Below are 72,089 nucleotides of genomic sequence, written 5' to 3'. Positions count from 1 at the left end.
TCCTCCAGGAGCCAAAAACATGTGCTAAAGTGCCCTCTTCAGTGGCAAGGATGTGCTATATGCGCCCCTTTTTTTCCTTGTCGCCCCTGCCATTCAAAACATCTGTGCACGCTACTGAACAGCGAGCTCAGTTTTGGTTCACACTCGTCAATCTCACCGTGAACAGCATGCGGCGGTCTATCTTAACACAGTGAAAAAGTAATGTCAGCTAAGCTACCAATGCTTAGCTAGCTAACAGTAGACGCCTCTATCAAGGCTGCCGCGGTCACACACAGTAAATTAACTCAATGTGGTTTTATTGTGAAATATAACGTAAGTTTCTTTAACTAGGGCAGCCTAATGACCACAATAGCTGAGTTCAACAGTGACGGAGGTAAATATTCACAAGTACTCTTCCTGAGGTAAAGGTTGTAGAAAAGGTACACTTCTAATGACAGCTCCCACTCAATCACGTCATACTGGAGGGAGAGGTCACCACAGCAATGGTGTCTTGTTCACTCTCTGTACTTCACCGGATTCGTCTATTTGTGTTGTGTGTGTGCTGCCATATTTACCTAGAGTCTGTAAAATGTCCGTAATGAGGGCGTGGAAAGGCGGGAAGAACTCCTCATGCTGCTTCACTTTTACGATGATGCTGTAAAACACAACAGTGTGAATGACTGTCTGCTCCAAACTTCAGAACAACTCGTGTACAGACGCCTACCTGTCGATGTCAGCGTCTCCCAGCAGCTGATGAAACCCAGCAGAGCGTTCGCTGGAGGAAACCAGTCGGCCCACCTGGGTCACCACCTCAGCAGGAGGGGCTCTGCTGCCTGACACAAAACCACAAACTCAGGGACCATCTGGACAGGGAACGGAAAAAGTGGCACCGCGTTCTCATTTTTTATTCCGCGTTTGGACGAGCGTCCTGCAGCCTCCAGCCCAGGACACTTGAACGTCCGGCTGATGGAAACAGTCCCACATGTTTGACAGTCATGGATGTTGCGTATATGCGTACGTAACAAATCATAGCACACTTTCGCGTTTTTATAACTCCAAATGTGTGGGTTCGCATGATTCTCATTTCCTCAGCATATCCATCTGGGAACTCTCGTTTGGAGATCTTTTGGGAAAGGGCCAAAATACTGGTTAGTGATTGGATCTGTCTATCACCAACTTACGGACCAAATCAACCAGTCAGATCAACGAAGCATATGACGTACTAACAGCGTCGAGGCAAAGCTCAGAAAGTAAACAACATGTCGTTAAAGGATATTTGCAGTTTGTGTAACGCGAATTTGGGGATTAAAGGACCAATTTCAGGTGCCCGGTTCATAACACTTCTCGTCGGGTCACATTTAAAGTCGCCTCAAAACCAATGCTGATTGGTTCGGCCACGTTACATGACTGATCTGCAAGTAAAATACACTGGAGCTCGCGAGATCAGGATGGTCTCACTGAGCTTGCATTTTCAACCCTTTACAAGGAAACACAATGGTGGAGCATTTTTAAGGTTTCCACTCTGGAGGGTGGTTCAACTTTTTTTGGCGTTTTTTAGCGGCAAAAACGCTATTTCTGGCAAACAAAAGGCACATCTGATCAAATATTTTGTCCTTTTCACCTGCAAGCTTTGTTGTGGAAACGGGGCCTTAACTTCTGTCCCAAATATCGACGAGAATATCTGATGCTCAGGCTCTATCCTACGTTTTTTCCACCAACCCAGACCTAGTTCTAGTGCTGGGCTGGTTCCCCGTTAGTTCAACTTGGGAACTTCTCAGCACCTGGTAATCGTGCAACCTCGCATGCAAATCTGACCTGATCTAGACACATTTCAGACAGCGGTAGCCCTAATTCTGTTAGCCGCTCGCTAACTTTTTTTCTCTTGGATCCTTCTGTTGGAACCTGGACTGGGCTCCTGAAATTGTGCCTTCTCATCTCATCTCATCTCATCTCATCTCATCTTCATCCGCTTATCCGGGGTCAGGTCACGAGGGCAGCAGCTTTAGCAGGGGACCCCAAACTTCCCTTTCCCGGGCCACATTAACCAGCTCTAACTGGGGGATCCCGAGGCGTTCCCAGGCCAGTGTGGATATATACTAGACGAAATTGAAATTGTGCCTTTTAACTGTAAATTCACGTTACACAGAACACACTTTGTTGATCTGATTGGTTAGTTTGGCCTGTATGTTGTTGACAGATGGTTTATCCAATCAGCAGCCAGTATTTTCCCCCCTTCCCAAAACAGCAAATGTGAATCAATCTGGCAGGTTATTATGGTTAGCACTTGTTGGATGCTAACGCTAGCACTAGCGGGCTAACTTTAGCTAACCTAACCTAGCACAGACTACCTGTTATTGAACACATTGCAGTTAAAATGAATGATCCACTGATTCATGTCTTTACAGGCAACGTCACAAGCAAACGACTGCAGCTGCGTTCAATGGAAAACAGCCGCTACACCAGACATGTCCATGTTTACTCTCAGAGTTGTTAACAGTTCTTTGATTTTCTGACAAAACTGTGTTTAATTATTGTGCAAAACTGTGAATAAACATTTTTAGAAAACTTAACTTAAACTGTTTGTCTGTTGATTAAGCACACTAAAGAAGACTACACTACACACTAAAGAAAAAAAGTTGTAAAAAAAAACTCCCAATAAAAAACACAAATTCTAAAATCACAACATTTTTTAAAGCATGCAAGACTGAGGGGGGCCGGTTCAAGACCAGCATAGAGTTGGTGCCATTCTGGAACCAGTTTTCCTGACCGAGAGCCGGTTCTTTGGCTGTGGAAACAGGAAGAACTGGTTCAAGATTAGGAACCGGCTCTGAACTGGCCCTCAAAAGAGGTATCTGAAGGTTACCTAGCTGCAGAAGATCTCGGAGGTTCCTCATGGCGTTGGTCATCTCTCCCAACCTTGCATAGACCTCATTCATACGCGGGTATACTCCACTGAGGGAGGTCACGTCGAACAGCTTCTGGAAGTGAGACACCATGGAGCCCAGAGTGTATCGAGTGGGACTCCTGAGCACCTATCATCACAAACAACACGTGTCTGCACCTGGTTCTCCTGACAGTGTCCAGCTGCTATGAAAAAAAAGTGCAAAATGGTGCAGTGTCATACCTTCTCATCGTCAGTCGAGGTGTTTTCCAGCATGTTGTCAACCAGCAACATCATGGTCTCCACCTTCACTGGTTCTGCAGCATCATGGCTACCATCAGACGGCTGCCAGGGCATCAGTCTAGAACTCAGTTTATACAAACCCCGCTGCAGATCCTACCGACACACACAACAAGAGTCCTAGTCTGTTCAACGTTTGGAAAGACATCCACAAGAGTCGTATTGTAGTATGTCCAAAAAAGTCATGTTATAGTATGTCCAAAAAGGGCAAAAAGTCGTATTATAGTATGTCCAAAAAGTGTGGAAAAGTTATTTTATAGTATGTCCAAAAAGTGCAAAGAATTCATAGTATAGTATGTTGAAAAAAAGTGCAAAAAAGTCAAATTATAGTATGTCCAAAAAGTGCAGAAATTCCTATTATTGTATGTCCAAAAAAGTAATAGTATAGTATGTTCAAAAAAAGTGCAAAAAAGTACAAAAATTCATATTATTGTATGTCCAAAAAAGTAATAATACAGTATGTTCAAAAAAGTCAAAATATAGTATGTTCAAAAAAGTGCAAAAATTCATGTTATTGTATGTCCCAAAAAGTGCAGAAATTCATATATTTGTATGTCCAAAAAAGTGCATATATTCATATTATTGTATGTCCAAAAAAGTGCAAAAAAGTACAAAAATTCATATTATTGTATGTCAAAAAAAGCAATAGTATAGTATGTTCAAAAAAGTGCAAAAATTCATGTTATTGTATGTCCAAAAAAGTGCAAAAATTCATATTATTGTATGTCCAAAAAAGTGCAAAAATTCATATCATTGTATGTCAAAAAAGGTAATAGTATAGTATGTTGAAAAAAGTAATAGTACAGTATGTTGAAAAAAGTCATATTATAGTATGTTGAAAAAAGTCCAAGGGTGCAAAACGGGATAGCCATCCAGAAGAGCAGGGTGAATGAGGCAGGTGGTGTTTACCTCCAGCAGGTGAAGCTGGTGGGCCCAGACCTCCAGGGTGGGAAGGCAAGTCTGAAACTCAGCCAGCGGCAAACCACCAGACGAGGGTTTGTGTCTGTGCAGTCGGAACGGAGCGCTGGGATTGGTCACAACAGCACGGATCTCAGTCAACAGCTGAGAAGAAATGGATGTTTAGTGAAGAGAGCAGATTTCAGGAAACAACAGAAGAAGACATAAACTCACGTGGTGATAGTGGGCACACAGACTGGCCTGGTCTTCGATTTCCTTGCTGGTCTCTGTTCTGTCGTCTTCTCTGGGCAGTCTGCAAAGATGGACGATACTGAACTAAACTTAACCGTTGCCTTTTGTCGTCTGCACTTAACCGTCACCTTTTGTCTTCTAAACTTAACCGTCGCCTTTTGCCGTCTAAATTTAACTTTTACCTTTTGTTGTCTAAACTTAACCATCACCTTTTGTCGACTAAACTTAACCATCACCTTTTGTCGACTAAACATAACTGTCTCCTTTTGTCGTCTGAACTAAGCCATCACCTTTTGTCGTCTAAATTAACCGTCACCTTTTGTCGTCTTAACTTAACTGTCTCCTTTTATCGTCTGAACTTAACCATCGCCTTTTGTTGTCTTAACTTAACCGTCACCTTTTGTCGTCTAAATTAGCTGTCACCTTTTGTCGTCTTAACTTAACCGTCGACCTTTGTCGTCTGAACTTAGCTGTCTCCTTTTATCGTCTAAACTTAACTGTCGCCTTTTGTCGTCTTAACTTAACCGTCGCCCTTTGTCGTCTAAACTTAACTGTCGCCTTTTATCGTCTAAATTAACCGTCGCCTTTTGTCGTCTTAACTTAACCATCGCCCTTTGTCGTCTAAATGAACCGTCGCCTCTTATCGTCTAAACTTAATTCTTGGTTAGTTTCAGGCCATACACACCTGGTCTTCAGCAGCTCCACCTCCTTCTTTAGCTCTTCTATTTGACCTTTGCTTTCCTTCTGCTGTTGCTGGTACGCCTGGGAACAAATGAAAGAACGTCACCTCCTGCCTCAGAGGGAACAATATAAATAAAACGTTGGTCAGGTTACCTTGAGAATGGTTTTGAAAGATGGCGTCACAATGCTGGATGACTTTATGGTTCCTGTCTGATGAGAGCCGCCTGGTTCTCCTTTGACAGATCTGGAGAAATGAACAGCTGAAGCCTGGTCCACACTGACAGGTGTTATAACACGTTATACATGTGAGACATGAGGACATGTGATGAGAACGCTTTTGTCCCTGGCTGAAATACATGAAGGTATGTCAGGTTACCTTCGACAGTCACTGACGTTAAAATCAGTTAACAACACAGATGCAGTGGCAGCTAAGTTAGTTTCCGACCGTTTCTTACAGTTTTCAAAACAGTTGTTTTATTATTCTCTTGTGTTACCTGAGCTCCTCCAGCAGCTGAGTCATTCTGGTCTCGTAGAAGTCAACCACATCCAACACCCTGGAAACAGAACAATCAGCTGACATGAGGTCCTGGTCCAACTGATGGTCTAAAAGCCGGTCAAACAGCTAGTCTTACTGCGGGTCTTCATGTTTAACTGCCAGTCTAACTGCAGGTCTTCATGTCTTACCGCCGGTCTGCTGGGGAGTCCTGCCGTATCACTTTGTGGCAGATCTGCTGGAACATGCGAGTGTGTCGAGCCAGTCGTCGCTCTTCCTCTTTGATGGTGAAGTAGAGTTTCCTCTCCAGCTGAGCTGCGTTCTCTCTCTGATTGGACAGATCCAGCTCTAGAAGCTCACAGCGTTTCTACACAGACCACACCACAGTCTCTCACTTTAAACATCATCATTCTGAGCGTTTCTACACAGACGACACCACCGTCTCTCACTTTAAACATCATCATTCTGAGCGTTTCTGCGCAGACGACACCACCGTCTCTCTTTAAACATCCTTATTCTAGTGGACTCTCCTGTTATTACTGGATAAACACTTGACACACCTGAGCTTGCTGCTTCTCCTGCTGCAGCTGCTGAGTGCTGCTGTGCTGTTGGACGGCCTTGGTGAGACAGCGGTCCTCCAGGTCCTGGACTCTGGTCCTCACCACGTCCAGCAGCTCCTCCAGTTCTGTGGCCCTCTGAGACTGCTGAGTCGCTCTACGCATCTGCTCCTGGACTTCCTCCCTATAGACACAGCAGAGGTTCATCCTGACCAAGCTCCTCTCCTGTGGAACCAACTCCCATGTTTTTCAGGAGGCAGTCACCATTCCCATATTTAAAAGTAAACTTAAAACTTTCCTCTTTGATAAAGCTTGTAGTTAGGGCTCACTCGCCCTTAATTCTGCTGCTATAGTTCTAGTCTGCCAGAAGATAATCCTGTTCCTGATCCTCTGAGCTTCTCTCCTCTCTGTATCATTCATGTTTCATCAATGCATGTTACTAATTCAACTTCTTCCCCGGAGTTGTTTGTGCTTTGTCGTTTGCAGGTCTCTGCTGATCGTAGTGGTGCCTGCTGCCATGGTCCTGCATGACGCTTCCTGTTGGTATTATTACTATTACTCATACACTGTATACTATTAGTTTTATGAATTATAAAATTTGTAGCCATAAAATCATCATCAGTAATATTTCTCATTGTATCACAGCTGTTATTACCAGTACTCATCACTGATCATATTTACCACCATATTTATTATTATTGTCATATTCTGTCACCTTACCTGTGATTGTTTCTACTATTCTACTGTATTTACTGCCATAACATATAAGTCATATTAACATAACTATAGATATTATTATAGTTACTGTTACTTTTGTGGTTGCTTACTTCTGTGGGACTGTCTCTCTGTCTGTCTTTATCCCTGTCTCTTTCTTTTTCTTAAGACAGATGTCCATCCTCCATAAAGCTGCGACTGTTCGTTCCTGCCTGTTAAAGGGAAGGTTTTCGTTGAACATGCGCAGAATGTGTCTTGGCATTGTCTTGCTGAAATAAGCAGGGACACCCCTTTAAAATATGTTATTTTGAACCTGGCATCATATTAAAAATGTGTGAATATTTGAAAGAAAAACAATAAAGTTGTTAAACTGAAGTTAAATAAATCGGTTTGAACATTAAATATCTTGTAAGCAAATCATTGGATTCTGTTTTTATTTAAGTTTTCCACTACGTCCCAACTTCATGTGAACTGGGGTTGTATGTAAGTATTCAAGGTGCAAATACAGACATTTGAATATCTTTAATTAACTTGGTAAAAATTATTGAATTGTGTCTGCAGTTACGACATTTCCTCACAACTTAGTGGGGTTTCCTTTTGAATTATCAAGAGTCACAGGTAGATATAATAACATCAGGTCTCGAAGACAACACCTAAATGACACCCTGGTGTACTGTGACTCTATCCATGCCTAGTGCGTCCCTTCACATCCTGTTGTCCAGGCAGTTACGTGATAGAGATCAGATCAAACTGGAATAAGAACTTTGTGCAGCTAAATGGAGTCATGCTTTTAAAACATATGTGTTAGAGTATTTCTTTAATGTACCCTGGAGACAATGAGTAGAAATATGAGCTTCTTAACTGCACTGAGCTATAGGACAGGTGTGTGTGATGAGATTAGATGACAGGACGACAGGTGGTCCTCACACACTGCATATACATTATTAAGTAGAGAGAAATACACCCTGCAGGCAAGCGTTACTGTGAAAGACCCTCAGCTGCTGTACTTCTATAAATACTGCTGTTTTAGGATTTACAACCTGACTACAAAGAGAGTTTGGATATTACTTGTGGAGAACCACAGGGATCAGTATTAGGTCCTCAATATTTTGTTTTTTGTACTGTTGAAAAACGTGTGCCCTCTAGGATCTAAAATGCGTGCTAAAGTGCCCTCTTCAGTGGCAAGGACACGCTATACTATTTTATCCTTTTCGCCCCTGCCCTTAAAAAAGTTTGTGCACTTTATGTTGAGCTACAAATATAGCCTGAGAAGTCAGAAGTAAGAATGGATTTAAAGAGAGTCAATTCTATGCAGATGATACACCGTCTTATCTGGTGTCTTTGGACGTCTGAAGCGTCTGAAGAGTGTTGAGATGGTCGGACTCACTTGAGCTGGTTGTTGGACTTGATGAGCTCTTGGATCAGAGCCTGTCTTCTCTCGGAGTCCGTGAGCATTGTCTTCAGAGTCGTCCTCATCTCACAGGCAGACTTTTTGTCCAGCAGAGTCAGATCTGAGGACACATGGAGACTTGTGTAAAACTAATTTCTTACATGGTTAGAAAATTATGACAAATTCCACTTTATTAAAAAAAAAAAACCAAGGCCTCTCTCTCTTACTTCTTCCTCCAAAAGATAAAAGTTAGTTTAAGTAAAGTTTTGTTCAGGCGGTTTTGATGCGCACTGTTCGGCAGCGGTGTATATTAGACGTCAATCAATTTATATCTATTTCTAGAACATAAATAAACTATTTTAAAGTAGATTTTTCTGATATCACGTAATTTAGCACAGAAAAAGATCTATTTTCAAGAAGATTTTGGCACAGAAAAAGATCTATTTTCAAGTAGATTTTAGTACAGAAGATCTATTTTCAAGTAGATTTTAGTACCCCCCCCCCCCCTCTCCCCCCAAAATAATTATTCCTCGGAAACTCAAGTTTCCACAGCAGCCTGTTATTCAAACCGCTGTTGTCCGTTAAATGAGGTCAGTATTTGAGTTCTGATAGATTGACTAGACAGCTGAAGGAAAATTATTAAATAAGACTTTCCAGCCATTCCACTGAACTGGTGCCTACATATGCATGAAAATCTGAAGATATCATAATTTATATATAATTAAAGATCAGAATGTTTCATATTATAAGGTGCCTCGTTCCAATTTAGACATGAAATATAATTTTCACATCCAAAATTCATAACCAGTTGGTAAAAATACACATGATCATGGAAGTAGCATCATCAGAGTCTCCTGAAGACTCAAACTAAGTTCTCACGCTATTTTTTCTGGATTTTTGGTCATTTTGTAAGAACATTCAGTCCTACCTAAATTATCTCTTCTATATTATGTTTGATTTTATATATATTAAAGATAGTTTTGTCAAACTATGAGATTGTGTTCACTGTGAGGAATTTGTCATTAAAAAAACAGCATAAACATTCATCTAAAAGCCTGATTTTGATTGTTACACAGTAAGTTGAGTATTTAGACATGTTTGTAACTAGATAGAGAATTTTTTTGAACAATAACAACATCCAAATTGCAGCAACTCAACTGAATAATCTCATTTCTTGTGTTTCCCAGGAATATTGGTCAAGCATTAGATAAACGTAATATTTCTCTAAGAGATATCACCTGAAAAACTTGTGTTCTCCACAGGATCTGTGAAACACACAGGCTTAAAGCCGTGGTGCTGCAGGAGTTTATTCACATTGTCCCACTGGAGTTGCTCCTGCTACAAAAACAACAACAACACAATGCATTAATGAGCAAACCAACACACTTTGTCTTGAAACACTACGACTTTTAGTCTTAAAACACAACACGACTTTTAGTCTTAAAACACAACACGACTTTTAGTCTTTAAACACAACACGACTTTTAGTCTTAAAACACTACGACTTTTAGTCTTGAAACACTACGACTTTTAGTCTTAAAACACAACACGACTTTTAGTCTTAAAACACTACGACTTTTAGTCTTAGAACACTACGACTTTTAGTCTTAGAACACTACGACTTTTAGTCTTGAAACACTACGACTTTTAGTCTTAAAACACTACGACTTTTAGTCTTGAAACACTACGACTTTTAGTCTTGAAACACTACGACTTTTAGTCTTGAAACACAACGACTTTTAGTCTTGAAACACTACGACTTTTAGTCTTAAAACACTACGACTTTTAGTCTTGAAACACTACGACTTTTAGTCTTAAAACACAACACGACTTTTAGTCTTAAAACACTACGACTTTTAGTCTTAAAACACTACGACTTTTAGTCTTGAAACACTACGACTTTTAGTCTTAAAACACTACGACTTTTAGTCTTAAAACACTACGACTTTTAGTCTTGAAACACTACGACTTTTAGTCTTGAAACACTACAACTTTTAGTCTTAAAACACTACGACTTTTAGTCTTGAAACGCAACGACTTTTAGTCTTGAAACACTACAACTCTTAGTCTTGAAACACTACGACTTTTAGTCTTGAAACACTACGACTTTTAGTCTTAAAACACTGCGACTTTTAGTCTTAAAACCCTACGACTTTTAGTCTTGAAACACTACGACTTTTAGTCTTGAAACACTACGACATTTAGTCTCGAAACACTACGACTTTAGTCTCCAAACATTACGACTTTTAGTCTCGAAACACTACGACTTTAGTCTGAAAACACTACGACTTTAGTCTGAAAACACTACGACTTTAGTCTGAAAACACTACGACTTTAGTCTGAAAACACTACGACTTTTAGTCTCGAAACACTACGACTTTAGTCTGAAAACACTACGACTTTGAGTCTTGAAACACTACGACTTTTAGTCTTCAAACACTACGACTTTTAGTCTTGAAAGCACACACAAGGAGCACCTGAAAGTGCCTGGACGTCCACAGATACACAAAAGTCTTCTCCCTGCTGTCCTGCGTGTCCATTCTTGTGTGCAGCTCTTCACTCTCATCAGGACCTGAGGCTGCAGGGATCATGTTTCTGATCCCTGCACGTACACGCCTCCAGGACCTCCGCTCAACTTCATACTGTCAATAAAGTTCTGTCAAAGTGTCCTTTAACTGCAGGTTTCCACTTCATTGAACGGTGTCGAACTAAATTCTAATTCTTCTTTCTCACAAAATATTATTTCAACTGTTCACTAAATCTTCTTTATAAATCTTCTTTATAGGAGTAATCAGAAGGACGGTGACAGGTGAAGAAGCTGCCAAAATAAATTACTTGATAAATATATAAAAATGTCATTTAATGTCTATAAAAGTAAATTGTATTTATTTTAAATTTGATATTTATGTTTCATTTAATTAGCGCTGTAAGAATTCCTCCATATATTTACCTTTATATCTGATATTCCCCTTTATTTATTTAATTAATTCATTTTAATTAATTCAATTTAAATGTATTTATTCAAAATGTATCTAAAACATATTTTAGAATGCATTTATTTATTTAATTTCAATTAATTCAATTGAAATGTATTTGTTTAAAATGTAGCATAAATGTATTTTAGGATGCGTTTATTTATTAAATTAATTTTGATTAATTCAATTTAAATGTATTTCTTTTACATGCATCTAAAATGTATTTTAGAATTCATTTCTTTATTAAATTAATTTGAATTAATTCAAATTAAATGTATTTATTTTACATGTATCTAAAATGTATTTTAGAATGCATTTATTAATGATAATATTATTTTCCCTCTGCAGTTTCACCCTATTTCTCGTAAAAGGGAGTAAAGAAACACATGAATTGAAATATACACTTGGATAAAAATAGGGGGAAGGGAAAAATAATACAGAGCAATTAATAAATAAATAAATAAATAATAGAATGGGAAGCAGTTTCTTTGCAGACTGCACAGATGATGTCGTCACCATCAAACGTTGCCACGGAGACGGGCAGGCCAGGAAATATCTAGGTCACAGGACTTCAGAAAATGACGAGGCACATCCTCTCAAACCTCTGCTTCTCAGTCAAAAACCATTAGTTGTGTTGTTGATGTTGTATTGTTGACACGTCTTCGCAGGGTTCCTACACATTTTCCATTTCTACAATTTTTGGACTCAAATTTCCCGACGTCAGTCAATATTAAACATCTAAACACCAATTGTTAAATGCTTATTATGTAAATAAACTGTTTTAAAATCCAACTTTTAACAAGTATGCTAAATTCTTACTATATATGCCATTATGTTGCATATATAAGACATCTTTAACTACATGCTGTAGCTCATACAAGTGAATGAACTCCAAACCGACACATGTTAAATGCAAAGCAACGTATTCAAGCTAAATGCTAAAAGAGTGAAATGAATAAGTCATCGGGCCAACTTGTTCTTCTGCGGTTGGGCAAAAGACATTGAGAGGCTAACGCTAGATACTTTACAAGACGACAGTGCTTTTCCCGCCGCTTACGGCTTAAAATGGCCGCCTCCCCCATGTTGGAGATTCAAAAGATTTCAAGCATAGTTTGCATCTTTGTTTTTTCGTACTCAGTGACCTTTATCCACCATCTTTTGTGTTTTTTTTTCATGAAACAAGACTTCGGAAAACTGGCATCGACCCGTGACACTCTCTACCGACAACCGATCGGCTGGCTCGACGACATGTACGAGAAAAAAAAAAAAATTAATTTCAATCACAGTCGGTAACCACGGTAACACGAAACCATTCCACAGCTAGCTTGATCAGTTTCATATCATCTACAGGTCAACTTTGTTACATTAGTAGAGTTGTTTTGAATTGTATATATTTAACTTTAGGGCGTGATCACATTATCCTTTTGGCCGCGGCCAAAACCGTTTTTTCAGCTAAAGTCTAGTACCTTTAAGTAGTGTGAGCGCACCCGCTCCGCGCTCAACTGGGGCCAGCTGGCCCTCCACGGCCCGCTTGAAAGAGGTGGGCTTTAGCGGAGCCGTTTGCACATGTACGAGCACGAGCGTGCGCACGTGTACGCGCATGAGCACGAGCCCTACGGCAGTAGCGTTATGTCCGCCTGTTCGGACATGTAAATAGAAGGACGGACCATGCGCGGACATTTAACAACAACAACAATGGCGGTGAAAGGTTCACGTTGGTGTGGTGCGGAGGTGGAGTGTTTACTGCAGATTTGGTCGGATGAAAATATTCAAAAACAGTCGACAAGACGCACAAAAACTCTGAGGTCTGTGGAAAGATTTGTAAACAAAGCCACACACACGCGATCAATGCGTGTGACGTGTTACGGCGTGATGACGTATGGACAGCAAGAAGCATTGGCCGAGGCCCAGGTAGTGTGAGTACAAACGGGGCTGGGGCGCGGGGGGGAGAGGGAGGGGGGACAAGTACCCTAAAGTCCGGGTCTCGGTCCGGGAGGATAGTGTGAGCGCGCCCTTAGAAAGTGAGATAATGGTCTGGAAACACCACAAACATTGTTCCAGACTTATCCAGACCTGGAAATTACTCAAATTAATTTCCATACTTTTCCCTACTCCTGATTCTCGAGACTTTGCTGAACATGTAGACATGTTTTGTGTGGATAAAGTTAACATTGAACGAGGAATCATAGTTTTAAAATGCTCTAAATGTGTGCTTTTGCTGTGGACTTGAGGAGTGGTCCGGTCCTGAGAGAGGTCTGGGGCCACAGAATTAAAATACTCTACTACACTAAAATATCATAAAACTAAAACTGTGATAAAAATAGAAAAGATATGAAAAAAGTCATAACTCACAACTTTTGTAATTCAAACCCCTGGGAATTGTTCAAAGTTAAAATGAAGTCTGTAGGTGGAAGTATGTGAGGGCAGTGACATTTAAAAGAGTAGCATGTTTAGGATCATCTCCATAGTTACATTGTATAAAATATGAAATAAAGCTTGATATTTGCTAAAGAATGAAAGAAAGTTAAAGAGGAGCATACATGTTCTTAAAGAGCTGAACATTTTGGTAGTTGAATGGTTTTTGTAGCTGGAATTTTGCAGAAGTAAGAGGCGATAAAAATGTAATGTAGTTAAAGTGGTCTCACCGTTTCCATGGTTTCACTCCTGCAGGAATAAAACAGCTGTCAGTTCACAGCACATTCGAAGTGGAACTCCATTTACAAAAGAGCCAATTTAAGATTCTGAACTAGTTTTAACAACACACACTAACTAATATCATAAAAATAATAACATGTATGAATGTTGAGCTTATTCTTGTTAATTCGGCACACAAGTATCGAGACTGTTAACTCATTAAAGTAACATTAAAGTGACTTTAGGTCGCTATGTTAGCCTCTGGAGAGTTAGCTCGCTAGTGCTCGTTCCTGTGTGTTTGTTGCTGTTAGCGGACTTTATAGGGACAAAAAGATTATTAATAACAAAGTTAATTATTATTACCAGCTGCCGATTAGTTCCAAGTACTGTACAACAGCAGCTGGTTAAAAAAAGAAGACACTTTATAAAAGATTAAAGAAGGGAAATGCGCGGTTTTTCTGTCATTCAAAAACAGTGGACATATGGCGCTTCTTCTGCGGTTTAAAGAGGGGTAGGAGCGCCACAGCGCCACAGAGGGTCGGTTTGGGTATTACAACAAACACTGTTTATATTAAAGATGATTTTACACCATTATATTTATATTTAATTTATATTTAATATGATTTTACACCAAACACTGTTTATATTTTAGATGGTTTTACACCATTATATTTATATTGTATTTATATTTAATATGACTTTACAACAAACACTGTTTATATTATATAGGGGTTGACACAGTGGTGTAGTGGTCAGCACTGTCGCCTCACAGCGAGAAGGTTCTACTTTCTGTGTGGAGTTTGCATGTTCTCCCCGTGTCTGCGTGGGTTTCCTCCCACAATCCAAAAGACATGCACGTGTTAGGTTAATTGATGACTCTAAAAATTGTCCGTAGGTGTGAATGGTTGTCTGTCTCTGTTTGTCTCTATGTGCCCTGTGATAGACTGGCGTCCTGTCCAGGGTGTACCCCGCCCCACGCCCGATGTCAGCTGGGATCGGCTCCAGCCCCCCGCGACCCGACAGGGACAAGCGGTTGAATACATTTAAAATGAATACAATTAAATCAAATAAATAAATACATTTGTGTCAAATTGTGTCCAGCAGGGGGAGACTCCACTTAAAGCTGTGTTCTCTCTATTGTCCAACATGATTCCGTCTCTAATTGTTTATTCCTGCTCTATAAAGTTATGGAGTTGTTTCACGGACTGCGGTTGGAGCGTCCAGTGAGTGCTGCTCTACTGTCCGTACATTAAGTCCATGCACAGGACCATTAAGTGGCTAATGAGGTTTTATTTCCGGGGAAACGGGCCACGACACATGAGGAGACATCCTAATGGATGGAGACGGGGCACTCGGGCTCCAAATGTGCTTCTTCAGCTGCATTATTTATCTCAAGTCACAATCCAAAGCAAGCTGCAGGACAATCTGTGAAAGCGTCTGTAATTACTGTACATTAACATTAAAGTTGAGGCATTCTTATTCAAAAAGAGCTAAGAAATTATTTCAAAGCTTGAAAATCATAGGCGTGCACAGGCAGGAGCCAAAATGTGTGCTTGAGTGCCCTCTAGGAGCCAAAATGTTTGCTTAAGTGCCCTCTAGGAGCCAAAACGCGCGCTAAAGTGCCCTCTAGAAGCCAAAATGTGTGTTAAAGTTCCCTCTAGAAGCCAAAACGCGTGCTAAAGTGCCCTCTAGGAGCCAAAACGTGCGTTAAAGTGGCCTCTAGAAGCCAAAACCTGTGTTAAAGTGACCTCTAGGAGCCAAGATGTGTGCTAAGGTGCCCTCTAGAAGCCAAAACCTGTGTGAAAGTGGCCTCTGGGAGCCAAAACATGTAGTAAAGTGCCCTCTAGAAGCCAAAACGCGTGCTATAGTGCCCTCTAGAAGCCAAAACGTGTGTTAAAGTGACCTCTAGGAGCCAAAACGTGTGCTATAGTTCCCTCTAGAAGCCAAAGCCTGTGTTATGGTGCCCTCTAGAAGCCAAAACGTGTGTTAAAGTGCCCTCTAGAAGCCAAAACCTGTGTTAAAGTGACCTCTAGGAGCCAAAACGTGTGCTATAGTGCCCTCTATAGCCAAAACGCTTGCTAAAGTGCCCTCTAGAAGCCAAAACCTGTTAAAGTGCCCTCTAGAGTCAAAACCTGTGCTAAAGTGCCCTCTAGAAGCCAAAACGTGTGCTAAAGTACCTGGGGACATAATTTCCTAATTTGCAGATACATTGAGGGAGGGGAAGTCTGAAGAGCTGTTTTCACTGATCCCAGTTCACCTTGAAGCTGTTTCACTTCTTCTCTCTCGTTTTTTTCCCATAACAGATAGAAATAACCTTCTTAACTTCGCTCTCGTGCGCGGCCTACAGGATGGGGAATGATCTTTCAGAAACCTGTCGATATAAGGAGCAAGTGTGTGATTTTGGTGATGCTGCAGAGACGACAGCTCATTCACAGGGAGATTACGGGCTCTCTCATGTTGCCCAGGTGACACCGGCTGATACCACACACAGTAACAGTCCTGTAAGCGCCCGATCAGCTCTTAAATGGGAGGTTTATATCAGCTGTGGGCACAGACTTTTTGAAGGGCAGGGGCGAAAAAGAAAGAAAAAGGGCACATATAGTGCATCCTCACACTGGAGAGGGACTTTAGCACATGTTTTAACTCCTAGAGAGCACTTTAGCACACATTTTTGGCTCCTATAGGACACTTTAGCACACGTTTTTGCCCCAATGAGGACACTTTAGCACACGTTTTGGCTCCTAGAGGTCACTTTAACACGTTTTGGCTTCAAGAGGGCACTATAGCACTTTTTGGGGGGCTAAAACATGTGCTAAAGTGCTCTCTAGGAGCCAAAACGTGTTACAGTGACCTCTCTAGTGTGTGAGGTCGCACTATATGTGCCCTTTTTCTTTCTTTTTCGCCCCTGCCCTTCAAAAAGTCTGTGCCCACAGCTGATATAAACCTCCAATTTAAGAGCTGATCGGGCGCTTACAGGACTGTTGCTGTGTGTGGTATCAGCCCGTGTCACCTGTGCAACATGAGAGAGCCCGTAATCTCCCTGTGGATGAGCTGTCGTCTCTGCAGCACCACCAAAATCCCACACTTGCTCCTTATATCGACAGGTTTCTGAAAGATCATTCCCCATCCTGTAGGCCGCGCACGAGAGCGAAGTTAAGAAGGTTATTTCTGTCCGGATGGAAAAAAAAGAGAGAGAAGAAGTGAAACAGCTTCAAGGTGAAGTGGGATTAGTGAAAACAGCTCTTCAGACTTCCCCTCCCTCAATGTATCTGCAAGTTAGGAAATTATGTCCCCAGGTACTTTAGCACAAGTTTTGGCTCCCAAAGGACACTTTAGCACGTGTTTTGGCTCCTAGAGGGCACTTTAACACGTGTTTTGACCCCGATGAGGCCACTTTAGCATGCGATTTGTCTTCTAGAGGGCACTTTAGCACAGGTTTTGGCTCCTAGACGGCACTTCAGCACATGTTTTGGCCCCCATGAGGACACTTTAACACACGTTTTGGCTCTTAGGACACTTCAGCACATGTTTTGGCCCCCATGAGGACACTTTAACACACGTTTTGGCTCTTAGGACACTTTAGCACACGTTTTGGCCCCAATGAGGCCACTTTAGCATGCGTTTTGGCTTCTAGAGGGCACTTTGACACCCGTTTTAGCTCTTAGAGGGCACTTTACAGGTCTCGTTGTTGTAGAACTGTTACGTCTGAAGAAACTTAGAGAACCACTCACCCCAAAGCTACTCTAAAGGAGGGGAAAAGGTTTGGCACGACGAGTTGACAACGTTACAAATACGAAGACTCAGTTTTAGAAATGTATTTAACATAAAATGTATGGTGTAGACTTAAAAAAAACAAGAAAACAAGATGAAGAAAAGAAGTCTTGTCCCAATCTGATCCAGTCAGCTGCACCACCTCTCCATGGCCCCTTGCACGGCCATGGACAGGTGCACGGGATGAATAAAACATTCGCCTTTCATACGCCTGTAAACCATGCCAACCATTCTCATCATCATTAAAGTCTTCTTCCTCTGAAGGCCAAGGGGAAAAGCCTTTGTTAAATTCACTAAACATTTACTAAACAACTTTGCAACTGAAAAACAACTGCTGCTGCGTTTAAACCACAACTGTTCTATTCTGTATGAACGGGGGCTTCCTGCACACGAACATGTGAACGTGACATTTTGTCCTTGTTCTTATTATCCTATAATTATTTAAGGAATCATGCATGAGAAACTCTGGAACTCAACAAAATATGAAACAAAATGTAACAACTTGTAATAACGACATGCAAACCAAAATACAACCACTGCTGTTTTTAACGTCACAATGACCAAAACAAAGACAAGAACAAGGACAGAAGCTTAAAAGTGTAATTCCAGCGTAAAATCCTCCCATGGTCTTTTTCGGCACTTACATTAATCAAATAAGCCATTGGGACAGTTTTTCTACAACTATTAACGGAGAAATTCTAGAGAGTTGCTAACAGCCAGACGTGGCTAACAGTGATTAGCTTGGGGCAGTTTGATGAAGGCATTAAAACGTCTTTTTTAATCATTAATACTGCTCAAAATAACACCATACCTCTGCAGTAGCATAAGGGTCCCTACACAGAAAACAAAGCACCAATGGGCTCCTTCCTTTTGGATTGACTTTGGTAATCCACTTGAATGGACTTTAATATGAGAGGAGCTGGTACAGGGTCCAGTAGGTAAGTCTTTAAAACACTTTTTTAATTAACTCTGGGTTCACTAACTATGTTGTTGATGAAAGAGTTTGCAGTTGGAGACGTCCTGTTGACGGTTTTACCGAGCGAAGGAGAAAAAGCTTTTTTGTTGCAGTACCGCAAATGACCACTGGAAAACAATAACTACTAGGCAGAGCGGCAGCGGCGGCGGAGTCTAATAATACATCCATGCAAACGGCTCAGTGCCCTTTCTATTCAGTTGGCAAACATTTGTTCCAAACAGCTGTTTTTCTTTAAAAGCAAACACAAACATACAAAATGGCTGTAATAACATTTTATTAAATCTCTATCTCAGTGACTTGACTCTACATATTTTATAATCATAGTTGTCATGCTTTACAGGTAGACCTCATGCATTGGGTACCGCAGTTTTGCTCTTTCATGGGGCGAGTTAACAACAGTGTGCATGGACCCATCAGAACCAACATGTGGACGCACAGTGGACCGTAGTTCACCGTTCATGCATTCACTTGTGCTTTACTTCAAATTTAACGGAAAAAAAGAAAAAGTTCCCCTTTTTAAAAAGACCAAAAACCCAAATTCAATAGAAGCAGAAGGATATAATCAGAATATAAAAAGAAAATAAACCAATATATTATGTTAAAAACAGACAAAACTAAACATGAGTGTTTCTTTAAAGGCGAAGTTCTCTCTAACGTCCAGCCAAACATTGGAAGAAGTCTGATTGTATAGAAGTCAATGAGGAAATTAGCTTACTTCTCATTTGATTTAGTACCTCTTTACCTTACCACGACTGTATTAAAAAACCCAAGACGGCGACGGCCAAAATGCCAAATTCAAGGCTCTAAAGGCCCATTCCCACTCTACGGTAACTACGGATACGGACCGTTTTGTCCAGTCCCAGAGGTCGTCTCGTCCGTCAGTGGGTCCGACCCTCTGACCTTACGAATCCGGAGTGTCCAACCATTTGCGAAAAAGTATAGAGTAGTAACTGAATTGTGCATTAGTGAGGGGGTACAACCGCCTTTTAATGCGACCGTGCTGGGCCATCTTGATAGGCGTAGCGAATCATCAAAGGTAGCGGTGGACATCCTAAATTTTGGAAGTGCCTTTCATCATCCAGCTCGCTTATCTGCAAAACCAAAGAAAAAAACTTGCAAATAAGGCGTCGATTTTCATTAAGTGGTCTCACGCCACCGCTGCGTACACTGCACCTTTTTTGCCGATTAAGGACGACAAACAGCAGAATCATCTCCTCTACAGATGGAATGTTTTCGATTGTTGATGTCGGTTATTTGCGACACGGCACTGCCCTCTAGAGGATGTGTTACGTAACATCCATAACAACGCTGTAACCAGACGGAGGTATAAAGGGTAGCAATAGAGACAACGTTTGGAACGGACGGACAAATTTTGTCCCAATCCGGAGGTATGAATCCACCTTACATCGGTAGCCTGCAATCCAAGACCAACAGCTACATGCATCTATTATATTAGTATACAGTCTATCATTCAACGTAAATAAGTTATATATGCCCTGTGTGTGTTTGAGGCTGGATGACTTTTACAGCAAAGGAATCATTTAGAAAATGAAAAGCTTTTACAGCGAGTAAATTTAAACCATCGTCCTAGACCAGGAACAGTAACGTAGCTCATTTCTGAGGGTATAACAGGTCTTTTATAAGAAAGAGAGAAAGAGTCACACAACACCTCGACACAGGTACAGGAGGCAGAATACAGTAATGCAATACACAGAAAAATTCTGATATCATCTTTGGTGAGTTTTAGTGACTGGACAACACTGGAAGGGTTTGGGTTCACTGCTGCATAGGGCTGTCGAATAGGTGCACAGACTCGTTGCATAAGGGTTGTTACACTGATCGAGTGCAAGAGACATTTAACCCCTCAAGGGTTTCCTTTCTTTGGTCCAATGTGAACAAGGACAGCTGTACTGGGTCACCCCTGTTTGGTGTCATCTCACAAGAGGACATTAAAAGGTCCAGCCTTGTCTGGGTCCTCTGAATCTGAGCAATCGAGCCAATGGTAGGGTGACCAGATGTCCCTGTTTTTAGTGTCCTGTCTTCGGATGGAGATTTCCCTAGATTTTAACTGTGTGCTAAAATCAGACCGCAAATCGAAATCACATTTTAGGGAGTGTATCTATGCTCAATATACTCTCAAAATGACTCATTAGGAAGACCTTTCTAAAGGTTTTTATGTTAGCAGCAATGCTTTTTCCCTTGCTTAAATGTTCAGTGTATGTTTCCCGGGGTCAATATGTTGAAATCACCTACGGCTAAAAGACGGTTTCCACAGTGTCCACAGTGGCTGTATGGATTTCTATCGTCCATGTCCCTTTGTTCTTTTGCAACTTGAATGTAAGTATGTAAGTAACCAATCTCTTACAATGTTAGTTTATCAAGAACACTGACCCTGGTAATATGATGATCCCATAGTATTTGTGGCAGGAAAGACTAGGCAGCAGAGTCTACAGGTTGGCGTCTCAAACGCAGTTGCCGCGCAAAATACTTTTTGTAGAAAACAGCATTGGATATTTTAATGATATGTTGTCCATCAAACTGGAAATGTCCCCAGTTTTCATGAAATTTAGTCTTGGAACTTGAAGACCGAAGGGAGCGTAACTTGGCAGACCGAAGGGGGCGTAACTTGAAGACCGAAGAAGGCGTAACTTGAAGACCTTAGGGAACGTAACTTGTAGACTAAAGGGGGCGAAACTTAAAGACCGAAGGGAGCATAACTTGAAGAACAAAGGGAGCGTAACTTGAAGATCAAAGGGGTCGATCTTGAAGACCAAAGAGGGCAGCAGAGTCTACCCGTTGACGTCTCAAAATTGCAGTAAATACTACCAAATCACTCGTCCAAGCCACAATCTTGAATCTGTTGTTATGAGACCCAATGTTCTGAGTTGTATTTCTTTGATTGAGGGGGTTCAGCCTATCACAGTCAGCTGTGTTGGTTGGCACTTGCCTCTCTTCAGGTGCACCCAGAACAGAAACATCTCCCCAGAACATTGTTATTTTACAGTCTGGACCAACACATTTACAGAACAGCACAGCGAGTCCAGGATACGCACCTCCAAAATGTGAGTCCATTGAGTTTAAACCACAGAGTAAAGCTGTAAATGCAGGGTGGAGCTGTGGATGACATCTTTGTGTGCGCATTCTTAGCTTGAAATAAAAGAAAAATATCTTTGCGACCTCAAATTTGCAGTGAAGGCTCTGCAAACTGACAGGATAACAGTCTGGAGTTATCACACCACCGACACATGAAACCTTCGTATGGATTTGGTATAATCACACATGCAAAATAAACAAATCATGACTCTTATAGAAACGTTTCAACTAACAATGCTGTTTACAAGCTTCCATTCTCAAAGTCTGTGTTTACATGTGTATAAAGTTGCATAACGGACGGAAAAATAATGTGCTGGCTGAGAGGGAGGAGCGTGAGTCTATAAAAACCAAGGCGGAAAGTTTAATGCGTGGCTTCTGACATCTGGATTTAAAACAGTTCAGGACAATCCAGATGAAAATCTTTCAGAAACTGACCCCAGCAGCAGTCGGACTTGCTTTCCGTCTCTAACTCAGGAACTGAGTGCAAACTGGTCCTGCTCTATCGGTTTCTTCACCCAGGCGCCCAGTCCAGCTTTGTGGAAGGCTCTGAAAAGAGCCTGCTTGGCGCCGTGGTACTCCACCGCCGCCTGCTTGGCGTCGTGGTAGCTGCTGGGCCTCATGGTCCTGATGCGCAGGGTGGAGGAGAGCTGCAGGACATAGATGCAAACCCATTAAAGTACTTAAAAGATGTGAAGAAACTTCTGTTTCTATCAAATATTGAGGTGCAATAACCTAAATTATTGTCCATATGTAGTTTCATAAACATGTGAAAAGCTGTTAAAATAAACGATAGAATCCTTTCTCATTGCCACTTGACGAGTCCTCTGTCTTATTTCTGATGTGTCACATTCAACTTCACAAACGCACCGGACAAAAGGATTAATAAACAGGAGAATCCAGCACAGAGGACAATGACAATGTTACCGTGGTTACCAAGAAGACAGAGATGAAAAATAAGTAGACAAAGTACAAGGTGAAGAAGGAGACAAAGACAACACAGAAGAAGACACAGAAAGGTGAAGTGGAAGGAGATAAAAATGATGAAGACAAAAAATATTGGAGATGAAGAAGACAATAAGATGAAAAAGATGAAGACAATGAAGAAGATAAAGAAGACAAGAAGACAAAGAAGAGGACAAAATAAGATGAATAAGATGAATAAGATGAAGAGGTTTGTAGAAGACACTTTGTCTTCTACAAACCTCTCTTTACAGTCCTACCCTGTGCAGTGAAGAAAGCACTGGACAGTTACCTTGCAGTGCAGGCGCGTCCAGCGGCTGTACAGAGCGTGCTTGCAGAGCCTGGAGGGTCGTCCCAGGTCATCCTTCCCCGTGGTGGCGTTGATCACTTCTAAGCCTTGGTCTCCCACCGTCCAGTTCACACTGAAGTTTGGCGCTTTCCCCGGCTGACGAGCCTCTGCGTTAGTTATCCCTGTGGGCGGGACGCAGTTCTCAGTGGACAGAAACAAACGTGATAGAGTACCCTGATAGAGTACTGCAGGACGATGTATTTCTGTAGTCGACCCTGACGGTAGCATCGCCCCGGTAACCCTATTAGACTATAAACCAACTCCACCAGCCATTAGCTTCAACGGGAAGCATCTTCCAGACGAGGGAACAGGAAGTGACTTCCAGACGAGGGAACGATTTTTTTGTCTTCAGGACAGGACGGGTTTCATCATCTACAGGACAGAACACTATTTGCCGTGTTCAGGACCGAACGTGACTTCGCTGTCTACAGCACAATGCAATTTTGTCATTTTCAGGACAGGACAGGATTTCATCGTCTACGAGACGGAACGCGATTTCGTCGTCTACAGGACAGAACACGATTTCGTCTTCAGAACAGGACACGATGCCCCACTAGAATACCCCTTAAATAAAACACTATTCACCCTAATGGACAACCATAACACCTGTGACCGGTGAGAACCCTGCTTTTCAGACTTGTGAATGACCTCCAGGGAACAGCTCAGTGGAAAACGGTCTTTAGTAAAAGTGCATTCTCACCGCTGAGGAGCGGCCTGTTCAGGCTGAAGGACGAAGGCAGGTCCTGGATCTCAGTGATCCTCTGGTACATGGCTCTGGAGAGGTGGTCTGCGTGGTACAGGCTGCCCAGAATGATGCTGGAGAAGTAGATGGCCTCAGTGAAGTAGCTCATCAGAGAGCCCTGAAACCCAACCACGTTCCACCTGGAGGGGGACAAAAACAGCCATTTTACCTTTTGGGTTTGTCCCCAAATGTGTTTGACGAAGGTCTTCTAATCCAGACGGACAAAGGAGGTTCAACAAACCTTGAAGAAATAAATCCTACATTGCTGTTCCAGCTAATTCTCTTGAAAACACAAACCTCAGAGGAGTCCTCCCGGAGTTTCTTTGAGGAGCCTAATCAAAGCTCGGGACGCCTAAGGACACCTGAGGGCACCTGAGGACTGCAGCTAACAGCAGGCACAGAAATGAAGTGATTGCAGCCTCTTTACACATAATCACCAGAATCCTGCTGGTCTGCTCAGAAACACCCTTAACACGTCCTCAAGTGGGCCGGCAGGGTCGTGTGGAATATTTCTACTACAGTAGGAGATAACCCCATTTCCAAAAGAGTTGGGACGCTGTGTAAATGTAAATACAAACAGACTGTGATGATGTGCAAAACACAATTGTGAGGTAAAGATGGAGTCATCACTGTAACACTGTTGAGCAAGAACACGATTAATCGTCTTCAAGGCAGAACGTGATTTCATCGTCTACAGGACAGAACGTGATTTCGTCGTCTACAGGTCAAAACGTGATTTCGTCATCTACAGGACAGAACGTGATTTTCATCATGTTTAGGACAGAACACGATTAATCGTCTACAAGACAGATCGTGATTAATCGTCTTCAGGACAGAACGCAATTTTGTCTTAGGGACGGGACACAATAAATGACCCTTATGGACGCACTTTGTCTGTTGGGCACTAGTGGAGCCAGAACTAAACTTAGGGTGAGGAAATAGAACTTTTTGTATGTGAAGAGGCAATACATCAAAACGCTACACTATACTATAGTATACTATATATAACAACAACTGAAATCTACTTTCCTTAAATAAAAAAGGACACACAAAAGACAAAAGACAGACAAACAAAGCAGCCGAGGCAGCAGTTTAAAGAAGTTATGGCATCTCCTGTAGTGGAGCTGATTTGTGTAAGAAAACGGACGGTCACTCTACTAACTGTGTAGACATTGTGTTTGTCGTCTTTACGGCGTCTTTTGACTGGAGAAGTGATTGTCCACCTGGAGCATGCGTGTTAACAAACCTGGCGATCTTGTCGCTGCAGGACATGGTGAGCAGCCTCTCGCCTTGAAGGACACCGTCCCACGTCTGGATGGTGTTACTGGACCGGACTGGGATGGTTCCTTCACCAGACTCAATTTTAGTGCGGAGCTGCCCTCTGGCCTTTCTGTTTGGGTGTCTGTCCCCTTGATCTGAGACAGAAGACAAGCAGGGTCTTTCATAGTGAAATCATATCTTCTTTCTAATCTGAGGGATGTTAACGAGTGACTTTGGTCTTCATCAGGGCCTTTCCATGGACGGATTATGAGACAGTGGACCCATAAGACCCCCAACCCCTCCTACACACTGTAGGACCGAGACCTCCAGACTGAAAGACACAAAACCACTGCAAATAATATGAGGCACTGGGACCAGAACTCTCTGAATCTGAACACCCCCTTCAGTCTTCAATCTGAATCTGTGTCTCTGTGGTTGTTTTGTGTCTTTTTATGGTCGTTTTGAGTCTCTTTGTGGTCTATTGTGTCTCTGTGGTCATTTTGTGTCCCTTTATGGCTGTTTTGAGTCTCTATGGTTGTTTTGAGTCTCTTTGTGGTCTTTTGTGTCTCTCTTTGGTCGTTTTGTTTCTCTCTATGATCGTTTTGTGTATCTTTATGGTCGTTTTACCCTCTTTGTGGTCTTTTTGAGTCTCTGGGGCCTGATCCCCCAGTGTGTCCATTCAGTTACCCCTCTATGGACCTGTGTTTTATTCCTAATTTGCTCACCCTCCACTCCAGCTTCATGAGGGGAGAAGATGCGGGCGTCTCCACAGGGGGATGTGCTGATGTACAGGTGGAACTGGACGCCGTCCTTCAGTCTGAAGCCTTGTCTGTTGTCACACCTTGTAAAGATGGATTTCTGTTGCTCATCTTCTTGGTTACTGGAGACACAAATGTGAAATCAAGTGACACTAGCTGTCAGGTAGCCTTTTAACTGCAGGAGAAAGAACACGGTTGCATGATCACACTTTATCAAATTGCCTGAGAATTCACAGACTGTCTCATGTCCATTCTTCCAGCCTTGTTATAGACCTTTAGCTGAGCTCACAGTAAACGCAGTCAGGACTGTGACTTGTATGGAGATATACTGTCGAGATTCCCACTGACAACGTCTTTATTGCATATCAAAATATTTATTACAAAAAATACAGCATCATTAATAGTCTCTAAAAAACTTGGAGAGCCTTCGACAAATATGACAAAACCCCCTGGAAATGTAGAAACCCTTATAGATGTGCTTAAGACAAAGAGAGACCCAAACGGAGAAAAACATACCAGGCCCTCTTCTCCCAAACTGGGCATTTTAAACAAAACATCCTGTGAGTGTATATAACTTTGGACACTAGAGACTCACCTGAGAAAATGCTCCAGCTGGCAGTACAGGTACCTGATGAGTGAGCGGCGAGCCACGATCTCAGCATGGCAGTCATTGAGGGCCAAGCCTCTGTCACTCATGTATTCACCGTTGATGCACTTTGTCCCTGTGGACACGCAGATCACCTGAGCCTCTTTCACATCCGTACCTGCATAACAAAGTATGAGGAGTCAAGTCTGAACCAGGCCCTGCTCACAGAGACTTTCTGGTTGTTTAAATCAGGAAGTGCTACAAATGTAAGTTATCCGAGTGTCCACTAGGGGCAGGTTTCATTATGGAGCAGTTTCTCATTGAGCAAAAACATTAACCAACCAACCCCAAAACATGAACCAGTTAATCCCAAAACATGTTCCAACCAACCCTAAAACATTTACTAACCAACCGTAAAACATATTCCAACCAATCTCAAAACATGTTCCAACCAAGCCCGAAACATCAACCTACCAACCCCAAAATATGTTACAAACAAGCCCGAAACATCAACCTACCAACCTGAACTTGCTTTAGTTAATTAATTGTTTTATTATTTGCACACACACCCTTTAACCCTTTGACCTCTGCAACAGAAACACTCCTGTGTCTACGTTGGTATTTTTGCTCATTGGGATGTGATTTATTAGATTACATTGATATGCTTCAAATCCTTACAATCTGTACAATCTAAGCTAAAATGTTATATAAGTCATTGAACCATAATAATTAAGTATTGAAATTGAGTAATGCATGTGAAAATATCCCACAAAAATAGAAAAATCTGATGTTTTTTCATCACTCAAAACATATTTGTCCAAAAGATTTCTAAATGTAGATACATGGACACTATAAGTTATTTATATTCTGTAATTTTTTTGTGTATTTGAGATCATTTGAGTGTAAGGTGTTTTAAGGTTTTGAACTGGACGTCACATAACATGATGGTGTCGTCAGCGTGATCACAGGAAAGACAGAAACCCCAGCGCTCTGCTGCAGAAACAATGAATGCTCGAGATGATATGATTTTAGTTTTAGTTTTATACATGATCATGTAACAACGATCAAGTTTAACCCTTTAAAAAGGAGGAGGTTATTTAAAGAGAAACCAAACCTGTAATCATGAGCAATCATACTTCCTCATATCTGCTGCTTTTGAATGTATTTCTGTATTTTACTGTGTTTTGTTGTACTGTAGTGTTGCTAACATTTGTATTATCCTGTCCAGGAATGACAGCACACAGCTCATTAGCTAACTCACATTTAAATTTAAGTGGAAACTGAAACTTCAAAAGTATTAAAAGTTAGTGGGCGTTAGCATCTCTACGGAAAACTTTTCTCTGCCGAGCATTACCAGCAGGTAAAATACAATGGAGCTTGCAAGATCAGGATGGTCTCACAAGGCTACTATCTTGCAGATGCGTACCGATACGGACCAAACGTTGCAGTGCCACCAGAAAATGTGTCAGGCATTGGACAGAAAAAGCGGGAATATCAGCAGCTAGCAAATCGTCAAAGCTCCGACGGACATCCAAAAATACTGAAAGAGACGTTCCTCCTCAATTTCTCTTATCTGTCAAACCAATGTCTTGGAATCTCCGTCCACACTCTGGGATCCGGGTTATCTTCTCCATTGTCACCATGTTTGTTGTCAAACTTTATCGAAGTAACTTTTGAATCTGAGCAACACCCTCTAAAGGATGTTTTGCTCAACGTCCATTCCAACGTAGAGAATGCGCTGATAACGTATGTGCCTATTTACAGCAGAAATATGCCTTTTGAAGTGTTTAAAAGGGTCTTAAGAGGTATCCAATTTCACTTCAGGACTCCAGCATACATCGTGTAATATTTTACATAAAAGCACAAATGCCTCACACCGGCAGCTCAAACACAGAGCTTCCCGAGTCTCAGAAGCAACTGTTTGACTGACCTGTTGTCATCACAACGCCGGCCAGTACTTTCCGTCGAGCGTGTGGAGATGTGAAGTTGTCTGTCAGTTCGCTGAACTTGTCGAGGACAAGGCGGGAGACGGCGTCTGCCAGGACCTGAGTTGGAGACAGGAAAAATACATGAAAAATAATTATATGAAATATTATTGCAGATGAAACACAATGGCGAAAAGATATAAAATAATAATAACCAAACCAAACCAAAGACAGTAAAAGCTCTTCTGATCTGCTCTGAAACTATTATTGAATATTTCAATTAGGAATGCTGCAGCGGTGTGAATGATAGGCGGGGATCTGAGCAGCTTAAGACAGTCACTCGGCGCTTTGTGCATGGAGCAGAGCTACCTGGAAAGGCTGGCGTGATGAACAGCAGCGTTTGAATAGCACTCAGCGGGTGATGCTAATTAAGATAGCAGCTGTTATCAGTGTGGAGGGATTACAGCCAGGGATTAGTTTATGTGTAAACAGGTTCCCAATGTATTGAACTTGTCTCTCCTGAAGCCAGAGACAGACTTTGTCAGGTGGGGCGGAGACACTTGTAGTCGAGCATAGATGTGTATGGGGTACGGGGGGGGGGGGGGGTGCTAAAGTTCCCCTCTAGGAGCCAAAATGTGTGCTAAAGTGCCCTCTTCAGTGGCGAGGACGCGCTACATGTGCCTCTTTCTTTCCTTTTCGCCACTGCCCTTCAAAAAGTCTGAGCACGCCATAATGGGTGAGTCTTTCGTCAGACGGCAGTGATCTAACTAAGGAATGTTTCCAACGTTCACTGCCATACATCTGCCATTTTCTTACACGATCTTCAGGACAATGTCAGACGAATCAGGTGCGGACTTTATCCAAAGTTTCTATTCCTCACATGCAGCACCAACAGTGTCCTCTGGTTGGTTTCGGCAAGGAGTGGCGCCTGGGTAGAGCGTGCAGAGGGTGTTACACTGTGGTCAAGTTGCCGATTCATAATGTGGTCTTAAACAACATTTGCGTTTCTTGAATCTGTCTGATAGTTTGGGCATCGACAGAAGTTCCTGAATCTCTTCGTCTCTCCAGTTGGACATTTTCTTTTGTGTCTTTGTGGTCGTTTTAAATCTATGTTTAGTCATTTTGCAACTCCTTGTGGTCATTTTGAGGTCATTTTGTGTTTCTTTGTAGTCATGTAGTCACGTTGTCGATCGTTTTGTGAATATCATCATTAGGCGTCATTTTAGGTTGTTTGTAGTCTATTTTCAGTCTTTTATTGCATGTTTTTGTTAGTCATTTTGTGCTCTTGTCTACTCTCCAGTTGGACATTTTCTCTTTCTTCTTCTTTTTTTTAGTTTTTTTTGTCAATTTTAAGTAACGTTGCGTCTTGGCCGATACATGTATTTTCAGTCCATATGTACCTCCTTGTGGCCATTTTGTGATCAGTTTGTGTCTATTTGTCCTCTTTTTGGGTCAATGGGACATTAACAGACTTTCTACTGGGCTCAATGGACATTAACAGACTTTTTACTGGGCTCAGTGGGACATTAACAGACTTTGTACTGGGCTCAATGGAACATCAACAAACTTTGTACTGGGCCCAATGGGCATCAACACACTTTGTACTGGGTTCAGTGGGACATTAACTGACTTTGTGCTGGGCTAAATGGGACATTAACAGACTTTGTATTGGGTTCAGTGGGACATTTACAGACTTTATACTGGGCTCAATGGGACATTAACAGACTTTGTACGGGGCTCAATGGGACATTAACAGACTTTGTAGTGGGTTCAATGTGACATTAACAGACTTTGTACTGGACTCAATGGGTCATTAACAGACTGTGTACTGGGCTCAATGGGACATTAACAGACTTGATGGTATGATTTACCGGTGTCCTTGCTTACCTGTGGCAGGTGAAGCTGCAGTCCGTCTCTGGGTATCGGCTGTTGCGATGGAGCCTGATTCAGCTGCACGTTGAACAGTGCTGACAGGGCAGCCTGGGCGGCCCGGGCCTTGGCCAGCTTCTTGTTGCGTCCAGAACCCTGGAATTTCTGAGCGTCCACGGTCACTGACATGACAAAGTTCTTGGCGTGGCTCTCTCCGCTCTCTGACACAAAGTCATACTTGAGGCCCGGTCGCAACTCATTGAGGATCATGACGGGGTTCTTGCCGCTCTTAGGGGAGTTGAAGGTGGAGGGGGCTGGAGGTAAGGGGGTCTGGACCAGGTTTGGGGCAGGGGACGGTAGCAACGAGCACTCTATTCCCAGTGGGCTGAAGGAACCGTTGCTGTTGGATGCGAGGTAAAACGGCTCATCTCCAGGAGCGGATGTCTCAAAGGCATTAAAGAGCATGTCTGGAAAGTCTGCCTGGTCCGAGGTGAAGTCCGTGTGCACAGACAGAGTCCGGCCCATTGCCATGTGGGCTTCGGATGCGTTGGGGAACTGGACAAAGGAGTGCAGGGCCTTCTCCGCTGCATTCAGCTTGGCCTTCTTCTTGGTTGGACCAGAACCCTCGAAGAGTTGCCCGTTGACCTCCACAGTCATCACAAAGACGGGCGCGTGGACTGGCCCGGTCTGAGAGAGCAGTTTGTACTGTAGCCCCGGTTTGATCTCATTCAGCTGCATTAGGGCATTCTTGGGCAGAATGGGCCCGGGGACTTTCTTACGTTTCTTGGGCCTGTACTTGGAGTGTGCATGCCCATTATTGCCCTCCTCTAAGGGACGTTTCCTCCCACCCCCGGCACTCCCTTTGGGGAGTTGAGCAGCCTCAGCCGCAACACCCTCTTTGGAGAAGAGGTTGTCCAAGTTCCGATTTTCCTTAACATCGTTGCTGCGTGAACCTGCGGTGCCCAGAAAGAGTAACTTACAATGCCTTCGTTGCAGGATCTTGTAAATGCAAAATTTAGAGATTCCTTTAGGTCTCTTTGCAACTGAACAAGTGATGTGTGTTCTTGTGTGGCGTGCGACAAAATGTAGTACAGTATATTGGTATAGGTTTATTCTTAACACATTCATTAGTCAAAATCAAGACCAATCTGTAATCTGAATGTTTAACCAGTGATGATTAGCATGTGTCAGTACTGAACTTTAGCACATTACAAGACAAACTATATATCCAAAGAGCTCCCTCAACATCTATTTTGTCTTCCTTGTTTTGGGAACACACATCACCAGGACCCGTTAACAAAGCCGATGGAATTTAATGTAAATTTCCATTTATAACATCCTCCAGCAAAAGCTCGATAGGTTACTCCTTTCGGTGCTCAGGACAGAAAACAATCCTATAAGGTGCAGGTTTAGAGGTTTAGTTGTGGGGAGAAAGATGGTGTCAACTTTTCTGTACTTAAACTGAGCCTGAGGAAAAAAAACAGGAATGATATTAACTTTTTAGAATTATATTGATTAAATATAAAACAGTACCTTGTGGTAATTATTAAATACTAATGTGCCAACTGTATGGACAGTTGGTAAAAATACCAATCCCTGTGACCTCTTTCCGATCGCCTTAACTTACAAAGTCCAGGCAAAGGTCAACCAGACTTGAGAAGGACGAGTCCTGAGCTGTTTTAATGCTTGCGGGGCACCACACGGGGCACCGAATGAGGTGAAAGAGCTCACAGGGCACCAATATACCACTTGCTAGTAAATTAACTTCAAAAGTTTGCAAAACTGTGAATGTTTTGCACAACAACCTATTAGGAAAATATCACCAATCTGACTGGATTTAATTTTTTGTTGTTAGCTTATTTATTTATTGATCTTTGTGTTAATGGCCCTATTTCTTAACTTTAAGTTTTATTCATCTGTTTAATTAATTTTTTTATACATTTTGGATTTTATTTAATTTTGCATGTATTTTTTTAAATGTATTTTATACATATTTATATTATTCTTTACCTTCTTTTATTTGAAAATCCTTAATTGTTTTATTTGAATGACAAATAATAAATGCATGGATAAATGTAAAAATATATTCAAATGAAATAAATACCTGCAAAAAAGGAAAAATTAATCAGAACATTATGTGAAAAATAAATGCATAAATAAATGTAACACTAATACATATAAATAAAAACATTTTAAAATGATAACATGAAAAAAATAGATAAAGAATTAACACGAAGATAATAAATAAATAAGGAAGCTAATTAAAACATCAATGAATTGAATGAATGAATTATTTTGGTACACTTAATGTCATATTAATTTTTGCTTTTGGTAGCTTTAGTCCTCCATACCTTAGAAACATTTGGGATAATGATAATAATAATATAAATAATAATAATGATAATAACAATAATAATATTTTTAAATGAAAACGTCCATTTATTAATATTTATCGTACAATAAAGTCGACTCATGTCTTCAATGTTTTTACATATTCTGTCTTCCAGTTAAATATATGTAAACACACGACCTGAAGATATTTAATAAAAATGTAATAATAGTTTTCTGTTTTAATTTGGAATTGGTTTGGCAAGTATAGTATATAGTATTCATTTAAATAGTTGTATTTTCTTTATATATATATATATATATATATATATATATATATATATATATATATATATATATATATATATATATATATATATATATATATATATTCTTTGTACATTTAACTATGCATTTATTTTTCATATATTGTATATTTATTTTTGATTTTTGCATGTATTTATTTATTTGTAATTTCTTGTCACATTTGTTCATTTCAAAACATATTTATTTATATCATTGTGTATTTCTTTTTACATGTATTCATACATTTCCTTTAGGTTTATTTTTGCATTTATTCATTTTTGCATGTATTCATTAATACATTTCAGGTTTTCTTTCCTTCAAACATTTAAAATAAATAAAAAATACTTGCAAAAATGAATAGAATAATTCACAAATGTTAAGATAACATTAAATAAAAGGGGAAAGTAAATAATGGGAATGAATTCAGAGGTAAATAAATAAAAACGCAAATTAAAACATCGTATTTGTTAGTTTCCAAATTAATGAATTAATGTGATTTCTGGCAAATTGAATGTCATATTAATGCCTTTATGGAATCCTTTGTGCAGCCCTTGAATAACCTTGAGCTCCATCTCTTACTCTCTCTGTGTTGTCGGGCGGAATAATCCCATGTGTGACAGGATTACTGTGTGTGAACACAAAGAAACAAGTGTTGAGCGTCGAGGCGAGGCATCAGCGGCTGCAGTGGCGATCCGGTTCACAGACTCGTGACAAACAGACAAACAGACACGCTCGCTCTTTAGCTTGAAACTTGTTCTCAATGCAGACAAGACCAAATGGTATTTACTGGCTCTGGGAGTGGACCACTGAAGGCTTTGTGCTCGCTCTTGAGGAGAGTGAAATGCAGGTTGTCACGTCTTATAAGTACCTTGGTATTGTTGTTGATGACGGCCTGACTTGTGAGCCTCCTGTTCTCTGCTCAGTGAAAAAGCTGAGGCTGAAACTGGGTTTTTAGATTCCAAATAAGCTGCTTTTTTCTTTTATGAAATTCTTGAGGTCTCCTTTTGTCGTCTAAACTTAACCGTCATCTAAACTTAACCAACTACCTTTTTCTAAACTTAACTGTCTCCTTTTTTCGTCTAAACTTAACTGTCTCCTTCCGTGCCTAAACTTAACCGTCTCCTTTTGTCGTCGAAACTTAAATGTCTCCTTTTGTTGCCTAAACTTAACTGTCTCCTTTAGCTGTCTAAACTTAACCGTCTCCTTTTGTCGTCTAAACTTAAACGTCTCCTTTTGTCGTCTAAATTTAACCGTCACCTTTTGTCTTCTAAACTTAACCGTCGCCTTGAGTCATCTAAACTTAACCATTGCCTTTTGTTGTCTAAACTTAACCGTCGCTTTTAATCCTCTAAACTTAACCATCACCTTTTGTCGTCTAAACTTACCCATCGCCTTTTGTCGTCTAAACTTAACTGTCTCCTTTAGTCGTCTAAACTTAACCGCCACCTTTAGTCGTCTAAACTTAACTGTCACCTTTTGTCGTCTAAACTTAACCGTCTCCTCTAGTCGGCTAAACTTAACCGTCGTCTAAACTTAACCGTCGTCTAAACTTAACCGTCGTCTAAACTTAACTGTCGTCTAAACTTCACTGTCGTCTAAACTTAACCGTCTCCTTTTGTCATCTAAACTTAACCGTCGCCTTTTGTCGTCTAAACTTAACCGTCTCCTTTTGTTGTCTAAATTTAACCTTCACCTTTTGTCGTCTAAACTTAACCGTCTCCTTTTTTCGTCTAAACTTAACCGTCACCTTTTGTCGTCTAAACTTAACCGTCACCTTTTTTCGTCTAAACTTAACCGTCCCCTTTTGTCGTCTAAACTTAACCGTCCCCTTTTGTCGTCTAAACTTAACCGTCACCTTTTGTCGTCTAAATTTAACCGTCCCCTTTTGTCGTCTAAACTTAACCGTCACCTTTAGTCGTCTCAACTCAACCTTCACCTTTTGCAAAAAGCCTTGTTCATAAAAAAATGAATAAATAAATGTAAAATATAAACTAAATAAATAAATACATTTTGAAATGAATAGTTGTAATAAATATCTAAAATAATTATTCAAATAGAAAATTTAAAAAATAAAAGTATAAAGAAAATTAACATTTAAATCTCATGAAAAAAGGAATGCAAAAATAAAAAAATAAAAAAATAACATTTAGAGTGTATAAAAATTTAAAAAAATGAATGCCTATATCAGTTTCGGCATATGTAATAGCATGAATTAATTTGTCTCCTAATTATTTATGAATGTATTTATTTTGGGCCCCTTCGGTCCTCCATATACCTTCTCTTATCCATGTTTACCATGAAATCCTTGAGGTTTATCCTGGTTCAGGTGGTTTTACGGCTGAAATGGAGGCTTTAGGGAGCTTTTTTGTTCATGGCGCCGGGTTAGGCTTGAAATTTTCCAGCAAAATGGAGTAAAAGCTGAGGTTAGATGCATTCTGACCCGGGGATTAAGCTCTGGGTGCCTCCTGAGCACGCAGAAAATAACAATACCATGGTGCTTTTTGGAGCTGAAACAGTTCCTGTAAACGGAGGGAAAAGAAATGAATGAACAGACTCACTCATGCTTTTCACTTCGTCGCCCTCGATGGCGATCAGACTCTGTTGGATTCGAGGTGGTCGATCTCCGGCTCGACCTGGAGGAAACACGGAAAGAGGTTCAGTCAGAGAAACAACGTTTATCCACCTTAAAGGTCGAATACGGAGAATTGGCAGCAGCGCCATCTAGGGAAAGTTAGCTTACCTTGGGTCGCCTAAACTTAACTGTCACTCCTTTTGTCGTCTTAACTTTACCGTCACCTTTTGCCGTCTAAACTTAACAGTCACCTTATGTCGTCTAAACTTAACCCTCACTCCTTTTGTTGCCTTAACTTAACCCTCACTCCTTATGTCGTCTAAACTTGCCCCTCACTCCTTTTGTTGTCTTAACTTAACCGTCGCCTTTGTCATCTAAACTTAACCGTCACCTTATGTCATCTAAACTTAACCCTCACTCCTTTTGTTGTCTTAACTTAACCGTCTCCTTTTGTCGTCTAAACTTAACCATCAACTTTTGTCGTCTAAACTTAACCGTCACCTTTTGCCGTCTTAACTTAACCCTCACTCCTTTTGTTGTCTTAACTTAACCGTCACCTTTTGTCGTCTAAACTTAACCGTCACTCCTTTCGTTGACTAAACCTAACTGTCACCTTTTGTCGTCTAAACTTAACCCTCACTCCTTTTGTCGTCTCAACTTAACCGTAACCTTTTGTCGTCTTAACTTAACAATCACCTTTTGTCGTCTCAACTTAACCGTAACCTTTTGCCGTCTTAACTTAACCATCGCCTTTTGTCGTCTAAACTTAACTGTCACTTTTTGACGTCTAAACTTAACCGGAGACCTGAGTCTGTTTGAGCCTGTTCCACCATAAAAACAAGTATTAACTGACAGTTAGCGTTAGCCGTTCCAGCTAAGTAAAGATTAAAGTGATGTCGTAGCCATGTGGGCGTGTGTTTGAATTGCGTTTCTCTCCTTTCTCTCAGTCCATGGAGTGAATGCTCGGCCTATAGTGACTCTGGTTGTTGCCCGTCTCCGCTCAATTAGCTGCTGGGACAAATAACGCCCCCTTCACTGAGGCTCCGAAGCAGCTGCAGGATTGGCTAACTCCATTTCCCCCAGTGCCAGTCTACAGTAGCTGCACCCAACAACAGACAACCCTGGCAACCCGCAATGCCCAACGCTATTGGATGCTACCATGGAAACAGAACGTGACAGAAAGTCATCGTCAAACCCGTAAAAAAAAAAAAAAAAATATTAATTCAGACTAAATATATTTTTTATGGAAAAGCGATACTTTCATTCTGCACCCATCAAAACGCCCCGTGTGTGTATTATTTAAGATTTAAGATTCCATATATTGAACCATTCAACAGGACTATTTACGGCGAGGTAGAGAGGTGACATCATTCTAAATGTAGCTTTGACTTTTTGAGGTGTCTAAAACTCACCATCTGTAGTCTGCTGTCTCTATCGATGACGTATTTTAAGGCGCTGATGTTGGTTATCTGAGGCTACTTCGGCAGGCAGCAGAAGGCAGAGATGATCATTCTATGGCCCGATGAAAGAGGATTATCGTACAGCTATAATCCCGGGGGCTGAGATAACAAAATATGAATCTATTTGGTGGAAAAGTCTTGGCCTGATGCACAACAACCACTACCATCATCCATTCATCTTCATCCTCTTGTCCCTATCAGGGTCTCAGGGGGGCTGGAGCGGATCCCAGCTGACATCGGGCGTGAGGCAGGGTCCACCCTGGACAGGACGGCAGTCTATCACAGGGCACATAGAGACGAACAGAGACAGACAACCATTCACACCTACGGGCAATTTTAGAGTCATCAATGAACCGAACACCTGCATGTTTTTGGATTGTGGGAGGAAACCGGAGAACCCGGAGAAAACCCATGCAGACACGTGGAGAACATGCAAACTCCACACAGTAGGGCCCCAGGCGGGATTTGAACCAGGAACCTGTGAGATGTTAACCACCAAAACACTGTGCCGCCCCTCCATCAAATGTCTTTACCTTTAACAGCAAATCTAACGCTGACATTTTCCATCCCCGTTCCCTCAACACCTCATCCCCCAGCTTATCCTCCACCTCCACCTCCACCTGCCCTCAGCTACCCCTGTCAGGCAGGGCTACTCGTCTCTCAGGCTGATAAGAGACACTGAGCTGCCGCTATTTTCTCCCGTCTAATCAGGAAAGTGTCACTCAGACGGACGTCCCTGCACAGAAATAAACAAACTGAGGCGTTCAGAAATCACGCAGTAACCTGGATGGATTAAAATTAACTGCTGTAGTATTACGTCTCCTTTTGTCGTCAAAACTTAACGTCTCCTTTTGTCGTCTAAACTCAACCGTCGCCTTGAGTCGTCTAAACTTAACCGTCTCCTTTTGTCGTCTAAACTCAACCGTCACCTTGAGTCGTCTAAACTTAACCGTCTCCTTTTGGCGTTTAAACTTAACCGTCTCCTCTTGTCATCTAAACTTAACCGTCGCCTTGAGTCATCTAAACTTAACCGTCACCTTTTGTCGTCTAAACTTAACCGTCACCTTGAGTCGTCTAAACTTAACCGTCTCCTTTTGTCGTCTGAACTTAACCGTCTCATTTTGTCGCCTAAACTTAACCGTCACTTTTTGTCGTCCAAACTTAACCATGTCCTTTAGTTGTCTAAACTTAACTGTTGCATTTTGTCGTCTAAACTCAACCGTCGCCTTTTGTTGTCTAAACTTAACCGTGTCCTTTAGTCGTCTAAACTTAACTGTAGCCTTTTGTTGTCTAAACTTAACCGTCTTCTTTTGTCGTCTAAACTCAACCGTCGCCTTGAGTCGTCTAAACTTAACCGTCTCCTTTTGTCGTCTAAACTCAACCGTCACCTTGAGTCGTCTAAACTTAACCGTCTCCTTTTGGCGTTTAAACTTAACCGTCTCCTCTTGTCATCTAAACTTAACCGTCGCCTTGAGTCATCTAAACTTAACCGTCACCTTTTGTCGTCTAAACTTAACCGTCACCTTGAGTCGTCTAAACTTAACCGTCTCCTTTTGTCGTCTGAACTTAACCGTCTCATTTTGTCGCCTAAACTTAACCGTCACTTTTTGTCGTCCAAACTTAACCATGTCCTTTAGTTGTCTAAACTTAACTGTTGCATTTTGTCGTCTAAACTCAACCGTCGCCTTTTGTTGTCTAAACTTAACCGTGTCCTTTAGTCGTCTAAACTTAACTGTAGCCTTTTGTTGTCTAAACTTAACCGTCTTCTTTTGTCGTCTAAACTCAACCGTCGCCTTGAGTCGTCTAAACTTAACCGTCTCCTTTTGTCGTCTAAACTCAACCGTCACCTTAAGTCGTCTAAACTTAAACGTCTCCTTTTGTCGTTTAAACTTAAACGTCTCCTCTGGTCGTCTAAACTTAACCGTCTCCTCTTGTCGTCTAAACTCAACCGTTGCCTTGAGTCATCTAAACTTAACCGTCTCCTTTTGTCATCTAAACTTAAACGTCTCTCTTTTTGTCGTCTGAACTTAACCGTCTCCTTTTGTCGTCTAAACTTAACCGTCACTTTTTGTCATCCAAACTTAACCGTCTCCTTTAGTCGTCTAAACATAACTGTCACTTTTTGTCGTCTAAACTTAACCGTCGCTTTTTGTCGTCTAAACTTAACCATCGCTTTTTGACGTCTTAACTTAATACTCACTCTTTATGTCGTCTAAACTTAACCGTCACTTTTTGTCGTCTAAACTTAACTGTAGCCTTTTGTCGTCTGAACTTAACCATCTCCTTTTGTCGTTTAAACTTAACCGTCTCCTTTGGTCGTCTAAACTTAACTGTAGCCTTTTGACGTTTAAACTTAACGTCTCCTTTTGTCGTCTAAACTTGAAATTCAGGTGTCTTTTGTCTCTGCAGGAAATCCATCCCTGGAACTTGTTGGTTCATAATGTTTGTTGTACTCCGACTGAGGGGACCTCAATTAGACCCAATGAGACGGCTAATCAGCTTTCCTCTGGAGTCAGAACAGAGCGCCGCTGCGAGCCGTCGGGATTGACATGAACGGCGTGTATAATGGCGCCTGTGCGGCAGATACGGCGTCCTGCCCCGCTGCCACTCATCCCTGGCTCCAAACATTAGAAGTGACAATGTTATCAGCGTCCCTGGCTCTGTTGTGTGAGACGGCTGCAAGAGGAGCGGGGCTTACGCTGTCTTTCTGCAGATAATGGAAGAGGGAAATGAAGTGAGGAAGTCAAATGTCACCGCATGGAGTTATCAGCGCGGCTCGTCACAGGAACAGAACTCTGTGGCTGTTCTGCTCGTTCAGAAACCGCGTTCACCTCGATTGTCGCTGTGTGAGTCACATGCAGGTGACAGGGATTTATCTGATCCAGAGACTGTTTCATACACTTCCGTAAACGCGGAGTCATTCACGCATCAACTGTAGGATTTACATTTGAAATAGTTCACAGTTGAGTCCAGAAGACCTCAGAGACCCTCCATTATTACTGAAGCTGTAAATACGTCGCCTGGGCCGTCTGCAGTCGACTCAATGATTAAAGAGGTTTTAACTGTCAGTCACATGATCAGCGGAGAGACTCAGGAGATATGAATGAACCTGTGTAGCACAAGGAGACACAAGGTGACCTCAAGAGACTAAAAACAACCTCAAAGAGACTTAAAACAACCTCAAAGAGACATAAAACAACTTCAAAGAGACACAAAACAACCTCAAAGAGACACAAAATAACCTCAAGCAGACTCAAAACAACCACAAACAGACACAAAACAACCTAAGTTTTAAGGTTACGGTTAAGTTAAGTCGACCACAGGCGACTGTTAAGTTTATACGACTACAGGCGAGCGTTAAGTCTAAACAACAAAAGCCGAAGGTAAAGTTTAGACAACCAAAGGCGACGGTAAAGTTTAGACAACAAAAGGTGACGGTTAAGTTTATACAACCAAAGGCGGCCGTTAAGTTTAGACGACAAAAGGCAAAGGTAAAGTTTAGACGAGAAAAGGAGACAGTTAAGTTTAGACGACAAAGGTGATGGTTAAGTTTAGACGACAAAGGTGATGGTTAAGTTTAGACGACAAAAGGAGACGGTTAAGTTTAGACGACAAAAGGCAACGTTTAAGTTTAGACAACAAAAGGTGACGGTTAAGTTTAGATGACTACAGGCGACCATTAAGTTTTGACGACAAAAGGCAAAGGTAAAGTTTAGACGACAAAAGGTGACAGTTAAGTTGAGACGACAAAGGTGATGGTTAAGTTTAGAAGACAAAGGTGATGGTTAAGTTTAGACGACAAAAGGCGACGGTTAAGTTTAGACGACAAAAGGCAAAGGTTAAGTTTAGACGACAAAAGGAGACAGTTAAGTTTAGACAACAAAGGTGATGGTTAAGTTTAGACGACAAAGGTGATGGTTAAGTTTAGACGACAAAGGTGATGGTTAAGTTTAGACGACAAAGGTGACGGTTAAGTTTAGACGACAAAGGCAACGGTTAAGTTTAGATGACAACAAAAGGTGACGGTTAAGTTTAGATGACTACAGGCGACCATTAGATTTAGACGACAAAAGCAGACAGTTAAGTTTAGACGACATAGGCGACCGTTAAGTTTAGACGACAAAAGGGTAAGGTAAAGTTTAGACGACAAAAGGTGACAGTTAAGTTTAGACGACAAAAGGTGACGGTTAAGTTTGGACATTTTTCATGAAAATGAACGGAAACGATTGTAAAGCGGTTGTAATGCCGGTTATTCTGCCTCCAAAATGAACGGATGTTCTGAGCCCTGCATGGGCAGACGTTTAAATAAGACTCTCATCGTCACCATGTCAGAAACAACAGTGATGAATGGACCCTGGAGCCTCGGTTCTGGTGCTTGAGGCTCGAGAGGGAGAACAGCTGCAAATAGCTGTCAGAGAACTGTGTTAGTGGCCTAATGCAGACAGATGGATCCTGAGGCGACGCAGACGGCCAAGAGGAGGGAAAATATAAAAATCTGTCTTCATCACGGCAGCAGCACAATGCTTTTCTCACACACAAACTCCATTTTCTCCCCAAAAGAAAGGACATTTTGGGATGTGATGGTCCAGATATAACTGCCATAAATCACATAATTGTTTGATATTGTACTAGAAGTACTCCAGGAGACACAAAACAACCACAAAGAGACACAAAATAACCTCAAAGAGACACAAAATAACCTCAAAGAGACACAAATGACCACAAAGAGACAAAAACTACAAAGAGACAAACAACTACAAAAACACACAAAACAACCACAAAGACACTCAAAACAACCACAGAGACTCAAAACACACAAAACAACCAAAAAGAGACAAAAACTACCACAAAGAGAGACAAAACAACTACAAAGACACACAAAACAATCACAAAGACACAAAACAACTACAAAGAGACACAAAACAACTACAAAGAGACACAAAACAACCACAAAGAGACTCAAAACAACCACAAAGAGACTCAAAACAACCACAAAGAGACACAAACAACTACAAAGAGACACAAAGCAACCACAAAGACATAAAACAACTGCAAAGAGACAAAAAACAACCAAAGAGACACAAAGTGACTCCAAAGAGACAAAAACTACAAAAACACACAAAACAACAACGAGATTTAAAACAAATACAAACAGACAAAAAACTACAAAAACACACAAAACAACCAAAAAGAGACAAAAACTACAAAGAGACACAAAACAACTACAAAAAGACACAAAACAACCGCAAAGAGACAAAGAAAACAACCAAAGAGACACAAAGTGACTCCAAAGAGACAAAAACTACAAAAACATACAAAACAACAACTACTAAGAGACACAAAACAACAACGAGATTTTAAACAACTACAAACAGACAAAAACTACAAAAACACACAAAACAACAACTACTAAGAGACACAAAACAACTACAAAGACACAAAACAACCACAAAGAGACACAAAACAACTACAAAGAACAAAACAACCACAAAGAGACACAAAACAACTACAAAGAACAAAACAACCACAAAGAGACACAAAACAACTACAAAGAACAAAACAACCACAAAGAGACACAAAACAACTACAAAAACACACAAAACAACTACAAAGAGATACAAAGTCATCGGGTGCGTTCTAGTGTGTACATTTCTACATTAATGCTTATTATTCAGCTGTACGTTCGCCCAGGTGACAAGATCAAGCTGGAACATGTGTTTGAGTTTGTTCTACTAAAGAATCGATAAAATAAAAGATATTCAAACACTTATTTTCCTTGGTTACCAATATTAAACATTGAACTCCATAAATGAACTAATAGGTTATTAAATGTACCAAAAATAAGATTAAAACTTGATATTTCTGTTTTAATTGGCTTCTTTATTATTATTATTTTATTATTTATTTATTCACCTTTGTATTAATCCCTCTATTTATTTATTTTTCTTTTTAAATGTCCATTTGCTTATTTAATCATTTTTATTAATTTTTTTAGAATGCGTTTTTGATTTTCGCTTTTCATTGTATTGACAAGTCATTTTTTAAAATCATTTTATATTTTTTTTATACATTTCGTTTTACCTTTCTTTGTGCATTACTTCTTTATTATACAAAAGCATAATAATAAAATAAATAACAATAATAAATAATACTGTGACATGAATAAATGTAAAATTAAACTTAGAATCAATAAAATTGCATGCAAATATAAATACAATAATACCAATGATTGAATAAAGGGACATTTTTTATCAAAGTAATAATACTAACATATATATTATTAATGATTTATTTTCCTTTTTAATTTTCAATTTGCTTATTTAATCCTTTTCATTAATTTTCAAAATATTTGTTTTTAATTTTTCCACATATTTTTTTGATTTATTTCATTCTATTCACAGCATGTCATTTCATTTATGAATTTTGTATTTTTCTTTAGTACATATATTTTTACATTTCTATATGCATTCCTTCTTCATTATGCAAATATTTAAATCATAAATGCTATGAAATGGATAAATGTAAAAATAAACTTAAAATCAATAGAAAATGCATGCAAATATAAATACAATAATACCAATGAATGAACAAAAGGGACATTTTAATAAATAATAATAATAATGTATCTATTATTAATTATTTACTTTCCTTTTTAATTTTCCATTTGCTTATTTAATAATTTTCATTAATTTTTTGGAATATTTGTTTTTCGTTTTATTTGATCTTAGTGACAAGTCGTTTTATTCATTAATTTTGTATTTTTCTTTATAAATATATTTTTACATTTATATATGCATTGCTTCTCCATTATGCAAAAGAGGGGGCCGCAATTCAAATAAATAATAAATACCGTGAAATTAATAAATGTAAAAATTAATATAAATACAATAATACCAATGTCTGAATAAAAGGGACATTTTAATTACAAATAATAATCATATATCTATCATTGATGAACTGACCAATTAAAAATGGCCAAGAATTAACACAAAATTCGCCCACCCGACCAAAAAACCGTCCCCGGTGACGCCCTCAGTCCTTGCGTGCAGCGTCTCAGCCCTTTATTTGATTTATCGAACCAGAACGCACTGAACTTTGTGAAAACTGTGGCATTTGACTGCGAACAAAGACAACCGTCACAAAGTGAAGTTTCGCTCAATCCAACGAGATCGTGTCCTGACCTTTTCACACAGATAGGAGCTTATTAACCTGCACCCTCTATCTGTTGTTAAATTCACCTGATGGAAATGTGACATTTGCACCAGATAGCAAAGAAATCACAACAGAATCTGCAAAACCGTCAAATCCAATCACACCAGGAAATAAATGAGTGACAACATGGATCATTTCAGCTTGAGCCGGGGCGAGGAAGAACATACAGAGATGGGATCCTACCAAAACAAAAATATATAACTCCATAAATGAATAAAATTGCAACAAAATCTAACAAAATAAATAATACAAATACCTATAGTCGTGAATTAGTTGAAAAAATGTCTTGATTAGGTTATAAATTCATTAACATTTGTAAAACTTCCTCTAATTTATCCCTTTTGCCCTTGTATGTGACTCAAAGATACTTAAAGATACTCAAAGATACTCAACGATACTCAACAATACTTAAAGATACTCAAGGATACTTGAAGATACTCTAAGATACTCAAAGTTACTCAAAGAGATACTCAAATATAAAGATACTCAAGGATATTCAAGGATATTCAAAGATACTCAAGGATACTCAAGGATACTCAAAGATACTAAAGGATACTCAACGATACTAAAAGATACTCAAGGTAACTCAAGGATACTTAAAGATACTCAAGGATACTCAAAGATACTAAAGGATACTTTAAGATACTCAAAGATACTCAAAAACACTCAGGGATACTTAAAGATACTCAAGGATACTCAACGATACTAAAAGATACTCAAGGTGACTCAAGGATACTTAAAGATATTCTAAGATACTCAATGATACTCAATGATACTCAAAGTTACTTAAAGATACTCAAATATAAAAATACTCAAGGATACTCAATGACACTAAAAGATAATCAAAGATAATCAAAGATACTCAAGGATACTCAAAGATACTTAAGGATACTCAAAGATACTCAACGATACTCAAAGATACTCAAGGATACTCAAGCATACTCAAGGATACTCAAGGATACTCAAAAATACTCAATGGCACTAAAAGAAAATCAAAGATAATCAGAGATACTCAAAGATACTCAACAATACTCAAAGATACTCAAGGTAACTCAAGGATCCTTAAAGATACTCTAAGATACTCAATGATACTCAATGATACTCAAAGTTACTTAAAGATACTCAAATATAAAGATACTCAAGGATACTCAAGGATACTCAAAGATCTGCCCCTAAATAGTAGACCAAACACTGGTCTACCCAAAAATTGCGTTGGTCGATTGGTTGCAGGAAAAAAACAACAACATTTGGAGCCGTTTGTTGTCAAAATTAAGTGAAAATCTATGTGACTGGCGGCTGGCCTAAAAGGCTGGAGGGCTTTGAATTTGAAGGGCTAGATACAAGAAGTCACAATCACTCACTGTCAGTGTTATTGTTTTTTACACGACAGGTCCCTTTGACATTTCAGTTAGACAGTTATTAATTAACACCCAATCATGTCGGGAAAGACGTCTAAAATATGGGATCACTTTGAAAAGAACAAGGATGACCCAAGAAGGTCACATGCAAACTTTGCAAGAAAAACTTTGCCTCTCACTCGTCCACGACGAACATGACCAACCACCTTGAACATGAAAGTAACGTAAGCCTAGCTACCTGCCAATGGCGGCCCAAAGTTTGAAAGCAGAAATAAATAAATTGTATTATTGTTATACACTAGTATTAGACTATTAGTGTGTACTTTGCTGGTGTCATTTAAAGGTGGTAGACTTAATGCCGGATGTGTGCACTTTAATAGTACCTTAAGATACCCAAGGATACTAAAAGATACTCAAAGATACTCAAGGATACTAAAAGATTTTCTCTCATCAAAGTCACTTTCCGACACCAACGACATATGAAAATGTTCATGTAAATAAATGAAAATTCACTTGTATGTATTTTTATAATTCCACTTGCACTCTGGTGATGATTGAACAGGGAAAATCACAGCAGAAACTCAACTGTCTCCAGTAACTCTTGTGTTAACACATTTAGGTGCTTCCCAAGGACACTTGCAGGCTTCAGCCCTCTCTAACATTTTCACCGTGGCTCAGTGAAATCTTTATGATGGCTTTAATTTGCAGCGTGACGCCGGCAGTAGCTGGAGGGGCAGGACCAACACCGTATCAATTCCACACGCTAATGCGACTCACTTAACCATCGGTGCTCCCATGCAGACCGCCACACAGCCTCCCATGGACATTTGTGCTGCTGACAGCAAACTATTCAAGCCGCAGTAGTGCCCTCTCCGCTGGGGGCCAAGGAGAAGAGCCAGCCGTCCTGAAGGTAAAGCAATTAAAGGGATGATCTCCTTCCATCCTGCAGGAGACGGGCACAGAGAACGCTGGGATGGCTTTGGAGTGAAAACTACAGGAGCCAGTCAGGACAGGAAGCTCAAGGTCATACTCAACGATACTTAAAGATACCAAGGGATACTCAAGGATACTTAAAGATACTCAAGGATATTCAAAGATACTTAAATGATACTGAAAGATACTTAAAGATACCCAAGGATTATGGTAGAACAATGTATTGTAAAAATAGAAAGGTTTACAAGAAGGAGACAGCAGAGAGGTCTCACAGCCATCAAGGAGAATTTATTGAATCAAGGTTTGATACACTCATCACAGAGTCCCAAGATCCACAATACCAAATTCCAATTCCAAGTGTCTCTTAACAGAAATTCCCGTCTTATAACGAGGCTGACAACACTTACACACCCCGTCAGGTTTTTCCAATACACACTCTGTACATTTACAATCAGTGGCGTCTACTTGGTGTCCAGACGTCATCATGCCCAAATACAGTTCTATTGTTTTCTAAACAGAATGTGCTTATCGGGCCTTTGTCCCCAGTACACTGTAACCTCGGCCTATTATTCCCTTTCTCAATCATATTTTCTTCCACAGGATACTCAACAATACTCAACAATACTCAACGATACTCAAAGATACTTAAAGATACTCAGGGATACTAAGAGATACTCAAAGATACTAAAAGATAATGGAAAATACTTAAAGATACTCAAGGATATTCAAGGATACTGAGAGACACTCAAGGATACTCAAATATATTCAAGGATACTAAAAGATACTGGAGGATACTCAAATATACTATAAGATACTGGAGGATACTAAAAGATACTCAAGGATATTCAAGGATACTAAGAGATAGTCAAGGATAGTCAAAGATACTCAAGGATACTTAAAGATACTGGAGGATACTCAAAGATACTAAAAGATACTGGAGGATACTCAAAGATACTAAGAGACACTCAAGGATACTCAAAGATACTCAAGGATACTAAAAGATACTGGAGGATACTCAAAGATACTAAAAGATACTGAAGGATACTAAAAGATACTCAAGGATACTAAAAGATACTGGAGGATACTCAAAGATACTAAAAGATACTGGAGGATACTCAAAGATACTAAGAGACACTCAAGGATACTCAAAGATACTCAAAGATACTAAAAGATACTGGAGGATACTCAAAGATACTAAGAGACACTCAAGGATACTCAAAGATACTCAAAGATACTAAAAGATACTGGAGGATACTCAAAGATACTAAGAGACACTCAAGGATACTAAAAGATACTGGAGGATACTCAAAGATACTAAAAGATACTGGAGGATACTAAAATATACTCAAGGATATTCAAGGATACTCAATGATACTCAAGGATACTCAAGATACTTAAGTTTAAACGACAAAAGGTGATGGTTAAGTTTAGACTACAAAAGGTGACACTGCTCTGGTGATACAGCTTTTCTTTCCCGTTCCGTCACACTGACTTGATCAGGACACTTTCATTCTCGCATTCATTTATTTCATTCAGCACTCAGGGCAGACCTGAACGCTTCTGTCTGGATCAGCGTTTGAATGTCTCAAATGTGCAGCACATCCTTACTGGACACATCAAATCAACTATTTAGACACTTCTTCTAACGTGTTGCAGGGATATATACCAGCCTTAGGGCTCTGCTGTCTGTTTTGTGCAACTTCACCAGTTCATCCCCTTTCCACCCTTCTGTTCCCCTGGCACACACTCCCATTTTTCATTTAACGCCACCACAGGTAGTCCCGAGCCTCCTGGGCCTGAAAATTGCTGCCGACTGCACGCTTGTGAAGGCTGTGGCCGACTGGGACACGGAGACATGCATGCTGAGGAACCAGTAGAGCCTGAATGTTTCCCCAGTGGCGGTACATCTCCTGACAGCGGTCATTTCACTTCGTCGCCTTGGTAAATGGAAAATAAATGGTTTTAATTTCCCAGAGTTTCTGCTCAGTTGAGAAGTCTTTGGACTAAAGCGTTTGGTCAACATTTGTTCCAATTACACTTCATCAATAAAGAACGATGATGTCCAAATGAAGCTTCATGAAGCACTGTCTTTATTTGACTCCCTGTTAACAGGAGACACCATGCAAAATGTGTGCTGAAGTGCTCTCTATGTAGGATTTGCAGATTTTGCTAAAATGAGTGTTGGATTATATCACATGATCCGGCTGAGTTCAGGGAATGGTGGATGTCAGACTTGTGTGCTATCTATAGTGTGGGAGTGAGTGTGAGGTACTAGAAGATACTTGAGGATACTAAAATATACTCAAAGATACTTAAAAATACTCAAAGATACTTAAAGTTCCTCAAAGATACTTAAAGATACTCAAAGATACTCAAATATGCTTAAAGATACTCAAAGATACTCAATGATCCTTAAAGATACTCAAAGATACTCAAAGATACTTAAAGGTCCTCAAAGATACTCAACGATACTTAAAGATACTCAAAGATACTCAATGATACTTAAAGATACTCAATGATACTTAAAGATACTCAAATATACTTAAAGATACTCAATGATCCTAAATGATACTCAAAGATACTCAATGATCCTTAAAGATAATCAAAAATACTCAAAGATACTTAAAGATACGTAAAGATACTCAATGATCCTCAAAGATACTCAAAGATACTTTAAGATACTCAAAGATACTTAAAGATACTTAAAGATACTCAAAGATACTTAAAGATCCTCAAAGATCCTCAATGATCCTCAAAGATACTCTAAAATACTTAAAGATCCTCAATGATACTCAAAAATACTTAAAGATCATCAATGATCCTCAACGATACTCAAAGATACTTAAAGATACTCAAAGATACTCAAAGATCCTCAATGATCCTCAAAGATACTCAAAAATACTTAAAGATCATCAATGATCCTCAACGATACTCAAAGATACTTAAAGATACTCAAAGATACTCAAAGATCCTCAATGATCCTCAAAGATACTCAAAGATACTCAAAGATATGTTGCGTTGGAGCACCATGTTCCCCACCTCCGACCTCTGAGCCACTGACTTTGGTGTAATTTTGCTTGGGGTCTCAGAAGGTCTCGAGTCTGACTCTCCTCCGTCCCATTCTCTCTGCATCACTGGCCACGCCGCTCACAACAGATGGCACACATCAGTGTTCCCCTCGTCCAATCGAGGCCGCGCCGGGTCCTCACAAATCTCCAGACAGACGGCGGGGACTCTCAGGGCTGATGTTGAATTTCACACCCCATGGCATCAGGATTAACCAGGAGCTGATGCACGTCCACTGGTTCCTAACAGGCAGGGACATCTGTGCACGCCACGCAGTCTCCGTCCACGCTCTCAGCTGACAGTGAGCACGTTACTGAGCACACCGTCTGCAGTAATAAACACTTTTCACAGAGTCACAGGAATGATGGTTTATGGACCAGAGGTAATGATGCACTTTTTATGATATAAAGTGGTTATGTTTAGAAATATATAGTTACATGTGAAGCTGCCAAAAGAAACAATCAAACCTCAGATGAATGAATAAAAGATTCAATAAATAAAAAAAGATGTCATTAAATTTTGTTAAAATACGTGAAGGCGTTAATAATTTTTTTTTTTTTATAATTACTTTCCTTTTTAATTTTAATTTTATTAATATAGAAACAATGTGTAAATAATAAATAAATAAATACAATTTAAAATTAATAAATGTTAAACAAATTTTAAAAAGAATACACACAAATTGTTAAGGATAGTAAATAAATAAAAAATAGGGGAATTAATACAAAGATGAATGAATATAAAAGCTAATTAAAATGTATGGATGACTTTAGCTGCCAAAATCAAAAATAAATACATAAATGAATTAATATGCCATTAAATGTACCAAAATAAAGGTCAGCATAAATTAATATAACTAAAACTATAAATATCATGTCCCCTTCACATGTATCATTCTTTATTTATTTCACTTTGTATTAATTCCATGTTTATTGACTTCCCTAATTCACCTTATTTTTTTATTATTATTTTACGTTAAGTATTTATTTTGCATTTATTTGCAAAATGAAGAAACCAAAAAATGAAATAATACAGACATGAAAACATAAATACATTCATTAAAACACAAATGAATATATTTTAAAGAAATAAAAAAAGAAACGCAAATATAAATACATCAGTTTAAAAATGTATTGAAAAATAAATAAAAAGGGAAAATGTTGAAATGATGAAAGTAAATAAATAGGTCACATTTGATTCAATATTAACACCTTCATTTATTTTTAAATGTGCTGCATTTAATGGCATATTATATTATTTATGTAGTCATTTATTTATGTATGTTTTTCATTTTGTCAGTTTCGGTCCTCCGTACTACTGCAGCTTCATTTAAAGAGTTCTTTCCTGATGGTGCAGAAAGTGTGAGCTGCTGAACGTTTGAAATGTTGCGTTGAACGTGTCTCAGATCTAAAGTCGGTGTTCTCGTCGGTGTGACGGGAGCCGGGGTTATCAGCAGAGCTTCAGAGTCAAACCCCGGCTGCTCTATCAGCTCCTCCACATCACAGATCTACGGCGGCCGTTTTGGGCCAACGCACACATCCCTCGGCGTACACGCCTAACGGAGCGCGTCAGCTTATACCTCGTCTGAAATTCAGTTTTGCTCCCAGTAGATTAAACTCACACTTGAGTTCTTCTCACAACATCCCGCTTAGCAGGGACACGGGAATGATGGGCTCCTTACTCGCCCAGCATGCAAATGATATAATACACGGCTCCTTTTTTTTATTTCACACAGTAACACTGTTTACCTTTTCCTCCAGGAAGAACACTCAGGCTCAAATGAAGAATGCCAAGTGTGATCAAGAGATGAGTAATCGCAGTACGCAGGCCTGCTGCTTTTTGTGGCCAAAGCTGGAATTTGAATGTAAGGACTGAGTGCACTTGACTTTTGCAGCTACTGGAAATATGAAAAGACTTTTGTAGTTATGCACAAATTCACAATTAAAAATAGATACAAAATGACCCCAAAGAGTCATAAATGACCATATAGAAATGTAAAATCTTTAAAATAGATGCTAAATGGCCTCAAAGAAACATACATGACCATATAGAAACCTAAAATGTCTAAAAATAGATGCAAAATGGCCTCAAAGAGACATACATGACCATATAGAAACGGAAAATCTCTAAAAAATAATGCAAAATGACCTCAAAAAGTCATAAATTACCATATAGAAATGTAAAATCTTTAAAATAGATGCAAAACCATCACATAGACACACAAAAGACTAAAAACATGCAAAACAACTAAAAAACATTACAAAACATTCACTAAGGGGTGAAAATAAATGACTACAAAGACCTCAAAGAGACAAAAATGACCATATAGAAATGTAAAATGTCTAAAAATAGATGCAAAATGGCCTCAAAGAGATGCAAAACCAATTGCGTTGGCACTGACAAGAGACACGTCCAGAGCCACAGAGAAGGATTCCCAATGACCCAAAACAACAAATATATCCGTCCAATCTAATGTTGTGAAACTAAACTACTTGGTTAGGTTTAGACAAAACTAAACTACTTGGTAAGGTTTAAACAAAACCAAACTTCTTGGTTAGGTTTAGACAAAACTAAACTACTTGGTTAGGTTTAGACAAACCCAAATTACTTGGTTAGGTTTAGACAAAACTAAACTACTTGGTGAGGTTTAGACAAAACTAAACTACTTGGTTAGGTTTAGACAAAACTAAACTACTTGGTTAGGTTTAAACAAAACCAAACTTTTTGGTTAGGTTTAGACAAAACTAAACTACTTGGTTAGGTTTAAACAAAACCAAACTTTTTGGTTAGGTTTAGACAAAACTAAACTACTTGGTTAGGTTTAGACAAACCCAAATTACTTGGTTAGGTTTAGACAAAACTAAACTACTTGGTTAGGTTTAGACAAACCTAAACTACTTGGTTAGGTTTAGACAAAACTAAACTAATTGGTTAGGTTTAGACAAAACTAAACTAATTGGTTAGGTTTAGACAAAACTAAACTACTTGGTTAGGTTTAGACAAAACTAAACTACTTGGTTAGGTTTAGACAAACCCAAATTACTTGGTTAGGTTTAGACAAAACTAAACTACTTGGTTAGGTTTAGACAAAACTAAACTAATTGGTTAGGTTTAGACAAAACTAAACTACTTGGTTAGGTTTAAACAAAACTACTTGGATAGGTTTAGAAAAAACTAAACAACTTGGTTAGGTTTAGACAAAACTAAACTACTTGGTTAGGTTTAGACAAAACTACTTGGATAGGTTTGCAAAAAACTAAACAACTTGGTTAGGTTTGCAAAAAACTAAACTACTTGGTCAGGTTTAAACAAAACAAAACTACTTGGTGAGGTTTGGATAAAACAAAACTACTTGGTTAGGTTTAAACAAAACAAAACTCCTTGGTTAGGTTTAGAATAAACTAAACTACGTGGTTAGGTTTAGACAAAACTACTTGGTTAGGTTTAAACAACAAAACTACTTGGTTAGGTTTAAACAACAAAACTACTTGGTTAGGTTTAGAATAAACTAAACTACGTGGTTAGGTTTAGAATAAACAAAACTACTTGGTTAGGTTTAGAATAAACAAAACTACTTGGTTAGGTTTTGATAAAACTAAACTACTTGGTTAGGTTTAGACAAAACTAAATTACTTGGTTAGGTTTAGACAAACCCAAACTACTTGGTTAGGTTTAGACAAAACTAAACTAATTGGTTAGGTTTAGAAAAAACTAAACAACTTGGTTAGGTTTAGACAAAAACTACTTGGTCAGGTTTAAACAAAACAAAACTACTTGGTGAGGTTTAAACAAAACTAAACTACTTGGTTAGGTTTAGAATAAACTAAACTACGTGGTTAGGTTTGGATAAAAGTAAACTACTTGGTTAGGTTTAAACAAAACTAAACTACTTGGTTAGGTTTAAACACAACTAAACTACTTGGTTAGGTTTAAACACAACTAAACTACTTGGTTAGGTTTTGATAAAACAAAACTACTTGGTTAGGTTTAGACAACGAAACGACTTGCTGCGTTTTTTGTGTTTAAAACTGTTTTTAGTGTTTTTAAACAGTTTTTAGTGTTTTTGAACTGCGTTCTTAAACTGCATTTTAAGTGTTTTTAGTGTTTAGACACGCAAAATGATTACAAAGATGCAAAACCAGGAAACAACTCAAAGTAGATGCAAAGGATTACAAAGAAGTGCAAAATGACCATAAAATGACCACAGGACAGTACTAAATGACTTAGAGTAGAGGTAAAATGTAAAATTTCTAAAATGTGCTTATAGATATGTAAAATGTCTAAAAATAGATGCAAATCACCACAAAAAGATGCAAAATGGCCAAATTATAAAAAGAAGTAGCAAAACAAAATAAGGGGTGCAAAACCATAAAAACAGATGGTCTACAGATGTAACAAATAGATGCAAAATGAGCAGAAACAGATACAAAACAATCACAAGGACACACAAAAAGACTAAAAAGGTGCAAAAAAACCTACAAATAGACACAAAAGTGCCATAAAAAGATGCAAAAGCACCACAAAGGAATGCAAAAGGACTAAACTAACTCTATGTCATTCCTAAAACTTTAATATTCATCATTATTTTCATCATCATTATTCTGTGGATCATTTCCTCTATTAATGGATCAGCTGATTGTTTGGATTGGTTGGATCAGCTGATTGTTTCTAAAATGTGATGAAACGTGGAGACATTTTCCCCGAAGACCAAGTTGACGTCCTAAAATGTGTCCGGGACATTTGGAAAAGAAAGCCACAAATATTCATGTCTCACCAGCTGACCTCGGACTCTTTGACCTTTTTAATTACAGCTCTGACGAAAAATAACCAAACGCGCACGGCAGAGACCTAGAGACCGGCGAGGAGCCTCCAGAAGACTCTCGTGCCCCGCGGGGACAGGACAGACATCTACCTTTGCGCTCGCAGCGTCTCTTCCTCCTCCTCTTGCACCTCCGGCGGATCGGGCAGCACTGAGAGCTGTCCAGCAGCAGAGCCATGGTCCTGTGCTGACGTGTCCCCTCCTGGGCTGACGTGTCCCCTCCTGTGCTGATGTGTCCCCTCCTGGGCTGACGTGTCCCCTCCTGTGCTGATGTGTCCCCTCCTGGTCTGACGTGTCCCCTCCTAGTCTGACGTGTCCCCTCCTGGTCTCACGTGTCCACTCCTGGACTAATGTGCCCCCTACTGGACTCCAGTGTCCCCTCCTGGTCTGACGTGTCCCCTTCTGGACTCACGTATCTCCTCCTGGTCTGACGTGTCCCCTCCTGGACTAATGTGTTCCCTCCTGGACTGACGTGTCCCCTCCTGGACTGATGTCTCCCCTCCTGAAGTGTCCCCTCCTGGACTGAAGTGTCCCCTCCTGGACTGACGTGTCCCCTCCTGGACTGACGTGCCCCCTCCTGCACTCACGTGTCCACTCCTGGACTAATGTGCCCCCTACTGGACTCAAGTGTCCCCTCCTGGTCTGACGTGTCCCCTCCTGGACTCACGTGTCCCCTCCTGGACTCACGTGTCCCCTCCTCGTCTGACGTGTCCCCTCCTGGACTAATGTGTTCCCTCCTGGACTGACGTGTCCCCTCCTGGACTGATGTCTCCCCCCCTGAAGTGTCCCCTCCTGGACTGAAGTGTCCCCTCCTGGACTGACGTGTCACCTCCTGGACTGACGTGCCCCCTCCTTCACTGATGTGTCCCCTCCTGGACTGACGTGTCCCCTCCTGGACTTATGTGTCCCACCTGGTCTGACGTGTCCCTTCTTGCAGGCTCCGGCGTGTTCCTCCCTCAGACTGAAGCTGAGCGCAGATGCACAGTGAGGCTGGACAACTTTCCAGAGGGGAGGCAGGGGGAGGAGGGGAAGGCAGGGGGAGGCAGAGGGAGGCAGGGGGAGGATGAGGGAGGCAGAGGGAGGCAGAGGGAAGCAGTCTTCCATGGAGCAGGCACAGAGCTGTTGGCTCACGGGCTCAGTGTGGAGACAAGTGGACTGGATGTGTCTTCCTCTCAGCACAACACTCACATCCATATTTCCATCATTTTGGACCCAGTTTTTACTGTTTTATACTGTTTTATACTGAGATTCTAGTGGTTTTTTTTACTGTGTTTTAGTGTTTTTATCCTGTTTTTACGGTTTCGTACTGTTTTTAGTGTTTTATACTGCAATTCTAGTTTTTAATACTGCATTTTTAGTGTTTTTATACTGTTTAAATTGTTTTACACTGTGTTTTCAGTGTTTTATATTGCGTTTTTAGTGTTTTCATACTATAACTTATATTTGTTTATTCAAACATTATGTGCATATTTAAAATGTTTTAATTAGCTGTAAATGAATGAATTGTGTGTGTGTGTGTGTGTGTGTGTGTGTGTGTGTGTGTGTGTGTGTGTGTGTGTGTGCGTGTCATGAAAAGACGTGAAAGTCAGCACTGCCCTCTGGTGTCCTCAGAGAAACTAACTCCTCTATGATGAGAAGAATAAATATCAGCAGGGTGGAAAAATAGGACCCTCCTGCTCTGCTGCAGGTGCACATCATTAAAAAAGATCATTATATGATGAATAAATATGTTCTGGTGAAACAGCATTAACTGAGTAACTAATATAAATACTGTAATACTTAAACTACTCATTACTGGGGAAGATAATTACTTTGTACATCATTATTGTTATTATCATCATATGGTTACTGAACACAGCACCAGAAGCCCGAAACACAAATGACCATGAAAATGACTAAAATAGACCCAAAATGACCATCAAGAGGTGCTAAATTACTAAAAATAGATAAAGAAGTCAACCAGACATGCACAAAAAAACAGCAAGAAACCACGAAAATAGACCAAAAATTACCACCAAGAGGTGCTAAATGACAAAAAATTGACATTTAAGGACACAAAATGAACATAAAGAGGTGCTAAATGACTTAAAAATAGTAACAAATTGACCCCAAACTCCCAGAAACATATGCCAAACCACTAAAATAGACCCAAAATGACTATAAAGAGGTGATAAGTGACTACAAATAGTTACAAATTGACCGCAAACATCCAGAAACATATGCAAAATGACTAAAATAGACCCAAAATGACCACAAAGAGGTGCTAAATTACTAAAAATAGATAAAGAAGTCAACCAGAAATGTACAAAAACAGCAAGAAACCACTAAAATAGACCAAAAATGACTACCAAGAGGTGCTAAATGACAAAAAATACACATTCAAGGGCACAAAATGAACATAAAAGGTGCTAAATGACAAAAAAATCGACATTTAAGGACACAAAATGAACATAAAAAGGTGCTAAACGACGAAAAATAGACATTTAAGGACACAAAATGAACATAAAGAGGTGCTTAATGACATAAGAATAGTAACAAATTGACCCCAAACTTCCAGAAGTATATACAAAATGACTAAAATAGACCCAAAATGACCATAAAGAGGTGATAAGTGACTAAAACGTATAGAAATCCACCAGTAATGCACAAAACACCCAGAAGCCACTGAAATAGACTCAAAATAACCATAAAAAGGTGCTAAATTAATTAAAATAGTAACAAATTGACCCCAAACTTCCAGAAGCATATGCAAAACCACTAAAATAGACCAAAAATGACCACAACAAGGTTATAAGTGACTAAAAACAGAAAGAAATCCACCAGAAATGCACAAAAACATCCAGAAACCGCAAAAATAGACCAAAAATGACCATAAAAAGGTGATGAATGACAAAAAATACATGCGAAATGAAAGAAAAAACACCAAGAGGTCCCAAAATGACCATAAAGAGGTGATAACTGACCATAATAGATAGAAATCCACCAGTAATGCAACAAGAGATCCAGAAACATATGCAAAATGACTAAATTAGACCCAAAATGACCATAAAGAGGTGCTAAATTACTAAAAATACATATAGTAGTCAACCAGAAATGTACAAAAACAGCGAGAAACCACTAAAATAGACCAAAAATGACCACCAACAGGTGCTAAATGACAAAAAATAGACATTAAAGGACACAAAATGAACATAAAGAGGTGCTAAATGACTTAAAAATAGTAAAAAAATTGACCCCAAACTTCCAGAAGCATATGAAAAACCACTAAAATAGACCCAAAATAACCTCAAAGACGTAATAAGTGACTAAAAACAGATAGAAATCCACCAGAAATGCACAAAAACATCCAGAAACCGCAAAAATAGACCAAAAATGACCACAAAGAGGTGCTAAATGACAAAAAATAGACTATTAAGGACACAAAATGAACATAAAAAGGTGCTAAATGACATAAAAATAGTAACAAATTGACCCTAAACTTCCAGAAACCAATGCAAAATGATTAAAATTGATTAAAAATGACCACAAAGAGGTGCTAAATTAATAAAAATAGATAAAGAAGTCAACCAGAAATGCATAAAAACATCCAGAAACCACTAAAATAGACCAAAAATAACCACAAAGAGGTGATAAATGACTAAAAATAGTAATAAATTGACCCCTAACTAAATGCAAAAAAATACACATTTAAGGACACAAAATGAACATAAAAAGGTGCTAAGTGACTAAAAATAGACGGAAATCCACCAGTTATGCACAAAAACACCCAGAAACCACAAAAATAGACCAAAGATGACCATAAAGAGGTGATAAGTGACTAAAAACAGATGCAAATTGACCCTAAACTTCCAGAAACAAATGCAAAATGACTAAAATTGAATAAAAATGACCACAAAGAGGTGCTAAATTAATAAATATAGATAAAGAAGTCAAACAGGAATGCTCATAAACATCCAGAAACCACGAAAATAGACCAAAAATGACCACCAAGAGGTGCTAAGTAACTAAAAATAGACATTTAAGGACACAAAATGAACATAAAGAGCTGCTAAATGACATAAGAATAGTAACAAATTGACCCCAAACTTCCAGAAGTATATGCAAAATGACTAAAATAGACCCCAAATGACCATAAAGAGGTGCTAAGTGACTAAAAATAGATAGAAATCCACCAGTAATGCACAAAACATCCAGAAACCACTGAAATAGACTCAAAATAACCATAAAAATGTGCTAAATGACTAAAAATAGTAACAAATTATCCCTAAACTTCCAGAAACATATGCAAAAATGACTCGATTGATTAAAAATGACCATAAAGAGGTGCTAAATTACTAAATATAGATAAAGAAGTTAACCAGGAATGCACAAAAACATCCAGAAACCGCAAAAATAGACCAAAAATGACCACAAAGAGGTGCTAAATGACAAAAAATAGACATCTAAGGACACAAAATGAACATAAAAAGGTGCTAAATGCCATAAGAATAGTAACAAATTGACCCCTAACTTCCAGAAGCATATGCAAAACCACTGAAATAGACCCAAAATGACCACCAAGAGGTGCTAAATGACAAAAAATAAACATTTAAGGACACAAAATGAACATAAAGAGGTGATAAATGACAAAAAATAAACATTTAAGGACACAAAATGAACATAAAAAGGTGCTAAATTACTAAAAATAGATAAAGAAGTCAACCAGAAATGTACAAAAACAGCAAGAAACCGCAAAAATAGACCAAAAATGACCACAAAGAGGTGCTACGTGACTGAAAACAGATGCAATTTGACCCTCAACTTCCAGAAACAAATGCAAAAATGACTCAAATTGTTTAAAAATGACCATAAAAAGCGCTAAATTAATAAAAATGTAAACACACAGGTGGTAAAGAAAGTTGCCTTGTGTGAAAAGTTTCGCCGTTTGTTTGGCAAGAATACGACTCCTTGCAGTCAACATTCATCTGACTGATGCACAACATCACAGGAGCACCTGAATGCACCGTCGTCCGGCAACAGATGCATTATGGGAAATGTAGGATCCTGTTCAAAGTGTATGAAGGACAAAAGCTGCCAGAAACCTGTAAAAATTATATACCTCATTCATTTTAAATAAAAATGAATTAATTACTCTATAAATTAATTCATATGTTGGTAAATGTAAAGAAAAATAATAATAATAAAAATATGTTTAAAATTACAATTATGATCCAAATAAATACATAATTAGATTTGATAAATAATTAATTTTTCAGTAAATGTACCATAAATAAAAACATATAATTATTATATATATTAATACATTAAAAAAAATGTATGATCCAAATAAATACATAAATAGATTTGATAAATAATTAATTTGTCAGAGAATTTACCACAAATATAAAATATACAGTAATAACATATAAAAAATGTATTGTTTTATATTTATTGAAAAAAAAAATTAATACATTAAAAAAAATAATTTATAATACAAATAAATACATAAATAGATTTGATAAATGTTTAATTTGTCAGTAAAGGAATAACATAATTATAGCTTTAAAATGTAATTGAATAAATAATTATAATATATAAAATATGTTTTAATATTTATTTAAAACATAGAAATACATTTTAAAAAATGCATTTATAATATAAATAAATACATAAATAGGCTTGATAAAAGTTTAATTTGTCAGTAAATGTATCACAAATAAAATGATATGATTATATAACATAATAAATATATAACATATTTATTTAAATAAATAATTAATAATAATACATAATTAATAATAAATGTAGAAAAATAAGTAAATATATAAATAGACTTTATAAATAGTGATTTAACTTAAACTTAAATCAAATTAAAAAATAAACATGATTATAAAGGATAATAATGAATGTTTAATAAATATAAATAATATGTAATACATTTATTTCAATAAATAATAAAGTTGCAAAATGAATAAATACATAAATGGACTTGATAAATAATGAATTAATCGATTCCTCATAAACATTAACTTTGCTTTTGAACTTTCCCTTTTAATCATTTTTCTATTTTTACTCATTTTAAAATGTTTATTTATCACTGTCATCTTATTTATTCATAATTCATTTCTTTAAAATAACAACAAAAAAATGCATTTTAAAACACATGTACGCATTTTAAAATGGATCAAATTAGAATAAGGAATATAAATAAACAGTAAAATAATTCATACGCAGGTAAAATAATACAGAGCTTAAATTTTGATTATTGTTCGTGGTACATTTAATGTCAAATTAATGTATTTATGGATAAATATGTAGTAATATGTAGTTTTAGCAGCGTCGGTTCTCCACAGTGACGATATGACATAATATTAATATTAATAAATGACATTATTACCTGGTTTATGGTCTTCAGTGACGCTGAGCTCTGAAATAAAGGAAACAGATTATTAATATTATAAATATGATATTTGTGTGTGTGTGACAGGGAACGGCACCAGCTGCACTTTCATACTTTAAATAATTTAAATAATTTAAATCTGCAGAAGAATTAAGTGAAAAACATTAAAATGACAAAATAAACTGAGAGGAAATAAATGACTCCATAAATACTCTCATAACAATAAATGAACCAATATAATATTTAGAATTAATTATTATTATTATTATTATTATTATTATTATTTAATTGCTGTTTTCACTTAATTTCTCTTTAATGTTCCCATTTATTTAATCATTTTTATTCATTTGAAAATATTTTTTTAAAGTTTTTTTTTTTTAAGTTTTATTTTTTAAGTTTTCTATTCACATAATTCATAGATGTATTTATTTATTGATTATTATGTAATTATTGATCTTAATTTACATATTTGTTTATTTCCCTGTCTAACTTTCCCTTTATTTGTATACTTTTTTTTATTTGTCTTCTTTCCTCTTTATTTGTATTCATTTGTATTTGTGTAATTATTTTTTATACCTCTACTTATTATTTTTTCATTTTTAATTTGCACACATGTTTATTTTTCTTCATTCATATCTGTTATATTTTCATTATTTTTTGATTACTTTTTTTAATTTATTCATTTAAAATTCCTCTATTAATCTTCTCAATTTTGATCTTAATTCATTTATTTGTTTTCATTTGTATTTGTATAATTCTTTTTTATTTGTCTACTTAATATTTTTTCATTTTTAATTCACATATTTTTTTATTTCCCTTCATTCATTCTGATCAATAACAAAGATCTGTTGTATTTTAATTATTTTTTGATTACTTTTTAAATGTATTTATTCAAAATTCTCTATTTGTCTACACTCTTTAATTCCCCTTTAATTAATTCATTTATATTAACAAACATTGAGAATGTTTATAATTATTATTCTAAACGGGCTCGTCACTTTAACAACACTGATATTGTAGTTTTTCATTTTTTATTAATTTTTAGAAATTTTGAAAAAACAATTTCACTTGAATGTTTTAGGGCAAAATGTGAAAATCACACTGAAAATATATATTTTTATATATTTCATCATTTCACCCTGTAAAACAAAAAAAGTGATTTCAAATGGGAATCATGACTTTCTGTAAAATCAAAAATAAACCTTAGCAATGGAGAAAATATTTTTGATTTAATATTTATGTATTTCCTTGGTGGAGTTTTTGAGAGCGATGTGTTAAAAACTGTCAGAAAATTTAAGAATAAAAAAATCTATTGATATTATAAAAGAAGTGTGACTGTGTCCTCGAGCCGTTTATATTTTGTGTGTGTGGTGACAGGGAACGGCCTGCAGGGGGAGCAGCTGCACTTTAATACTTAACATAATTTAAAGACTTCAAATCTGCAGAAGAATCAACTGAAAAACATTAATATGACAAAATCAGCTGGGAGGAGGCCTCGGGGAAGACCCAGGACCAGGTGGAGAGATTATATCTCCACACTGGCCTGGGAACGCCTCAGGATCCCCCAGTTAGAGCTGGTTAGTGTGGCCCGGGAAAGGGAAGTTTGGGGTCCCCTGCTAAAGCTGCTGCCCCCGCGACCCGACCCTGGATAAGCGGATGAAGATGAGATGAGATGAGATTATTCTTTATTATTTTCTATTTGTCTACCTTCATCTTTAATTACTCTTTTTATTAATTTATTCATAATAATTTGTATTTGTATAATCATTTTCTATTCGTCTACCTATTATTTTCTTATTTTCTATTCGCACACATGTCTATTTTCCTTCATTCATATCTGTTGTATTTTAATTATGATTTAAAATTCCTCTATTTGTCTCTTCACTTTAATGAATTTATTTGTATTAATTTGTATTCCTCTAACTATCTTTTATTCGTCTACTTTCACCTTTAATTACCCTTTTAATAAAATATATGTATTCATTTGTATTTGTATAATTATCTTTTATTTGTCTACTTATTATTTTTTCATTTTTTATTCCCATATATGAAAAACATTATATAATATATATATATTACTTATCTATCCCAACAAAATGAAAAGTTCCAATCTATAAAAATGGTGAATTTTATAAATAATAGACAGTCTTTTCTACATCAGTTTGCTAAAATACGAGAAAAACTGTTTGTAAATAGACTTAACGACTTTATTAAGAAATATGAGTTACTTTTGTAGAAGTTTGTAGAAAATATAGCAACAGCACTAGATAAGAAACAAACTGTAGATATATAAAGTGATTTACATTAGTTAGCGTTTGACACAATCGATCGGTTCTTATGTCCGCAGAAATTTGAACGAAGAGGTGTCACGCAAAATTGGTTAAAAGATGTTTTAAATAAAAGGTTCAAATGTGAAACCTTTAAAAAAATTCTACATTTTATTTAAAAAAAAAAATACTGAATCACATGTTAGAAGAATAACCTGTGGTGTTCCACAAGGTTCAGAATTGGGACCCCAGTTATTTATACTTGAGTCAGTTGAAGTTTGTGACATTTGCAGATGACACACATTCGTTTTGTTTAGGTCGGGACATGAAAGAACTGTTAAAAACAGTGGAAAGGGAAGTGATTATGTTAAAAAATAATGTTTTAATGTAAATAAATTATCGCTAAATGAAGCTAAAACAAACTTGATGGTGCTCAGTGAAGCTTACTGTGAAATCAAGCTGAATATAAATGGATCTGAAATTAAAAGAGTTTATGAAACACAAATTTTGGGAGTGATCATAGATTATAAACTTTGTTGGAAGACACATACAGAATATTTATATTCATTATTATAATATTTACATTTATGATTTATTCTATTGCTATTGTTTACCAAACAAGGGGTTTGTTGAATAGGAAATGTTTGCCTGTATTGTATTGTTCAATTATAACGCCATATGTCATATAGTGTTGAAGTTTGGGGAAATGTAAATAAAACAAATATAGACAAATATAGAAATATAGATAAAGCGTGAATCTATAAATCATCAATTTTTTTTATATTATTTAATTTTACATGTAAAGTGAGAACAAATGTTAAAGATGCGTTTCAGTTTCAGGAGTTAAACTGTGGAACGGACCGAGACGAGATGGAAATGTGGCGTCTCTGAGTTTCAGAAAAGCCTCGAGATGTAAAAATAACTAAAGATTACTATGCAAAATGATTTAAATGTAAACAAATAAGGATTATAATTTAGACGAATGACTTATTATTCTTTATTTTTCATTTCTTTTTTGTGCTGCTGATGTTCTGGGTTACTTATTTTATTGGATTGTATAGGACAGGCAAAAACAAGCCTTGGCTTCAGCCGAGTCCTTTTTCGGGTGCTGATTGTACATTTTTATTATCTGCAATAAGACGTGTATTAATTCACCTTCGATGCCGGCATTGGCTTCCATGATTCATTACGCCAAATGTTTCGATGGTTATCGGACCTGTCTGTCTAAATGTTTGTCGGCATGTGTGAGTGAAATCTGAGTTGTTGGTTATTAAGCATTTATACGGACGGGTGGAGTTGCTCCCCGATCAGATTTGTTCTAACGCCCACTCTAAAGCATCTTATTAACTTGACATAACCACACGTTTAGAAAAGTAATCCAACTTATACTTGCCGGGTTATTACAATTGTACAACGCATTGTTAAAACGTAGATATCATCAACAAACATTCATCGAATCGACTTCACACTTTGCAGGTGTGGGCTATTGCTGAGGGTCGATGGCGAGCTCTTGAGATCTACAGAACATTTTTCATTAGTAATGAGATATGTACACACTGTGTTGTGTATTTTAAGGGGACCTCTATGAACTGTTATACCGCGGAACGGCACGTTGGGTACAGCTCACTCTCCGTCGCTCACTGCAGTACATTTACATCTACTTTTACATTTAGTTGGTGCAGACAGTGCGTCCTCCACAGAGCTGGGTCTGTCTGACGTTCCTGTCTGTTATAGGGAAGGTTTTCGTTGCCACCGTACTCCACGGGGGAATTGTTGGGTCTTTGTTTATCATAGAGTGTGGTCTTTACCTACTCTGTAAAGTGTCCTGAGATAACTTTTGTTATGATTTGGCACTATAAATAAAATTGAATTGAATTGAATTGAAATAAATATATATAAATTCCTTTCTCCAGATCCCACAGCTCAGACGGCTGAGGAGCGAACTCACGGGGGAGGGGGAGGACGTCCGTAACCTACTTTTTACCACATTTGCATATTTTCAGAGGCTGTTCTTTGGGGGGAGGACAAGGGCGAGGCTCCAGGCCCAAAGTGTCAGAGGTAAAATGACTACAAATGGACACAAAATGACCAAAAATACACAAAAACTACTACAAAGGGATGCAAAATGACTACAAAATAGAGCTAATGGCTAAATAAATATGTAAAACCACTACAAAGGGATGCAAAGTGTCTAAAAACTCTACATTAAATGACTACATAGGGATGCAATATGACTACAAAATAGAGCTAATGGATAAAAAATATGTAAAACCACTAAAAAAGGATGCAAAATGACCTTGATGAAATTAAATTGTTGCAAAAAAAATGAAATTAAATGTTCAATTTTTATTTTTTTATCTTCAAATCGCATTTTTCATGTGGAAAACAACTCTATTGAATCTTTTTTATTTAACCTTTAATAATGTTGTTGTTGGCATAACGTTTTAATTATTTCATTTAACATTACATTTTTAACATGGTCATAGAACGCCAATATGAGTATGTGAATATGAAAATTGGGTTATTGTTTTTATTTCTCAATTTTACTCAAATATGACACATACTATCTATTAAAATTATAATAACTATATATTTATATATATATATAATATATCATATATTCAAGTTTATATAATTAATTTAATTAGGGCCCCTCTGGGCTTCCATACATCAAATTATAAATGTGTCGTTGTAAAATAAAACTCTGAGGATGTCCTTTTATTTTGGCGACCTGAATGAGTGTGTGTGGGCTCCTTCACAATAAAGGCGCGTCTCTTATCATTTCTGTCTCCATGTTGGGAGCTTTGGTTCCCCGGGGGGCGGTTGACTTCGATCGTCTGTCTCTTCCTGTGTCAGGAAACGTCCGTCTGGACTGGAGCAGCCGGGCCGAGGGGACGCTAAACGTTATACTGCGGTGTCAGCGGCGCCTCGTCGGGGCCTGGGGGTCGGTGAGCGCTCAAGGGGGTCACGGTCCTGCGACCTTCAACGTCACAACACATCGACCGCAGGATCGCTTACATTCACAGAGTCTTTGAACGCAACATGAAGAGATTCACCCTCATTTTGTTGTTTTGCTTTCACACGTATTAAAACAGACGCATCAAAATTATAATAACAATAATAATAATAATAAAAACTGATGCAGACACATCATGTCCGTCATTGTTTTACATCTATTTTTCATCATTCGGCATCCCTTTGTGGTTATTTTTGCATGATCTTTTAGATTTTATTCCCCTCGTATAATAAATAAATAATCATTTATAGCCACACATAAAAAGTTGCAATTATGAGATAATTTGTGACATCTGACAGCAGAAAGTGCTGTTATATTCTTGGTGGTTTTACTACTATTTTGTTGACCATTCCGTCTATTTGCAGTCATTTGGCATCCCTTTGCAGTGGTTTTACATCGAAAAAGTCATGCAAAATGACTGCAAAGGGATGCTAAATGATAACAAATGGATGCAAAATGACTACAAAGGAAGGCTAAATGACTTAAACTACATGAAAAATAACTAAGGGATGCCAAATGACTAAAAATAAATGGAAAACAACTACTAAGTCATGCAAAATGACTAGGAAGGGATTCAAAAATGACTACAAAGGAATGTAAAATGATGAAAAATAGATGCAAAACAACTGCAAAGCGATGCAAAATTACTAAAATCATCTAAAAAGGCTGCAAAGGGATGCAAAATGACTAAAAATACATGGTGAACGACTACAAATGGATGCAGAATGACTATAAAGGGATGCAAAATTATGAAAAATATATGTAAAACAATTACAACGGGAAGCTAAATGATGAAAAATAGATGCAAAACAACTGCAAAGTGATGCAAAATGACTAAAACCATCTAAAATGGCTGCAAAGGGATGCAGAATGATGAAAAATAGATGCAAAATGACTACAAAGGGATAAAAAAGGACTTAAAATAGATGTACAACAATCCCAGAGATGGAAAAATAATTGGAAATAGATGTTAAATGACTGAAAGTGGAGTCAGGAACGAACAGAGCTGTATCCAGTCCTTTTACACATCCGTGCTGCTGATTCGTTTCCTTTATTTTAAGGTTTTGGACGCAGCTTTAACTTCAACGATTCTGTGACTTCATGCGTTTTATTCATGTCTCTGTGTTTTCCGTCTACACGTCCCCGTAAATGAAAACACATAAAGAGAACAAGTGGAGAGGGAGGAGGCTGCGAGCATTGATCGAACGAGACGATGAAATGTTAAAGCGACCTCCGCGGAGGAGAACGCTGACTCCGGTCGGAGGATTCTGGGACATCAGCGTCTCAGAAACTGAGGCAGCAGAAGTTATTATCGACACGGAGAAAAGTCTGAAGACGGAGAACAGGAGACGAGTGTGATACATTTACAGATACGGATCAACACCTCCGGACTCTTTCAGACACCGCAGCAGAACTTTAAACTCCTGCGTTCGAAAATAAAAGTCCTCTGGCCCCCCAAAAAAACTGGGTTCATTCAACCTGGTACAAAAAACACTAAAAACAACAGTTCACGCTTCTCTGAGCTGCACCTAAATGCACCATGAGGCGTTTAAAGTTGGTTGTTAGTTCCCTGAACTCACGTTGAAGCAAATCCCTCCAAATAAAAACGTACCGAGGTGAAGTTAACGTGTGAAAAGAAACATCTAAACCATCAGACTCCATGGAAAAAAACATAAATTTTACCCCGCGGACAAACGTAGAAAGACTCAAACTGAACAGAAACTGAGTAAAACTCAGTCTCTATAGATTTGTTTTCCAACTGTTCAAAGACTCACCAAATAAAAGAGTTGCAGCTGGTTTTAGGCATTTTGCATCCCTTAGCAGTTGTTCTCCATGTATTTTTCATCATTTTGCATCCCTTTGTAGCAATTTTCCATGTATTTTTTGTCATTTTGCATCCCTTTTGTTTTCAATGTATTTTTGTCATTTTGCATCCCTTTGTAGTCGTTTTCCATGTACATTTTTGCATCCCTTTTTAGTCGTTTTTCCGTGTATTTTTTGTCATTTTGCATCCCTTTATAGTTTTTTGCATATATTTTTGTCATTTTGCATCCCTCTGTAGTCGTTGTCAATGGGTTTTGTTTTGGTCATTTTGCATCCCTTTGCAGTCGTTTTCCATGTTTTTTTGTCATTTTGCATCCCTTTTGTTTGCAATGTATTTTTGTCATTTTGCATCCCGTTGCAGTTGCTTTCCATGTATTGTTTGTCATTTTGCATCCCTTTGCAGTTGTTTTCCATGTGTTTTTGTCATTTTGCATCCCTTTGCAGTTGTTTTCCATGAGTTTTTGTCATTTTGCATCCCTTTGCAGTCGTTTACCATGTGTTTTTGTCATTTTGCATGCCTTAATAGTTGTTTTGCATATATTTTTGTTGCTTTGCATCCCTTTGCAGTTGTTTTCCATGTATTTTTGGGAATTTTGCATCCCTTTGTAGTTGTTTTCCATGTATTTTTTCTTATTTTGCATCCCTTTGTAGTCGCTTTCCATGTTTTTGTGTCATGTTGCATCCCTTTGTAGTAGTTTTTCCTGTTTTTTTGTCATTTTGCATCCCTTTGCAGTTGTTTTGCATGCATTTTTTGTCATTTTGCATCACTTTGTAGTCATTTGCCATTGTAAAGAAAGCTGTTATATGCTCACCACAAAACACCAGCCCTTATAGAGAAAAACACTGATTTTAATTCTCTGCCCATCGTGAAGATCACGCTTCATTCAAACTGCACTGAACTGAGTCAACCTCATCAAAAGTGTCTTTAAACTGCTCCAACAATCCCCGGCTCTGGTTTGATCCAAACAAACCCAAACGTGTGAAAACATGTCGTCTCTGAACGCTGCTTTCACTCGTTCATTCTGAGACGACAGAGACAAAAAAAAAGGACAGGACTCACTGCAACAAACAGCCGCGCGTCCACTTTGTGCACCCATGCTGCTAAAAACCGACCCCTTCACTTTAGCTTTGAACGTACCCTGCTCCTCTCTACCCAGTTTTAACTGAACTTTATTTCTATTCTATTCTTTTTGGTAATCTGTGGGTAATCTGTCGTTTATCTTATCCTCATAATTTGGCATATTTATACCTGTTCTATTGTTCATTCTGTCTCTTTTTAATGTGAAGCCCTCGGTGCATGTCATTACTTTGTTGTAAAGCACTTGGGGCTGCACTTCGTGTATGAAAGGTGCGATACAAATAAAGTTTATTATTATTATTATAATTATTAATAAACACTTTGTTTTTTCTTTAACATTACATTTACTTGCAAATGCATTGAACGATTACATTTAAGTTCTATTAATGACTGAGTTTGCAGTCAAATCGGCTCATGAAAATAAGACGAGGTCAGTAAAATGCTGTGATGAGAGCGACAGTTTTTACAGTTTCTTCCCGTAAACGCGTCTGACTGAATCCTGGAGGTGAAAGAGTGCGTTGGTCGCAGCAGCAGCACGATACGTCTGAGGGTGAAGACGACTAAAATAGTTGCCAAAAAATGCAAAAGGGATGAACAATAACAAAATAGATGCATAATGACTATAAAGGGATGCAAATTATGATGCAGAACGACTATAAAGGGATGCCAAATGGCTACAAATTCATGCAAAATTACTACAAAGGGATGCAAAATAGATAATATGATGCTGAATGACTATAAAAGGATGCAAAATGGCTAGAAATTCAGGCAAACAACTACAGAGAGATTAAAAATGGCAAACATATGATGCAGAACGACCATAAAATTATGCAAAATGGCTAAAAATTCATGCAAAACGACTTCAATGAGATGCGAAATGGCAAAATATGATTCAGAATGACCATAAAGAGATTCAAAATGGCTACAAATTCAAGCAAAACGACTACAAAAGGCATGCAAAATGGCAAAATATGACCATAATGCATTTGGCAAATATGACGCAGAATGGCCATAAAAGAATGCAAGATGGCTACAAGTTCATGCAAGATGGCTACAAGTTCATGCAAAACAACTACAAAGGGATACAAAATATGATGCAGAATTACTATAAAAGGATGCAAAATGGCTACAAATTCAAGCAAAAACGACTACAGAGGGATGCAAAATGGCAAAATATGATGTAAGATGACCATTTACACTTTATTCTTGTTGTTAGGTTAAAATGTTTTTGTATAGTTGCACTGTGGTTATTTGCTGCTCTGTGTGCCCTGAATTGCCCCCCGGGGACAAATAAAGTTTTTTGAATTGAATTGAATTGAATTGAATTGAATAAAGGGATGCAGTTGTGATGACGGTGGATGATACAATATATTCTCTTCTTATCAGCTGACTCGCTTTTATAAAACACAAAGTTAACCCACAGAGATGAACTAGTAGAGCTTTATCTGATTTTCTAGTTTGACCTGTCAGAACATAAATAAATGACATGAAATCAATCAGGATGTGAGTCGGTATCAAAGTCCTCCGTGACACTGGTTTGGTTCAATTATTGTCCTAAAAACAAATATTTTTACAGATATATTTTAAATGAATAATAAACATCATCTTAATCATCTCTTATTTAGTGGAAACTTCCATCTTCTGCTGATGAATGAAGTCATTTAACCAGTTTCCTACAACAGCACCAACACAAACCTGTTTCCCTGTTTTATTATATTTATTCTAGTATTTCCACTGATAATAAAATTAATAAAACAATAAATATAAATCCAGATGAACGTGTTTTACAGGAATATAAATGTGTGTTAATTATGGTGTCCTTTTGTGTGATACAGCCCTTAATAAATCCCTTATTATAATTATATAACTGATCGTGCTGCATATAGAGAGAAACGCACAGTGGATGTTTCAGGAGTCGTGCTCGCCGCGTCAAGAAAAAGACGCGCCGGACTCAACGGGAAAAAACGTGAATTTAAGGAAAATCGTGTTTTTCTGCTAAATCATGTTTTATAATTATAATTTAAAGAGTCTGATGTATTCAATCGGACTGGGGCTTCAATTCGGCGCAGAGCTCGCGCACACACCGCAGGCGCAGACCCAGTCATTCACCTTCTTCTCTTTTCAATCACCTGTTTTATTCACGGGTTTAGCCTCGGAGCGAAGTCGCGTTTTAACCCGCCGCTTCCCACCGGACACACGCGCGCGTTAAAACGTTTCCGTGCCGTGCCTCGTGAACCGCGTTGCTTTCTAACGCGACGCGAGTACAACGATAAACGGAACCTTAAATGGACTCTTTTTCCAACGAGGTTCTGAACGGGAGGAGCCAGCACCAAAGACACGGGCAGGTGTGAAAAGGTACTCACGGGGATGTGGAGGAGTACAGGACCGTGCTGCTGCCGCCGCCGCTGCTGCTGCTGCTACTGCTGCTGCGGCCAAATCACACACACACACACACACACACACACACACACACACACACACACACACACACACACACACACACACACACACACACACGCACACAGGGTCTTCCCTCTCCTGTTCTCATTGGTGGGCGCACAGAAATGAGGCCACATGGCGCATTACGCACCAGAAAACACACATACGCACACACACTGTGCTGTAGGGGAGAGCGGGGTTGGTTGTGACATTAGATGGTACATACATGTATGCATATATACATATACAATAATAGATTACCAATCAAACTGTCAAAATTTAATCAACAAACACCTCCTTTGGAATAAATGCAATGTTCTTAGAAGAAACAAATCCCTATTCTTGGTAAAATGCGTCGAAAGAGATATCATCCACATCCTCCATCTTTTCGATCCTGCTGGTAAGATGTTACCGTACAAGCGTTTTATGTCCCTGCACAGTTTTCCTGCACCTCGTGCCATTCCGAAGGAGTTAATTCCACTTCTATAAAGTTATATTAAGTAAAGTTACAGTAAATATGAAACAAGTCGACCTGTACGGATGCTGAGCGGGATCGAACCCACAGGTCGGTAGTGTAATAATAAACATGTACGCCAGTGTGTTCAGAGGACGAATAGAGGTTTACTGGAGAAGAGGCTTAAGAAGTACATTTTACAATACTGCATAATATATACCCAGTTAGTAGTGTTATTGCTAAGTTTATTCAAGATTCAAGATCCCGAGGGAAATTATTGTGCAACATATTCAATACAAAGGTTGGAAAGGATCAGAGTGACATTAAGCTAACATAATCAAATCAAAATAAAGCTAACGTCAAATAAATCAAACAATAACTAAGTGTGACAGAGTGCAACAGACATTGTGGTTAAGCGTAGGTTTATACAATAAACAACAATACGCACTGTGCAGTTTAGCAGCAGATTGAAATAAAATAAGTACGAACTGAATAAGTGAGAAGGAGCGATAATTGAAACAATGTTAAAAATGTAG

The 72,089-nt window shown here is 38.5% G+C and overlaps 2 protein-coding genes across 2 annotated transcripts in view; both read right to left on the bottom strand.

Annotated features, from left to right (window-relative positions):
• cep70 (centrosomal protein 70) overlaps nucleotides 1–13,862 on the bottom strand; it is a 15,697-nt gene extending 1,835 nt beyond the window's left edge. The window contains exons 1-14 of the mRNA XM_083938164.1: nucleotides 13,765–13,862; nucleotides 9,383–9,482; nucleotides 8,142–8,265; nucleotides 6,044–6,224; nucleotides 5,675–5,850; nucleotides 5,485–5,544; nucleotides 5,144–5,234; nucleotides 4,995–5,071; nucleotides 4,292–4,370; nucleotides 4,070–4,222; nucleotides 3,104–3,256; nucleotides 2,843–3,011; nucleotides 704–812; nucleotides 555–634 (exon numbers count right to left, since the gene is read on the bottom strand). Coding sequence (XP_083794290.1) covers nucleotides 555–634; nucleotides 704–812; nucleotides 2,843–3,011; nucleotides 3,104–3,256; nucleotides 4,070–4,222; nucleotides 4,292–4,370; nucleotides 4,995–5,071; nucleotides 5,144–5,234; nucleotides 5,485–5,544; nucleotides 5,675–5,850; nucleotides 6,044–6,224; nucleotides 8,142–8,265; nucleotides 9,383–9,482; nucleotides 13,765–13,773 — 1,561 coding nt within the window. The 5' untranslated portion in view covers nucleotides 13,774–13,862. The remainder of the gene's footprint in view (nucleotides 1–554; nucleotides 635–703; nucleotides 813–2,842; nucleotides 3,012–3,103; nucleotides 3,257–4,069; nucleotides 4,223–4,291; nucleotides 4,371–4,994; nucleotides 5,072–5,143; nucleotides 5,235–5,484; nucleotides 5,545–5,674; nucleotides 5,851–6,043; nucleotides 6,225–8,141; nucleotides 8,266–9,382; nucleotides 9,483–13,764) is intronic.
• An 8,201-nt stretch (nucleotides 13,863–22,063) lies between these two features.
• Nucleotides 22,064–54,274, bottom strand: LOC310964867 (double-stranded RNA-specific editase 1-like; the record flags this gene model as incomplete). Its single annotated transcript, XM_083938162.1, has 10 exons — nucleotides 22,064–22,240; nucleotides 22,846–23,024; nucleotides 23,603–23,784; nucleotides 24,891–25,059; nucleotides 25,630–25,784; nucleotides 26,258–26,426; nucleotides 28,179–28,293; nucleotides 30,061–30,995; nucleotides 35,235–35,309; nucleotides 54,190–54,274. 10 exons carry the CDS (start codon nucleotides 54,272–54,274, stop codon nucleotides 22,064–22,066), a joined length of 2,241 nt encoding a protein of 746 aa, XP_083794288.1.
• Nucleotides 54,275–72,089: the final 17,815 nt, after the last annotated feature.

Source organism: Echiichthys vipera (genome assembly GCF_963691815.1).
Source record: "Echiichthys vipera genome assembly, chromosome: 23".
Taxonomy (NCBI): Eukaryota; Metazoa; Chordata; class Actinopteri; order Perciformes; family Trachinidae; genus Echiichthys; species Echiichthys vipera.
Note: the sequence above shows the minus strand (reverse complement) of the source record. Positions and strands in the feature narration are given on the sequence as shown.